Source organism: Lontra canadensis, unplaced genomic scaffold (assembly GCF_010015895.1).
Source record: "Lontra canadensis isolate GAN:19392208 unplaced genomic scaffold, GSC_riverotter_1.0 scaffold16, whole genome shotgun sequence".
Classification (NCBI taxonomy): Eukaryota; Metazoa; Chordata; class Mammalia; order Carnivora; family Mustelidae; genus Lontra; species Lontra canadensis.
Window position 1 is genome coordinate 5,918,965 of NW_022631010.1, and position 71,499 is coordinate 5,990,463.

At 48.3% G+C, this 71,499-nt stretch overlaps 1 protein-coding gene across 1 annotated transcript; it reads left to right on the forward strand.

Annotated features, from left to right (window-relative positions):
- The first annotated feature begins 20,250 nt into the window (after nt 1-20,250).
- TGM3 (transglutaminase 3) lies at nt 20,251-58,898 on the forward strand. Its single transcript, XM_032859426.1, has 14 exons — nt 20,251-20,257; nt 23,684-23,799; nt 30,628-30,829; nt 31,183-31,425; nt 32,043-32,161; nt 33,527-33,655; nt 36,274-36,451; nt 36,563-36,698; nt 46,194-46,297; nt 48,560-48,805; nt 51,796-52,104; nt 53,818-53,975; nt 57,797-57,930; nt 58,306-58,898. Exons 1-14 carry the CDS (start codon nt 20,251-20,253, stop codon nt 58,451-58,453), a joined length of 2,229 nt encoding a protein of 742 aa, XP_032715317.1. The 3' UTR covers nt 58,454-58,898.
- Nucleotides 58,899-71,499: the final 12,601 nt, after the last annotated feature.

Below are 71,499 nucleotides of genomic sequence, written 5' to 3' on the forward strand. Positions count from 1 at the left end.
TGATGTAGAGGCAGAGGCTGGACCAAAAACCCACCTCCTGGAACCTGAGCAGCCAATCTTGTTTTTTTCTAGAATTTACCATGAAGGCTCCCTTTGTGGGAAAGCCCTTGATGTGAGTATTTCCCTTCCTTCACCCATTTTGCACAGATGAACGCAGGCTCACAAACACTGTGTTTTGATTTCCCACCTCAAAGAGCTTAAGTATTACATTGCACAGAAACCATGGGCTCACAGAGAGAGTGGGCACACCATGGCTCCCAGGCTTCACTTCCTCGGTTTGCAGCATGGGTTCATGGACACCAAGATCTCTTCCAGCTCTGATTTTCTGTGGTCAAGCACCCCGGGGACTTGTTCAGCTTATGTTGCAGACTTAATAGGAATCTCTACCTCTACTAATGCTTCTTTTAATGTTCCCAAAGAAGGAAGTGTCTTGAGGATGGGACAGGAGGTAAAGTCCTAAAATGACCCCACTACTTGTAATGTGTGTCAGGGGCAGGGGCACAAGCTCCAGGTTCTCATGAGGTGTGCTGGCACCCAGCAGGAGCAGAGCCCTTGGACCCGCTCCATCTCCCAGGAAGTCTCCCTGCCCCTCGAGCCTGGTTCAAGGGCAGTGCCATCATTAGCACCATCTCTGCACTGCCGTGGGGCTGTCTCGCCACTGTGTCTTGTTTACCCCAGTGCCTGGCACGTAGTGAGTATTTACCTCATTCCTAATGACTGAGGAAATGGTTAAAGCCTCTCTATTGAGAAGGAAAGGCAAGGCAAGAGTGAGGTTGTGGGGTGTTTGGAATTACTCTGCTTCTGCTTGTCATATTACTTGGGCAAGTCTCCTGTCTCCTTTTTTTATGCTTAGAATAAGGGAGTCCAATTTGATGAATACTTTCCAGACTGTTCTGGAAAATTCTGGATTCTTGGGTATTTGGTAGGAAAATAAACAGTCTCCTCGGGTAATGTGTTGCATACTATAGCTCCCTCCAGGAGATTCATGCACACAGAATACTAAAGACTCTAAAAGTCCTAAAGACATTTATTTAATTTTTACTTAAACCAACTTTTTTCAAAATACTCTGGCCTCCTCCTTCTTTCTGAGGAACTGGTGTTATGAAGCAAAGAGCCTGGGAAATCCTGCACTAAATGATTTCCCTGTCCCCTGTGAACTCTATCTCATCTAGAGACAAGGTCGCCTGGTATAGTGAAAAGACTATGGAGGCAGATAGACCTGGGTTCCAATCTTGGCTCTGTCTTTTAATAGCTGCCTGGCCTATAAGTAAGTTACTTAATCTTCCAGACTTGGATTTCCGCATCTGTAAAATGAGCATGATAACCCTATTTGTCAAGCTTATAGGCTGTTAAAACTATCAAGTGAGATAACAGATATCAAGTATCTAGTACAGTGTTTGAGACAGAGTAGGCCTCTAAGAAATACCAGTTCCTTTGCTCTGTTGCTGCTGATGCTCTTCTTCTGCCTCTTCCCTCCATGCCCCCCAAACCCAGAACCAGCCACTGGCAGGGCAGAGAATGTAGCAGAGGGGTATGTTGAGTCCAGGTCTTCCTCACAAGACCCTGACCATGTTCTCTCAGTGTCACAGAAGAACTATGCTCCAAAAGGACCGGGGTGAAGGAGCCAAGGGGGAGGTGGCAGAGAACCTTGCCCTTCTTTGCCAAATGAGGTGTCTGTACTAGAAAGCTAGATGCTGTCAGTAAAAAGAGAAGATGAAAGAATGCTTTCAGACTGTTCCAGAATGAACAACCACTGTCATAGACGTGCTACCTAAAATAGCAAACTCTTCCCAAGACCCAACTTGAGGGCAGAGCCTTGGCTTGTTTGCCTGGGCAAGAAACTGAACTAAAAGTCATGATCTGAGTGATGGCAAGCACAAAGGGCAGGGTTTGGGGTGGCTTCTAGGAGCCTTGGCACCAGACAGCCACTGTGGGATCTGCCCTTGGAAAAAGCCACCACTTGACAGACACAAGTCAAGTACCAGTTTTGTGCCAGACATGGGGCTTGATTATGGAGGAGGAAACCAGGAGTCTGCCAGGGAGGCAAGAATGGGCGATGTCACTTGGCTCTGTTGAGACTGAACAAGCTGGTTGTATCAAAGGCATTGGAATCTCCTTGGACTGATCTTGTTTTTGGACAGCTCTTTTCTTCCTCCCTGCCCACTATTGGAAAGTGTTTGGAGAAGGACCATGGACCTTGGAGACATAAGTAGTTTCTGGTCTTACTTTGTCTTTGCTAGCTTAATGAGATTGGGTGCGTGACTGACCCTTCTGGATATGAGTTTCCTCAAGTGTAGGGTAAGCAATCATCTCTACCTCCTCGGGCAGTTGGGAAGGCCAAATGAGCTAATCTATATGTATCTTGAAGTGTGGCACCTGTAACTCTGACATGGGGACAAACATCTTTAAATTCTAATAGTTACATGTTGATTTAAATGTACATTAGAAAAGTACTAATATACCAAACCCTTTTAGAGACATTATTAATAGGTACAAGGCTAAAGTAGGTATATAAGGCAAAGGGAAAAGAAAAGAGAGTTAATTTAAAGAAAAATATTAAGTAAATAATGGTATAGCTAGTGTGCAGAGATAGCAAACCCATGAACACTCTGTGTGAATGGCTGAAGTGTGAGAAACTTGGAGTTGATACGGGACCAAATATGGTGTCTGGCACATGGCAAGCACTGAGGATCATTTCCTCCTTTCTTTTTTGGGGAATGGAAGGGAAAGAGACTAGGAAAAGAAGGGAGGAATGATGGGAGAAGCAAATCTACTGACTTACCTGCCTACTTGAGTTGTAAGTCTACTTCGATCCCACTCTTCTTGTTCCAAGTTTCCCTTTATGTACCAGTTGCTTCCCTTACCTGTGTTTCCTCCCAGACCCAGCTCTCAGCTCTCCCATCAGGACATTCTTTTTGCTTTAAGCCTTCATATATCAGAAGCTCTAACCACGTATACTCAACCCTCATCTCTAACACACTCCAAAACATCTCCCAGAGCTTTTGAAGAAATAAATATTGCAATAGACACAAGAGAAACAGGATAGAGAAACAGAGAGATAGAGACAGAGAGATAGAGATAGAGAGACAAACAGAGAGACAGAGAGGACATGAGAGTTACTTATGGAAGAGAGAAGAACAACTTAGGAGGGGAAGTTTGTGGGGAGAATAGAGTCTGATCATGACTTTTGAGTCTTTGGGACAGTGCTGAGTTGTCTTCCTAAATGGGCATTCTCTCTCTCTCTCTCTCTCCCAGGAAGCCCAGAAAGGGGAAGTAACTTGCCCAAGAAAACAGTAAGTACCCAACACCAAATGTCTTGATTCTTAGTCCTGTTTCCTTGCTTTCTGCCATGCTGGGGAATCTAGGCTTTACAGTCCCGGGAGAACCAAAGTTTGCCTTTAAAAATAGGCTCTGCTATTAAAGACAAAACAAAACCAAAAGCTGTGGGACTAAAAACCTTTAAAATCCAGACTCTCCAAGGTCAAGGTCCCAGTTGTTCCATGACACAGATGAACAGGCACTGGAGAAAGACTCCCCTGCCTGGAGTAGAGCTCTCCTCACTCGGAGCTGGAGGGGAGAGGGTTGTGACTCAGACATCACAGACTCTGCTGTTCTACTGAGATTTAGTAGAATATCCCTGCATCTTTAAGAGCTGGACTTATTTGGACTTTCCAGATCTTTACATTCCAGTGAGGTGAACAGAGCCATTCTCAGAACTCACCTACCACCCTTCTGGTTATCCCGATCTCTTCCGGAAGAGAGCAAAGAACACAACATCCTTGTGTTGAAGAAAGTTCATACTATGCCAGGAACAAGCTTTAGAGTTTTGGGGGTTTTTTGTTTTGTTTGTTTGTTGGTTGGTTGGTTGGTTGGTTGGTTTTTATAGGTGCATGAAACCAAGATCTAAATCTGCTGCTTGGGATCTTCCTGCTTGTCCTTGACAATGCAAGAAGTTCCAATGCTGGATAAACTTGATGAAGACCACAGGTGCCAATCAAATCTAGCCAAGAGCCAGTACTCGAGCTGTGAAATAATTCATTAGTACATTGTCTAGTGCTGAATCCATTATTACTTAGCTGTTCTATATGTAACAAGATCAAATCAGAGTGGACCCTTGGCACTCATTCCTAGCTGCCTCACTGGAAAAGACACAAGCTAGCTTGATAATGATGAAGCATGATGCTCGGGGGAATGAGGGGGTGAGGGGGTGGGGTTTGGCAGTGGCATCCTAAGGAAGTGTTGATCCAGTGGGCCTTTTCTTGGCTGAGAATGTCTTTCTTCTAATTTTTGTTTGTTCATGTCCACCTTTGAAGCCAGGGCCCACATACTCTCTCTTCCATAAATCTTTCTATGTGTCCTTACCCCATTTTGGTTATTCACCTCCTGCAGAAGGTGAACCTATGGATCCCTGGGGCCTACTTCAGTCAGGTGTATTCTGCTCTCAGCTCCTCTGTTAAATGATCAGCTCTTAATGGCAGGGACTGTGTTTTATTAAGACTTTCTTCAAAAAATAAAAACTTCTCTTTCTTTCTTGTTACCTAGTTTATACACATTCATTATAGACACCGGACAATACAGCAAAGCAAAATCAAGGATACAAGCCATATGCCTTTTGTTGAATGACATCCTAGGCTTTTAAAATTCCTACATTCATTACAAAGATCCATCACAAGATGGATCATCTTATAACACGGTTTTTGAATCTACTTGGTATTTCTGTAAATCATTAACATCTGTGGTTATCTGGTCATTTTTTCCTTAAGATTTTGTTTATTTATTTGATGGAGAGAGAAAGAGAGAGAGCACAGACAGGGAGAATGGGGAGAGGGAAAAGCAGACCCCTGGCTGAGCAGGAAGCCCTATGCGGAGCTCGATCCCAGGACCCTGGGATCATGACCTGAGCCGAAGGCAGACGCTTAACCGCCTGAGCCACCCAGGCGTCCCCTAGTCATTTTTTTAAAATGGAAATTTGTTTCTCTGATTCTAAAGATGGGTGATAGGATTTATAATATGATTTATAAAAACTGAGAAAATATAGAGAATTTTATAAAGTATCAAGATCATTTAATAACACCACAGAGATGACTGTTTATTTTGTAGCAGGAAATCTTCTGTGTACTAGGCATACTAGATTTTTTTCTGTGACAGCAAGTATGTATGTGTGTATCAGATTCATACACAATTGTTTAAATATGTTCATTCATACACATAATTTTGGTTTTTACTGAACATATCACGGACATCCGTCAACGTCAAATACATAAATATCTACGTCATCCTTTCTAACATCTGCATGTGTGGCTCTGACACGATTTAACAAGCTTCCTGTTATCAAACACATTTTTTTTCTAAAACATTCCCCTTTATTAACAAATGTTATAAACTGTTCTTTTGTATGTATTAGAATATGTACCCTTTGCCAGGTTTCGGTAGGCATTGCCCTCCCTAAAACGTGTTTATTTTTTTGTCTCCCAAAATGTCAAAAGACAGCCCCGCGCAATGGACATAATAAATGGGGATGTGTATGAATGAATGAATCCAGAAGCAATGGTTTGCCCCTCAGATCTTTTTTTCCTTTTCTTTTAAGATCTCAGAGGATGATCTACTGATTCTTCAGTCTTCCCCCACCTACCCCCACCACTCCAACCCCCACCCCCCCACCCACCCCAGCCCTGGGAAGGACCCAGATTAGAGGAGGGGCATAAACGAGCCACCTAATTCTCTTATCGCGTTGGTAGCTACAGAGGTGGGCCCTGAGAGGGAGTGCCTGGTTCCCAGTCTGCCCGTAGGGAAACCTCAGGGCTGGGACCAGAGCATGCTCCCTGCACCACCAGACTCCCAGCCCGTCCACCTACCACACTCCCCTGGACTGCCCTATACCCCCTCCCAGGCCTTTAGGCTTCTTCCTAAATTACCTTTATGCTCAAGCAGCTTGTGCTCTGTCATATGGCAAGCCAGCACAAGTGTGATCCAAACACACGCTTTTCCTGAAACCCACTTACTATTAGCCCTAACACAAAGTGCGGAGGAAGTACGACTCAAGTCTCCCGCTTGAGTCTGGCTTCTCTTAAGATGCTGTGGTCCCTCTGGGCATTCACTTGCTCCCCTGTAACAACGGCGGCTTCCTAGGGGCTGGCTAAGGATCGGGGGAGAGGGTGATTGTAAGAGCAAATTCTGTGGCCATAGTATGAGTGTTCAGCAATTAAGTAATGTTTGCCGCTACTGATAACACGGGCAATTACTTCCCTACTCTTGCAGGCCACCCCATAGGCCTTTCTGCCATGGGTTTCTCGGCTGAAAGGAAGGGATGGACCGAACCAGTGCAGAGGAAAGCAGGTGCAGGTCCAGAAAGGCCTTCTCTAGTCCCAGGTGATTCGGATATGGGCGTCCTCATCATTAAAAGGAGAAGGTAGACGACTTGACCTCTAAACACTCTTCTGGCTTTGAGACACAGGTCAGTCGATTATTTGGTAACCTCAGGCAAGTCTTTCCTCCGAAGGCCTGTTTCCTCATCTCTAAAATGACCAGGTCAGGCTGGATGACTTCTCAGATCATTTCCTTTCTGGGACTTAACACAGCCCCGATGACCTGCTCTCTGACCTCCCTGTCCTCAAGTGCACTCTGCTTGCCTCTGTTCTGATGCAAACCACCAGGTGGCTTTTCCGGTCATGGCCTGGGAGCCCACACAGGATGGGCTGCAGCTTCTCCTCTCCCCGCAGTCTGGCTTTTCTGCAACTGGGCTCACAGGGACAGCCGGGCAGAGGAAACCACGTGTCCATCAGGAGGCCTCCGACCCAAGGCAAGCTGGGGCTGCCCACCGCTCTACCTTCCCCCCACCTCTGGATGAAAGTGCCTTCCTTCTTTTCCCACTGGAACAGGGCCTCTCTGTCCCCTTCCCACTGTCCTTGGGCACCCAGCACTCCTGATAAACTCATTCGCAGACTTCCTGGGCAGAACCATGTGCAGTCCTCCACTCACTTTCCTCCCGCCAGGAATGTCTCCCTGTGATCTCAACCTTCAGGGTATGCCCGAAAGGCATCCTTCTTAATAAATAACTCTTATCTCCACAATGGTATAAATCATTCCTTCTGGACTCTCTCCATGAGCGGTAAGCACACCCTTTAGTTCTTTATCAGTTTCTGTCTTTTAAAAAAAAGTTCCATTGCTCCCCATCTGTCTTCTCGGGGGCTGGGTGTCCCTGGGCACTGACATCACGCGAGCAGGCATGTGATGAGATGAGTACAACAGGAGTTATAAGGACTTCTACATGTCTACTCTTCCCTCAAAGTTTTGTTGATTTGGGCAGGAGTGGAACATTTGGGCATGAACTTATTAAAATGGAGGCTTTGCTCTTAGTCCTAGAAATGGGCTCGCCTTCCTGTTTAGCCGTGGGTTATTAACACCATCATCGCCAGGATCCGGGATAGCCTACTGAATGCAAGACCCTGGTTTCACTGAACCAGAGAATGTGTCGGAGTCAGAGTGGTGGAGACGGGGCCTCTGCCATTAGGCAGACCTGGATTCAGACCTTGGGATTCTAGTCCCTGGTGCTGCGACTGGTCAGCGGCGGAAGCTGCGGCAGAAGCTTGACAAGTTTCATAGCTTCTCCCAGGCTCTGGTTTCTGATCTGTGCCACGGGATAGGAGTAGCTCCTTCCTGGGGTTGTCAGGAGGCTTAAAAGTTAACTGCTACGAAACTCTTCGCATGGAGCCTGGCATCAGGAAATGGCAGCCAGCCATGTGGGCTGGCACACTCCCCGCCCAAGGAGGCATCCCTGACACGTCTAGGTAGTGTGTTGTGAGTGCCTGGTGAATGGCACAGGGCATGTCCGAGAGGTGCTGAGGTGGGGGTGTCCACGTGTCTTGTCATGTACAAAGGGCTTTCCGTAGGTCATCTCACGACTCCTCAGACTGCTCTAAAGCGTGAGGGGTATGGGGATCCCCCCATTCTTCAAAGGAGAAGCCTTAGGTTCAGAGAATTTAAGTGATTTGCTCAGGGTCAGTGTGATTATAAAAATACACGCTTGTGACCGGTGAAAATGTGTCTCTGAGACTGACACCTGGATTTGCCGGTTTCATTGCAAACCCTCTTTCTGCAATACACTGGTAGGATCGGGAGGGAGGGAGGGACTTGCTTGGGGCTTTGGTAGGGATGAGACCTAGAGCCGGAAGGAATGGGGAAGGTGTTACCTGCAACGGCATTGTAGTGTAGAGGCAGGGACAAGGAGGTCAGGTTCTAGGAAAAAAGATTCAACGCGTTTTGTTGAGGAGGAAACAATGGAATTAAGTTTGAATATACACTGGAGGGCCCTAATGCCAGACTAGGAAATTTGGGCTGCAGGAGTCCACGGAGAGCCACTGAAGTTTTCAGAGGAAGGAATAACATGATCTCACCAAGATAGGGAGCGATCTCTAAATCAGGACTCATCAGGAATGGTTGAAGAAACGGACACTGAACCTGGAAAAGAGAAAATGTATTGTGGGGCATGGGGGAGGTGTTTGCCAGATTTGCCCCCATGCTGGGGGAGAACATGGTCATGGTTGGGTGGAGGAAAAACAGACTTATTTCATGTGGGCTCAATGAGGGGTTTCATGGGAAGCAATGAGGATCACCAGGTAGATGCTCTAGGGGGACAAATTCTCAGTTCAAATGAGGAAGAACTTTCTGGTCCTTTCAATGCACTTGAACCCCAGTTTACTGAGAGCTCCTGGCCTGCCCCCAGCACGGGGATGCACTGATGGATGCCAGGCATGGATGTAGAGAGTTCCTGCCCTCATGGAGCTCCCATGAAATGGGGGAAGAGACTCCTTGAACAGAAGGACCCCAGAGAGGACTGTTACAGCCGGAGCCGGTTAGTGAGGGTATGGGCTGCTTGGAGAGGGGCAAGTTCTCCACCACTGGAGTTTTCAAGAGAAATTTGTCAAAAAAGGGGATACTTGGGCTTGAAGAAAGCCTGGGTTGATGCCATTGCATAAGATTCTGTGTCTCTCCACAGGTTGCAAAACTCCAGCAGCTCTAAATCCCTTAATTGGAGGGAGGAAAAAGGCAAATGATTAATTAACATTGCCTTTTAAATATTTTTTTAATTTTTTAATTTAAATTCAATTAGCCAAGGTATAGTACATCATTAGTTTTTTATATAATGTTTAATGATTCATTACTTGAATGTAACATCCAGTGCTCATAATATCATGTGCCCTCTTTAATTCCCGTCACCTAACGTTGTCTTTTTTTAAAAAAAAGCCTGTATTTGGAGGTGCCTGGGTGTCACAATTAGTTGAGTATCTGATTCTTGGTTTTGGTTCAGGTCATGATCTCAGGGTCGTGAGATCGAGCCCCATGTTCAGCTCCGTGCTTAGCGCAGAGTCTGCTTGAGATTCTCACCCTCGCCCTTCTCCCCTCCCCCCGCTCAAATAAATAAATAAATCTTAAAAAAAAAAAAAAAGCCCATATGTGCATGTTCCATCTTAACTGGAGTTCAAGTGCAGACTGTGGCCAAGCAGGAATTTCATCCTGCATGTAGCTGGGTGACTCCACCTATGAATTGAAAGTCATTTAGCTAAAATTGTGACATAAGCATGTAAATTATTGGGGCTGTGGCTATAGCCATGGTGCAATCCTCCAGCAGCTAACATCAGGCCAATTCAGGGAAGACTCTGGGGTGGCACAGGCAGGGCCCTGCTGTGTATCAGTCAGCAGGTTGTAGGGCAGCTGGCCGGGGCAGCAGGGAGAGGAGGAAGAAGCCCAGCCCTGATGTCTGTGCAACACCACCTTATCTACAGAGGAGTGTCATACGCAGGATTTCATGGCGTTGAGGCTTGCTACAACCCTGGGAGGGAACAGAGACTCAAAGAAGTAAAAGATTTCCATCTAGGTCCCACGGTGGGCATGCCACAGAGCTCGGCTTTTCATTGGGTCTTCTGAATCCAACCTGGGACTCTTTCTACCACACTGGGGTTAAGACTGATCAGCCACAGACCTTTCCAAGGGAAGACCAAGTGGGCAGGCACCACTGTCCATGCTTGTGGGTCCTGGGGCAAAATCTGCACCACTCAGGACTGGAGGGTTCTATAAGGGTTATAAGAAGACTAATGACACCCACACTAACGGATTGCACTGGGCTATGCCAGGCAGACAGTGTGCTAAGCACTTTCTATTCATTGTCTGTTTTGGTTCTTGCTGCACCTCAAACTCAACTTTACAGATGAGGAAACAGAGGCTCTGAGAAGTGAGATGACTTGGCAGAACCAGAATTTGGACCCACATCTGTGTGACCTCCACACCACCACCTCCCCATCACCTCTGCAAGAGACCTCACCAGGTCACTGAAAATGTTGGGGAAGAAGCCTCTGGCCCTCAAGGTTCTTCTAGCTGCTCTATGAATTAAATTGGGATGAGATCGATTAAGAGGAGAAAATCAAATTTGATTACATTCATGCAGAGAACCCACATAAATGTGAGAGATTCCAAAGACAGTCAGGCAAAATGAGGCATCTATGTCATTCTGGACTAAGGACTAAGGGGTCTGGGGCTTCAGAGGGAAGGACGGCCAGGCATGGGAAGAATGGGAAGGGTAAAGGTTTGGTGAGCAGATCTTTGCTGGGCCATCCAGGAAGAACGGGACAAAAGAAGAACTTGGATCAGACCAACTTGCTGAGCTCCTCCCTGTCCACCAAACCTAGTTTATGTCACACTGTCATCATCTATGGTGATAGCTCTTTTCCTGGAGCAGGCCCTCTCTAAAAAAAGGAACATTTTAGGCAGTTGGGGAAGAGGGGAGGTCAATGTGTCTTCCTGAGAATATGGGCCTTGACTGTTTTCAGTTTGAAACGATCCACATGCCAAAGTAGCACATCTTAGGGCAACGCGTTCTGAACCTCCAGGGTTCCCTCCTCTGAAGCTTCCTGGAAATTTCACATCTTAAAAGCTGAGCCTGCGACTATGGAGAGAGAAACAAGTTAGTCGCCAAGTGGCGACGGAGCCGTCGTCATGGGAGGGAAGGCACAGATTATAATGAGGACAAACAGGGAAGAACAAGTGGAAACACATGTCCCCACGGCTCCTTAGAGCAGCTCCCAGTCCCAGGAGCGAGGCCATCCAGTAATGGGGCTGGGTGCGGCCACCTGGTGCGGGGGATACGCACTCTGCATGCGACCTATTGAAAAGGAGTGCTAATAAGGGCAAGACACAGATTGAAAAGGCACCCAGAGTGGAAACTTAGGAAGTGGAATAGATCAAGACCCGTGGTCTCCAGCCAACTTTGTGATTCATTAATATGGAAAAGTCTTAATAAGAAAAGGAGTGTTTGATTTTGTCGTTGTTGCTGGGTTGTAGCGTGAAGGTAGGGTGTTTCTGTTTGTTCACTTGCTCATTTGTTTTAAGGAGAGACAGGTGAAAGGAAAGTTGCTTACTCCATGATCTTGGGAAAAGCTGTCTACTTCGTGATGCTGACCATTTCTAGGGCCTGGGAATTGGCCCCGGAAATCCTCATTTTAAGGTTACCTGTAAGGCTTGTCTCCAATGGTCTTGAGACCAGTGATCTGGGTCTGCTTTGGTGTGGTTTGCATGAACCCAGGGGGATTTTCCTTTTATTTTGATAACAGCGTGAGTGATTAGCAGTAATTCATAAGTTCTGTCCCAGAGAGGAAACAGCACATGTTTGCTTCCAAAGACTTTGATGCATGCCCAGTCTCCCGGTCGGAAAGGGGGGCAAAGTTCGCCCGTCAGTGGGGGCCATGTCTCTTTTACCTGTTGGTGATATGCTTCAAGTATACTAGTTATGCTCACAGATAGCTAGTCATGGCATTAACTTGTTCACTTCAGTCCCTGTAATGTTCACTTAACCCACAGGAGTTTGAGAGATGCCCATAGGCATTGGGTACTCACATGCTACTTCCATGTCCCCTATTTGGAATATTCTGGATCTTTATAAGAGCCAAGGACAATGCTTCTGGACATTTAAGTCCGATTGCTTGACAGATGTTTCCTAAAGTCCTTTTTCTGTCCAGATTGTTATGTTCCACTTGCCCTGATGATCAAGGATGATACAGGGTATGAAATCTTAATGAGTACCCCAGAGTTTTTGCAAGGAAGTGGTTTATCTCTGCTGTAAAATGAGTTACTTGATCTGATTCAGTCCCTAAACGGATGCCAAAATGAGAAACAATCTCAGTTATTAACTTCTTTACCACTCTTGCGGCATGAGCTGGTCTGGTCTGATGGCATCGGTCCACCGCTAAATACACAGACAATAACCAAACAGTGAGAACAGCCTAAAGCTGAGGGCAAACGTACAAAGTCCATCAGAAGTACAGCAAAGGGTAGCACAGGCCTAGGAGGACTTCCTGGGGCATATCGATTTCTTCCAGAAATTTGGTGAGATTCACAACTAGTTACACAGGAAAATAATTTGGTCAGGAATTTTGTGGATGCCAAGGCAAAACCAACCGACTTTTTGTTCTTTAACTATTCCCTGTCTGCCCATATGTCCCATTTGGTGGAAGAAAAGCACAAGCCAAAGTGTTAAAGAAAAAAAAAAGAGGAGAGGAATATATAATCCATTTGATAATTGTTTGGCATCCTTTTGTATGTTACTGTCTTTTTCACATTGTGGGGTATGTGCCTGCGAGTCGGTAATATTTGTCAAGGACAAACGCAGGTTTGCAAATCGGGTGGAGAGAAGATAAAGGGGTCCATTTAGGGCTGCATAGTTCACAGCTCTGTTAGTCCTATCATTTCCTAAAGATATAGCATTGGTTTCCTTAATTTGGGAACAATGAACAAATGAACCATGGTGACTTTAGAAGGGAGGTGAATAGCTTGTAATAGGCCAGCAATTATATGACCATTAGCAACTGGAGTACCAGCAGAGGTGAAGAATCCAGAGAATTTCCAAATTGTGCCAACAGCATGACAGCCTCCAAAAGCGTATTTGTAGCTTGCCTCAATAGTGGCAGTTTTCCCTGTTGCCAACATGCAAGCTCTAGTAAGAGCCAGGAGTTCAGCAGTATGTGCTGATTTTAACAGGCAAAGAAGACGTCTCCACTGTTCATGGCAGGGGAAACTATGGCATAGCCATAGTTATTGTGTCTGCCCAGAAAGATCATTTCTAGAAGCCATCACAAAATAGAAGTCCGTCTGGGTGTTTTCTTTTTTTAAAGATTTTATTTATTTATTTGACAGACAGAGAAATCACAAGTAGGCAGAGAAGCAGGCAGAGAGAGAGGGGGAAGCAGGCTCTCCGCCGAGCAGAGAGCCCGATGCGGGACTCGATCCCAGGACCCTGACATCATGACCTGAGCTGAAGGCAGAGGCTTAACCCACTGAGCCACCCAGGCGCCCCCATCTGGGTGTTTTAAAGGGATGTCTGAGGGATCCTCTTGGGGATTTGAGACCACGTCTATACCTGAAAGGCAATCATAAGAGTAGAGTGGGCTCTCCATCATCGGGGGGGGGGGGATCAGGAAGGTAGCCGATTTCAAGTGTGACAACCGTCTAAGATGATGGAAGGGTTAGTCAAGAGCTTGTACGCAAGTGATCTGTTGCTATGTAGAGGGGCGCTGGGTTTTATGAGCATGAGAGAGCAGACACTGCATGGGGAATACAGAGATGCATGTGGAAACTTAATGTAAGCACGTTCGTTGGCTTTGTCATTCAAGCTGGCAGAAGCCACTACTGCATGTGAGCATGAAATCCTACCTGATACCACAAGGTCAAACTGGCACGAGAAATAAACCCATAAGACATATCCAAGAGACACAAGATTGCCCTAAGATGCCGGTAGGAATCCCACGATTTTTATGGCAGTATACATGAAAAGATTTGTTAAAATTCAGCAAGCCAAGAGCTGGGGGTGCTGACGTGTTAGTTCCAAGGCTTCGAAGGAGGCTCTTGTCTGTGAGGGCTGGGATATATGGTATCTAAGAGAAGGGCATACAGATGTTTAATAAGAGTTGCAAAATTAAGGATCCACAGGCAGCCATAGCCAGCTGCCCCTAAAAATTTATGTAACTGCTTTCTCGTTTGGGGGAAAGAAACAGACAAAATTGACTCAACGCATTTTAGGGTGAGCTTTCCAATGTTCCGACATGAACTCATGTCCTAAGAAGGTAATAGCTGTTTGCGCCCATTGAAATCAGGTCTGGGGGTTCTCTGGCCTGGGTCAGCTAGTGCCTTGAGCAGGATGAGGGTCTGTAAGAGCTTAGTTTGATCACAAAGTAAAAGACCATCAACAGAGTGAACAAGTATGGAGCCCCGGGTAAAGGCTATAGAATCCAAGTCTGCTTTAAGTGCTTGGAAAATACTGAGGGAGGCTCGAAATATTCCTGAAGTTTGCGAGTCTGTGTTAATTGTCCCCCTCTGAATGCAGATGCAAAAAGAAATTTGCAAGTCAGGGTGCAATGGGATAGAAAAGAAAGCTGAGCAGAGATCAATTACGATAAACCAGACTGTCTCAGCAGGAATGAAGCTAAGAATAATGGCCAGACCTGGGATGGCAGGATGCAGAGGAAGAGCGAAGGTTTATGGCCCTGAGGTCTCGTACGAATAGATAGATCTCATTCCAGTCTCAGTCAAATTTACCTTCTTTCTTCGCTGGCAAGATTGGAGTGTTCCAGGGTGAAGAAGTATGGAAAAGTACACCCTGCTAACCAGAGAAAGTCTATTACAGACTCGACTCCTCACTCGGCCAGGCTGGAGAGAGGAACCGGGGGTCTCCCGCTTTTCAAGAATTTGCGTTATACCACTTGGCATTTACAAAAGACCTACATGAGTCCCTGCTTTCGCTAACTGAAATCCCAGGGGGATTTTCATTTTTACGGGGAGAAAGGGCAAAAAGCAAAAACAGCACTCAGTGTTTGTTCTGCAGTGAGCCCTTATGGAGGCCGCACGTGCCGCCGGCGCCGAGCTCCTTCCCTGAGACCTACGCTCAGCATCTCAGCCTCAAGACACCATAGCTTCTCAGTGGGCCTGTGAACATCCATGCTTTGTCTCAATTTATTCTGTGCATCCATTAGCAAGATGTGTCGTAAAGTATCAGCAAAGCCGAAGAGAGGTTAATTTGGTGTCTGAGAACACCCCAAAAAAATTTTTTCCATATAAATTGATAGCAATTGCTTTCCTCGTTTTCTGCCACTTTGGCTTTCGAAAGATTTCATGGGGACACTCTGCTTATCTATAGTGGGGGAAAACTGTATGGAACTACTGATGGAATCCGTTTTTTTTCCTTTTCCGGCTTAATGCAATGCACACAGGCTTGGCACTCAATCCAGCTGTTGTGTGTGTAGCCCAGGGACTAATCAGGACATCTTTTAAAGATGTTCTCTTGAGGGGCGCCTGATGGCTCAGTCAGTTAAGCGTCTGCCTTCAGCTCAGGTCATGATCTCAGGGTCCTGGGATGGAGCCCTGTTGACTCTGCACTCAGCAGGCAGTCTGCTTCTCCCTCTGGTCCCCCTCTTCCTGCTCATCTTTCTCTCTCTCAAATAAATAAATAAAATCTTAAAAAAAAAAAAAGACATCCCTTTCAGGGGAATTAAATTCAGAATGAGTTCTAGCAAAGGAAGTAGGAGATTTGGGACTTGGTCTGAGGAAAGGGAGATAAAAATGGCTTTTTCACTACATTTTATAGTGCCATTAAATTTATGTAACACATCTCTCTACCGAAAAGGCTTACTGGTGAGCAGTTTGAAACTCAAAAGGCGTGGGACGCCTGGGTGGCTCAGTCAGTTAAGCATCTACCTTCAGCTCAGGTCATGATCTCAGGGTCCTGGGATCCAACCTGAGTCCGGCTCCCTGCTCAGCAGGGAATCTGCTTCTCCCTCTCCGTCTGTCCCTCCCCCTCCTTGCGCTCTCTCTCTCTCTACCTCTCTCTCTCTCTCTCTTTGTCAAATAAATAAAATCTTAAAATAAAAAGAAACTAGAAAGGCATGAATGGTGTTAAGAGAGCTGAAGATTTCGGGGCTGGCTGGGACGTGGGCTGGAGACTCAGACAAGCTGGATGGAATCAAAGGGGATGGAGGAGGAAAATCCTCTGAGCAGATGGTGGAGAAAATCACAATGGTGTCAATTAAGAAATCCGGCTCCCCATCATCTATTTTAGGTTTAACGGTGGGCTCTGGGGAGTGGCCAAAGTTCAGCTGACCCATCATTTGAGGGGAAATTGTGCTTCAGGAGAAAAAAAAACGAACTTTCTGAGTGTGATGGGGTTTGGGGAAATGGCTTCTTAAGCTTTCCCTTTTTCTTAAGTCCAGCACAATTTTTCTTTTAATGTTTTAGGTTCTTGCAACCTCTGCCATTGTCTGGAGGCAGATAGGGAACGAGCTTTGCATTCTCTCAGTCATGCTTTTGCCCTTTCAAAGAGTCAGGTAGCAAAAACCAAGAATTGTAGCTTTAAAGTCTCTCTCTCTTTTTTTTTTTTTAGGATTTTATTTTTAAGTCATCTCTACCCCCAACATGGGGCTTGAACTCATAACACCGAGATCAAGAGTCACGCGCTCTACCAATGGAGCAAGCCAGGTGTCCCTAAAGGCTTTTTACCCCCCACAAGAGCTGGCACAGCTGGTTAAAGAGGAGATCTTGGAGCGCAAGCCTCTTGCACTTCCAGTAAGCGCGCCTCCCAGTGATGGAGAGCAGAGAGAGTATCCTCACGGGTCCTAAGTGAAGGTATCAGAACCCAGAATAAGACGAAAGAAAAAACCTCACCCAGTATTTTTTATATGCACATGGACAGCTTTAGCTGAGCCTTGGGTCCCTCAGAGCATGAGCTGTGGGGTGGGGGACTGTGTATTGTCTTACAGAGCTCCTGGTCCCACAGAAGTGTCCTTGAGGTTGTCAGGTGACCTAGTGTCCCCCTAACCCATTCTGTGGCCCACTTCTCCTAACAAGGGGGTCTCAGGGTTAGGTGGCCAGTGCTCTAAGTGTTCCTAAATGCTCCATCTGTGTCCACCCATTTGTGACTTTGGATTCTAAGATGTTGCTTAGCAACAGCCTTTACTTCCCTTTCATGTGGACCCACAGCACGTTTGTCTAAACAGGTGCTGATCTGGTGAGAACCATGAGCTCCCGGGTCTGTGAGGCTGCTCCAGCCACAGGCTTATAGGACCTATGCTTGTACCCTGTGGCTTTTCCTTCTTTTTTTTTTTTTTAAGATTTTATTTATTTGACAGACAGAGATCACAAGTAGGCAGAGAGGCAGGCAGAGAGAGAGGAGGAAGCAAGCTCGCTACTGAGCAGAGAGCCTGATATGGGGCTCGATCCCAGGACCCTGGGATCATGACCTGAGCCAAAGGCAGAGGCTTTAACCCACTGAGCCACCCAGGTGCCCCGTGGCTTTTCCTTCTCATGACAAATGACACAAAAGACACAGATGGAGAAAGGCCATGACTCTCTCTGAGGGGAAATGGATTCATAAAACCCATATTTACCAGAGTCACTAAACCCAAGGAACTACTTCCACAAACATTTTCCCTGCTAATCTCAGTTCAGAGAGAGACAAAGGATTCTCCCCACTTGGGCTCCACCAGACCCCGCAGACAGAGTGTCCGGGCTGCTGTCAGGGTAAGAATTCTTACCTCTGCTGGCGGTTCGTCCTAGGATCTGTCCTCTGCAGCTTCTCTGGCCAGGGAAGTCTATTCTGCCAGTGGGGCCAACTATCGGGGAGGAAAAAATCTTCCTCTGCCCCTCAAGGTTCTTCTGGCTGCTCTATGAATTAAATTGATATGAGACAGATTAACAGAAGAATATCAATTTAATTACATCCAGGCAGAGAACCCACATGAACTTGAGAGGTTCCAGAGGCAAAATGAGGTATCTGTGTCATTCTGGACTAAGGTCTAAAGGGTCTGAGGCTTCAGAGGGAAGGAAGGCCAAGCACGGGAAGAATGGGAAGGGTAAAGGTTTGGTGAGCAGATCTTTGCTGGGCCTTCCAGGAAGAACAGGACAAAAGAAGAACTTGGTTCAGACCAAATTGCTGGGCTCCTCCCTGTCCACCAAACTTAGTTCATGTCATACTGCCATCGTCTATGGTGATAGCTCCCTTCCTAGAGCAGATCCTCTCTAAAAAACAAAAAACAAGCAAACAAACAAGAAAAAACATTTTCAGCAGTTGGAGAAGGGGGGAAGTCAACATTTCATCCTGAGTCTTGTGTGCCTTGATCATTTTCAGTTTGAAACCAACCACAGGACAAAGCAGCACATCTCGGGACAATGCAATCTGAAAGGAGTACCCAGGATCCAATTCTCAGCTCCCAGCCGACGACAAAGGGAGTCATAATAAACAAACCCCTCTGATGCCACGCTCAAGGGAGTGTAATGGACTTTCAGACCCTCAGCTAAAACAATGCACACAGTTCTCAGGGTTTCCACAGGACTGACTCAGCATAAGGAGGGCTTTGCTCAGGGTCACGGTCAGTGCCACGGCAGGGGCCAAGACTCAAACCTCCTAACTGGAGTCCAGCACTCCATGCCATACATCCCTCTGCCCTCCGCTCTCTTCTCGGTCATCTGCCGGAGCCAAGAGGGGCCCGTGTTCTGCCTGATGTGGGCGCAATGTCACTCTACTCGGACCCACCAGAGAACTCAGTCTTTCCCACGTCACTTGGCCAGCCGATTTCAAATAGGCTCTGGAGTCGCTCACATATGGGTGTGAATCTCCAGCTTGCAAACACTCAAGTTCACCCATTTCTCCTGGCTGCAAGACAGCAATAATAGTACCAGTGTCATGGGATTGCTCTAAAGATGAGAAAATGTAATAGATGTGAAGTGTTTGACCTGCCCACAGTGAGCACCAAATTAATGGTAGTTCATATTTCCATGTATATGGTGACGGATTGATTCACTTACTCAAAAAATATGTGTACTCCTGCCGTGCGCCAAGCCCTCCGCTCAGCTCAGAAAAGATGCAAATAGTACACAAACTATATTTTCAAGAGCTCAGTCCCGGGATGGGGGCAGACCTAAACATAGGAACCAGTGCAGTGAGGAGCATATGGTCATCAGGGTCCCAAAGTATGCCAGGTATGAGATGCTGCAGGAGCCAAGAGGACAGACGGAGGATGCTGATTCCTCTTTTCCATCCCGCTGGTCTGTCCAGTCTCACCTTCCTGGAGGCTCAGTCTTCCCACCTTCTCCCTAGAGACCTGATCTTGTCATTGTGGTGCTCGGTCTTCCTTCCCACTCCATCCCTGGGGGAGACCTTGAGCAATAATCTGCTTTGTCCTGACTCCTTTGAAGCATTAGGATGTTTTTTTAAACTCCTTTGTCCATCACAGGAAACTGCGGTACTTGTAAATATCCACACTAAGATTTCCTGAAAAATGTGTAAATGACAAACCAGTGAATGCAAAATGCAGATGGTGAGGGTCATCCCCCTACCCTGATCCTTTTCAAACCATTGTAGAATCTGTTTGAAACCGAGAGAGAGAGACACGGTGACCTACGCCCATCCCCCTGCAGAGACCGTGAGGCTGAACCGGGATGAAACCGTGTCACCATAACTAACTGTGGCTGTCCTTGCTGTCTCTTTAGAGAGAACAGTCTCCCCTGGGTCTGGATTTATTCCATTGCAGTCCACATCCGTGCACTTCACACAGGTGCCACCTCATTTGATTGTTGTCAGCACTTAGGGAGCGGAGAAGGGTGGACACAATGCCCTGATCTCAGACGGGGCTTCCAAGGCTTTGAGGTTCAGTGATGGCCCAGGGCCCTGCTTGCATCAGCACCCACTGTTTCAAGCTCCAACCAACTGTATCCTCAACAAGCCAGCCATGATGTCTCCTATCTCTTATGCAAGCAGAAAACACCAACACTGTGCACATGGAGAAACGACCACACCGTTTTCTGCTCCTGGGTTCTGTAGACACACCCTTTTGACCTCCCAGAGGACTCGTTAGCATCAGCTCTGGACAAGGTACTTTGAGAAAAAACATGACATCATTTCCTAAACTCTACAATCCAGGAATTTCATTTAAAAAAAAAAATCACAAAAGCAAACTGCTGGCATTTCTTATCTCCCTTCTTCTGCCCAGGTTGGTCTTGCACAAGCAGGATGACCTTCCATTGGGTGACAAGTATGTCGTAAGGGAAACGTTTACAGGCACTACAGGCCTGACCTGGTGCCTCGCCCACCTCATTAGAATTCTAATTAGATGTGTAGGAGAGGCTGCTATAAATGGGAAGGGCATCCCCAGCCGTCTCCCCATACCTTCCATCCGTCTGTCCGTGCCATTTCCACAGAAGAGGCAGAGGAAGGCGAACATGACGGGTGAGTGCCTGGCATCTTCCCTCCAGGTCCTTGCTGGAAGCCCGAGCTTCCCCCGGGGCCAGCCTGGGAGACCGCATGTCCGGCTCAGGACACCTGGCCCGTGGGCTCTGAAGGCGAAATCTTAGCACTGAAAGATGGTATTCACAGGCGCCTCTTTCTCAGGGACTGCCTCGTCCCTCCAGGTGATCGCAGGGGTAGAACATGTTTGGAATGTAGTCCTGAGTGATGGGCAGAGATTCCACCCAGCTGGATGTCACGTCCCTTAGACAGGTGGACACGTCTGGCCTTTTCAAGCCGGCTGAGCCCTGCTTCCCCTATTTCTCAGTGCAATTGTTCCAGCTGTCAATAATGTAGGCAAAGAAAAGCACATCTCAGCGCTACAGGGAGAACGAGAGTGACGGCGTGTAAGTTCTTTTAAAAAAAAAATCATTAGCGCAGCTGGAATGCTCCTAGGTAAACCACACATCCGGAAGTACCGCAGGCTCTTTGAAAGTGACTCCATGAGCTGAAACACGCCGTGTGGCGTGGCGGAAGGAGCCGATGTGCCTTGAGGCTGTCCCTTTGAGCCTCGCTGGGGAAGGGGGCCAGAAGGAGCTCTGGGGGAGTGCAGGTTCTTTGGCCCTGTGGTCACTGCCAGGGATCCGGGCTCTCCTTAGTCGGTCCCCCTGCTGGGCAGCATGCTAATTATTGCCTGTCAGGGGTGCTCAGCCTCGTGGGTTGACAGCGACGCCAAACCCAAACAGGGCATGAGTCAAACCTGTAAAATATCGTGAATGGTAGTTTGGACCTCGGGAGGGTTTGCCAAAGAAACCCTTCAGCACGATGCAAATAGGTGAATGCTGGTAATCCCAAAGCCCAGGGCAGGGCAGATGCAAACACAAGCCCCTCCCCCATTCCCTGTTTCCTCCTATGACCATGCATTCGCTCCAGGTTGTTCGCAAGAGCTCCGGACCCTACAGACTTTAGCATGAGGAGATGTCAGCGTCACCCAGGCCATCTCCCTCACTCCAGGTGGACAGGTTTGCCGGGGTCACACAGGAAGTTGGGAGCAGAGCCCAGACGAGGTCCCAGCAGTGCCCTTTCTGCTCTGTCCTGTTACCAGAACTCAGAGATGAGCATGTGTGGCATCTGGGATGCCAGAAAACAGTACTGACCGTGGTTTCTCAGTTGAGTTCTCTGCCCACCTGCCTTTGTGTTCCTTGACATCATCATGCCCCAGGTTCCTGTTTGTAAGATGCAAGGCCTGGAGTAGACAGACTCCATCCGGGCTCCTTCTAGTACTGACCGTTCTCACCATGAGAGGAAACCAGGGCCAAGGAGCCTGGGCCCTGGCATGTGCTCAGCCCAAGGGCGAGAGCACGACCATCATTCCACATCCCCTGTGGGGACCCCCTGAATAGCCTGGATGCAGTGAGACCACGCCACAGCCACAGGCCAGTGAGTCAGTGCTCGTGACTTGCAGAGTCGCTGAGCTCAACATCCAAATCAACTAGAGATGTCCTAAGGTCACTACAGAATGTAGACACGAGCCAGTTAGGAAAAAAATCAATTTTCAGAAAGGCAGGAGAGAGACAGGTGGATACATTCTTTCCCCTGGATTTGTCACATTGTCACGCATGCAGTTCCTAGCTCAGCACGAAGTCACTCAGCCAGGCGGTGCTCGGAAGATGTTTCTTGAATGAATGAATTTTACCCATAGGACACCTAGGGAAAGGAGCCACGGCGGGTGCAGTAGGGGACACAGATCCAGGAACTGTAGTCTCTGCCCTTGGTGAGCTCACAGCTTGATCATGCTTGGAAACAGCAGTTCATAGGCAAGTGACCTGCAAAGTGGACGGTCATTAGGAGTGCATTGAGAATCCAAACCCCGCACTGTGGGGGCCAAGGGGAGGAGGACATGAAGCTCAGCCAGGGTCTGGGCTAGTGGAGGCCCCAGGAAGCAGATGGCATTTGGTCATGGGCAATGAGTTAGACGTAGTCAGGGGCCCGGGGTGGGGGCGAAGAGTGTTTTGAGCACAGGGAACAGAAAAATAAGTGTGGGTGGGTCGGCAGGTGTGAGCCAGAGACCAGCAGCATCCCGTGTGTGCTGGTTTGAGAGCACCCTATGTCCCGGTCCTAACTTAAGGTTCTAGTTAGAATCAGCAGGGACTCAGGTACTCCACTCCTGGTGGAGAAAGCAGCCGGGCGGTGGCGGGGATGACGGTGGCAGTATTCTGCACAATGGGGTGCAGGGTCCTGGGGCCCACCGTCATGGAGGGGGCCTCATTCCCCACCCCCAAAGCCACTTGGGGGCCCTGGGTCAGGGGCAGAGTCCTCAGGGTCCAAACTTGCAGGAGGCCAGGACCTCTGTTCTGGGGACACCCTGAGGCGGTGAGCTTTTCTTGCCAACTGCTTTACTGGGCAGAGCCCATACCTTCCCGGGACTCGTGCCCGATGTGCAGAGGACCTGTGCTGTTCTGGGCTGTGGGTCAGCCACAACACTTTTTCCCTGGAGCTGGGACACTGGTGGCTCTTCATGCAGTGGCAGCAGCCAGGACTTCCTCCTGGGGTCCTGCCCCGTGTCTGCAGACCCAGGAGTGTGCAGGGCTCTCTTCACGGGGGCACTGGCTTCCCGTCTCAGCCCCCTGGACAAGGGCAACCCCTAGACTCCCTTTGCAGGCCAATCACCCCTGTGGGCACAGAGGCTCAGGGCTATAGGTGCTCAGTGGGTGAATGAGGATAGCTGCCCCTTCTCTGCCTCAGTCCCCCCACCCCAGTTTCCTATCACCTGGGGCAGCCCCTGCTCCCCGTCCTCCCAGACCCAGACCTGCCAGCGGCTGTACCCCTGCCGTAAGGGCTGCTCCAGGTTCCACCTTCACCGCCCAGGATTCCATGCAGAGGTAGAGCGGGGTTACAAGTGCACATCCACAGATGTGCCCTGGGGGGCTGAATCTCCGCTGGTCTTGACCAGCTGAGTGACCTTGGGTGGGCTGCTTAACCCTACGTCTCAGGTTCCTCATCTCTGAAATGGGGGGTTGTTTTCGGGCCACCTGGCTGGTTCCAGCATTTAAGTGTCCGACTCTTCATTTCAGCTCAGGTTATGATCTCAGGGTCATGGGATCGGGGTCCACACTCAGTGAAATGGGGAGCCTACTTGAAGATTCTCGCTCTCCCTCTGCCCCTCCCCCCATTCGTGCTATTTCTCGCTCTCTCTAAAATAAATAAATAAATCTAAATAAAATAAAATGGGGCTCTTCTAGTATCCACTTCATAGGCACTCAGGCCCCAAAGCTTATTATGACTTGGAAACCTCTTTCCAGAGCCTTTCATTGCCTTGGGGTCTAAAAAAAAAAAAACCATGAGACGAAGTCCATTTTCTAATCAGGGAGGATCTCCCAGGACCCTTTCCCCCTTCAGCCCCCTCACTGACCCCTCTCAAGTCCCCAGTTCTTGTCTGTGTGCTGTTTTTCTTCACCTCCCACAATCGTCTGTCCCTGCCCTTCTGGGCTGTGCTCCACATGTGGGACAATCGTGCTCCCCAGGCCCACATGCCGGCCTGGGGTGTGAGTCGAAGGAGGAAATTCTTTTCCCTATCACTTAGGAGTGGAGAGAACAAGACCCAGGGTTTCTGGCAGGGGCTGAGTGATGGGTTCGGAAGGCGTCTGCCTTCCCTGCTCTTAGCTGAGTTTCCTCCTCTGTGAGCAGGAGCCCGTGACTTCCCCCACTTCCCTCCCAGAGCCGCCGTGTGGCTCAGGCCAGACCGTTGGCGGGAGAGGGTGCTGATAGGTGTGAAATGAGGAAAGGATTCTCAGTCCTGCCTGCCTATTAGAATCACTGGGGTGGGTTAAAACAACTGAAAAAAAAAAAAAAAAAACGAAAAACCACCAGGGTTCACCCTATATGCCTGAGACTATTTAATAGAGTCAGTCTGGGAAGGGGCTCAGGCCAAGAGAACTCTCCAGGCGATTCTTCTGTGCAGTCAGGGTGGTGAACCCCTGGTTTGGGAGCTTCTGACCTCTCTTTGGAAGTGAACAGGTCAAGGGGTCCTTCTTCCTTCCCCTCCCCCACCCACGTAATGTCAAGGCAAGGGAGTCAGCTACGGGTGGCCCTTTCTCTGTGACAGCTTCCTGGTGGCAGCTTAGAGTCACGTAAGGTTGGGCAAGGCCGGCCTCCAGTCTGGGCTTGGGCCCAGGCTCGGCCTGAGCACGTGCTATTTGGCAAGTGGAATCACCCGAATGAACTCTCAGATCTCTCCTCGAGACGTGGGGATAACGACATCATAGGGTTTTTGTCACTACTGAGGGACAAAATGCAGGGAAGACGCAGCGTGCCTAGCACATCTGAGGTCCTCAAGGGCAGCCCATGGAGAAGCTCAGACCTCCTATCCTCTGTTGCTATTGGCATGATGTGCGGGATCCCAAGGGATTTGTTCCCGTCACCCCCACCTCCGGGGACCCAGGCGTTAGTGATGGGATCCAGATAATAACCCTACCAGGGAGGCTGTTCCAGTCTCACTGTCCCCTTCTACAGATGGAGAAAGCAGCACCCAGAGAGGTGGTGACCTCACCCAAGACCCCTCACCCCTTCGGACCTCCAGTCCAGGGCTCATTCCACATGACCCCAGGGGGCCTCGCCAGCCCCTTGCTCAGCTGCCAATGCAACCCCATCCTCCCCACCATCTGGATGCCAAGAAACTTTTCGGGGATCAAACATGTCTGAACGTGGGGCAAGAACATAGGGAAATGGCCCAAGCTCAAGAGAGCTGAGAGTTGAGAGGAAAGCCCTGTGTGCCTGGGGCTGGTGGGGGGCTGGCCAGGAGCTAGGGGTGTCCCATGTGCCTGGAGGGGAGCAGTGGGGAGAGAAGAGGGCGTTGGGAAAGGCTCACAGACCCTCAATGACCAGGATTCCAGACCTGGTTTCTGGGCCATGCTCTGCTTCTCAGCTACTCCATAAGCCTTCCAGAGGCTCAGTGCTCTTCCTGTAATATGGGAGTATTGGATTATATCACTGTTTCTCCAGCTGCCAGTTGTCACTCATTAGAAGATTGTAAAATCAGTTTAGTGGATTGTGACCAGCAATCAAAAAAGAAAAGAAAAGAAGTAGAAGTAGAAGAGAAAATATCAGTACATTGTACAAAGTGAGGGTTAGTATCGTTTTGTGAAACTCTGTATTTGTTATAGACCTGTGTATTTAAACACTCTCTAATTTCTTCATGTGGTTTCTGACAAAACGCTTGAAGACACTTGGCTAGACGATTTTTAGTGTATCTATCAGCCCTAATTAGCTCTAGAAACCCATAAGATAAAAATCTGTCTTTGTCTAGAGAAGAGGCATGGAAAATAGGGTCTAGGCAGGCAGGGAAGACCCAGCCACTGGAGCATTAGTTGTCATGTTGGACCACCTGCCGGCACCTGGATGGTGCAGTCCTCCTGTGAACAGGACGTGCAAACCCCAGGCACACACTGGGCACCCCCTGTCTCCTGCTCTCCTGTCTGCAGCCAGTGATTCAGTTATAAAGCCAGGCTGATAAAGATTGAGACAGCGGACTCGTGACACAGTCTCGGATGTGTTCCGGGCTTCTCACGTTATCTCTGCCAAACGTGGACCACAGAACAAGTGGGTGGGAGTTACATTTCAGGAATACGTGATTAGGTTTGGTGATGAATGACACTGAACTCCCGAATAGCAATGGCTTAGAGAAACAAGACAGAAGTCTGCTTCTTTCTTAGATGGTAAGTCTGGATGTGGGCCGTTCTGGGCTGGTCAGGCAGGTGCACCGTGTCCAGGGGCCTGACTCTGCCATCCCCAAGGTAATGGCCCTGCATGGTCTCAGATGGCCTCTGTCCACATCACACCCATACTCCAGGTAAGAGGATGGAAGAAGGGGGAGGTAAACAGATAAGTGGATTTGCCAACCATTTTTGAAAAGAAGTTTCCTCAAAAGAATTGAGAACAGGTATTCGAACAAATACTTGCATAAGCACATTCCTAACAACATTCTCCACCAGGGTGAAAAGGTAGAAACAACTCAAATGTCTCTCAGTGGATGAATGGGTAAACAAAATAGGCCACAGCCCTATCACAGAATATTATGCAGCCATAAGCAGAAATGAACTCCTGATAGAGGCTATCACATGGATGAACCTTGAAAACATGATGCTAAGCGAAAGAAACCAACCCTGAAGGCACCAGAATGGTTCCTTCCACACGAGATGTCCAGAATAGGCAGATCCGCGGAAACGGAAAGGAGGTGCAGGGTTGCCAAGGGGGAATGGGGAATGACTGCTAATGGGGGTGATGAGCAGACCTAAAACAAGACCATGGCGATGGTTTTACATTGTGAACGTACCACACACCACTGAATTGTACACTTTAAAGTGGTTAAAATGATAAATTGTATGTGCTGTGAATTTTAGCTCAATTAAGAGGAAAAAAAAAGAGGTTTCCGGGCACTCTATACCTTCTGCCTATAGGTCATTGGCTGGAACTCATTGACATGACCACCAACCCCCCCGGCTGCAGGGGAACCTGGGAAATGTAGTGCCCAGTTATATGGGAGATTTTATTACCAAGAAAGGAGGGGGCAAGGGAATGTCAGGGTAGATGCTTAGTAATCTCTGCCACATTGGGACTGCTGGTGGGACAGATATGCTCAGGGAAAAGAATTGGAGAAATTGCCCCAGGCCGGACCCTAGCTAAGCAGTAACTTGAGGAGGTGGCATGGAAACGCGAGAACACTGGGATGAGAGTCCAGAGACGTCCAGAGACGTCCCACTGCGGGTAAGCCACCCTCTGGGCCACCATGTGCTCACATCCAGAATCAGGACGTGAGTATATGATCTATCTCCAAGGTTCCTTTCCCTCTGATGTTTTTTAAGAGTATATGTTCATAAGTTAATTGTAGGAGTCATGCAACTCTCCCTTCCTCCCTTCCTTCCATCCAGACTGGGGCAGAATATAGTCCTGAGGCTCCAAAATGTCCATGAGGTTGTAAACTCGAGAAGAACCTTACTTCTCCTGTCCTCCCCCACTCCCTGTCCATCCCTCTTATCCCTTCCCTTACACTCGGACAGAGGGGGCTGTGGTTAGTGTTATGTCAAGAGGTGGAGGGTGGGGAGAGCAAAGGAAACTAGGAAATCCACAAACAGGAGCATCAGATCCTTGATTTGGGGGCTTGCAGAGCCAATCCTGGGGTTCAGAGATAGGACAGTGACTGAAGAGCACAGCTGTGGATGAAGAAAGTTTTCTGAAATTACACCAGGGGCTTATGAGCATGCTCTCAACCTGCCCATCCCACTTGGGGATGCAGGGACAGGCTGCTCCCCTTTGATCCACGTCCCATGTAAAATGAATGCCCTTTTGGAACACATTTCTCTTCCAGGGGCTCCCTGTCTCCTCCTTGTCTGAATACAAATGGCAGCAGGGAGGATAATGCATAGTGAGGTCCACTCACCATGTGGGTAACTTCTGGACTGAAGGTCCTACCTGGGTCCCCTTTCCAGGCAGAGAACTGAGGACTACAGCAACAGGCAAGTGCCAGTAAGACCTGGGTTCAGAACCTGGCTCGGCCAGTTACGAGGTATACGACCTCAGCTAAGACATTGATTCTTCCTGAGCATCAGTTTCCAGTTTGTATAAGGATTCCAGCCAGTATGTATGCAAAGTGCTCCATATATTGTTAATAGCAGTTGACATGCAGTAGACTGATGTCAAAGGCGAGACCTGGGTTCTCCTCACTTCCCAGCTCAGAGAAGCTTCGTGTATCCCACAAACGCCCTCATGGGGAACTTGGCTCCTTCATGCCAGGGCTGATGCTTGGGATCAGAAAATGCAGAGATGACCATCACAGTCCCTCTGAGCAAGGCCTCACCTATTGGGGTATGTGCAGTCCTCATCTCCTTCCAGGGGCTCAGTCTTTTGGAAAGAAAGGGAGAAGCCCCTACTGGGGACTCAGCATAGCGTTTAGTGGACCAAAGAGGGAGGTGGGTTTGTTGGAGGAGAGGCAGACGCCAGCTACAGACATGGAACCTGGCTTTCCTTACCCCTGTGCTTGGCAGAGGGCTATCTGGGGACATACCTTCCATTCTAAAAAAAAAGGTCATGGTCTAAAGTAGTGAGCTTCACATAGGGGAGAAAGCCTTGCTTTTGGATTTGGGAAGGGGGTGAGAAATCTCTGGAGACTCAGACAATCTGAGACTACATGTTCCTTAGAGCTCTTCTTTTTTCTAAAACAAGACAGAGAATTAAGCTCTACCAGATCACAACTGGCAGGGATGTGCAGTATGTAGTGAGCAAGTTGGTAGGAAACAGGGGTTTTAAAGGATGGGACCTTTGCTCTAGAAAGACCAAGCAGCTAACAAGCTAGCTTTACACAAGTCATGTGGAGCTTGGTTTGTCTGTTTATATGGACGTGTATAGAGTGTCTCAGGTCTGGGCTGTCACCATTCAATATTTATGTAGAGGAAAGTTCATCTTTCTGCTCTCCCTCTGCCCTTCCCTTTATTCAATATATACTTGTTGATTACATGAATGTTTTCATTACCCTGAGCTTGTGCAAAAGCTTATCACTTTATTCTTTCAATGCTTATCTGTTGAATGAATGAATGGCAGATGTGAATGAATGAATGAATGAATGAATGAATGAATGAATCTTTTGTACACTGAGCCAGTGGCAAGATCATTTCCTGAACCCCCTCTCCAGCACCAATCTTTGGCTCACCACTCCAGACAGTCTACATTTCACTTAAGAGAGTATCTCTGAGGAGCCTCTGCCCATCTCCCCGGCTGCTTGGATGGGAGCCCCCAGCCCCTGGCATGCCCTGGAGCCCCACTCTCTCCCATCTCACCTTTCTCTTGCGTGTAGAGCCTCTGCACTAGCCAAACAACACACCTGCTTGTCCTGCCTTGGGATTCTCTCCCTATCCTCTGGGATACAGCCTGCTGATCTCTTCAAGACCCAGCATTTTCAATGAAACTTTTTCTGATCCCTACAACTGAAAGGGATTCTTTTCTGGTTGCATTTCCTTGACACCTTTCACTGGGGGACAGTGGACTTACCCACATTACATCATTCATTCCCACTTGTGCTTGCCTTATTCATGGCTGAAGCTCTTTGAGGGTTAAAACCACTCTTCATACATTTTTACACTTCCCACATTGCGTCTAATGTAGTGTCCTACAAATAAGAGATTAACTCTCTACGTATTTATTGAACGAATGCCCCATACTCACCTTTCCTTATGGACTAAATTTTGAGCTGTAGACATGGTGGTCATCACATGATGAGTCTCTATTTGTTCATTTATTCTTTCATCCATTGGTCTATCTACTTGTCTGAACACAATCGAGCAATGTGTTAAGCACCAGAATATGAGGAACAAGAAGGCACATTCTGATGGAGACAGAGAGACACATTAAAAAAAAAAAAAAAAAGAGTTGTGCCCAGCACTGGGACGTGTCACCACATTCCCATCATGAAGCTAGAAACCAGCTAGCTTTGCAGAGGAATGGGTGATAAACCATCTCAAATGCAACTTGAAGGAATAACATTTCTCAGAAGGTTTAACTAAGCTACCCTCCTTATACATCATGGCCTCTGTCCTAGACCCTTCTCAGTTTAGCTCCACAATCATATAAGATGAATCTGGGACTGGGGAGGAGGGTTCGAGGTGTTTGTCCTCAGGGTCTTATCCAGAGATCTCACGAGGCTTTGGCTGGTTCCTGTATACTGCTCTTGCCAGTGAGCATTTGAAAGTCCCCTCCAGGCCAGTGATCATCCGATCTCTAGGCCTAGAAATGCTCCTCGGGATCATGCCATCCTCCCCAGCCAGCAGCTGAGGCCCACCCGACATCCAGGGGCTGCACATCTAGAGAAAGTAAGGAATACATGAGTAAAGGTTTGCGGGATGTTGAAGGGGTAAGAAACACTTGGTGTCCAGGAAGGTGCAAAGGGAAAAAGCAAGCAAGCTTTTCCCTTGGTGAGTGATGGATTTGGGAGACATAGCCTCCTGCTGGATCTGTCTGAGCACTGCCCCCCCTCCCAGTAATGATGCTGGGGCAACAGAATGTGCTGACACAGAGCTGGTTGCATGGTTCTCCTGGCTGGTTGGGTGAAGCTATGCTGAGCACGTGGCCTTAGGGCCTTAAGGGCCAAGTAACAGGTGACCAAGAGGAGGGGAAGAGAGTCTCAGCAGTAGTGTGTGCAGAGGATGAGCTGCCTGGAAGGGCAGTATGGGGAATAGGTTATGGAGTGTTTGCTATGCTCAGTCAAGGTCTCTGAATGGTAACGTGCTTCTTCCTAGAAGTCCGGCTCTTCCCCAACGAGCCCCACCCAAAAGCTGTCCTTTGGGTAATGTCCACCTTTCCCCACACCACCTTCCCTTGCCTTCCAGGACCTCAGGTCCCTCTTCTGTCTTACAGCTTTAGGACCACAAAATGTCAACTGGCAGGGGACCTCCAACCGGCAGGCGCATCACACAGACAGGTTCTCCAGCCGGGAGCTCATCTTACGGAGAGGCCAACCCTTCAGTTTCTCATTGAACTTGAACCGAAGTCTTGGCAATGGAGAAAGCCTGGCTTTCATCACCTCCACAGGTATCTTCTCACCACTCCCCCAAGGCACACCTGAGCAGCCCTTGGGGCTGTGCCTCCACAGGGCAGTTTTGTGACATTGGACCACTGGGCTCTGGGCTCCAACCCAGCCCTTCTATGGACTTGGTGTGACCTTGGGCGAATTTCTGCCTGTTGATGAGCCTGAGAGTCCTACTCTTTGAGTCCAGAGAGATTTGGCCTACCTGGTCTCTCCAGTTGCTTCCAAGGTCATCATATTGTGCTTCTGTGGATGATATCCCCCCCAGAGCGCCCCTACAGTTTTACTGGAATCTGATCTCTCTCCATGGTCTGGCTGGCACTCCCTGGTTCCCATTGTCTTCTGTCTTCTTTTACAGGACCTTCCCCCTCGGAGTCAGCCAGGACAAAGGCTGTATTTCCACTCTCCAATGGGACAAGTCGTGGGGGCTGGAGTGCCCAGCTCGTGTCCAAACAAGACGACATTCTGACCATCTCCATCTCCAGTCCTGTCAACGCACCCGTAGGATGGTACACACTGAGCACTCAGATCTCCTCCCAGGGCAAAGACTTCATTCTGAAACTCGGGACGTTCATATTGCTCTTTAACCCCTGGTTGCCAGGTAGGGACCAAACCAACCACACTCATGGCCATCAGCTAAGCAGTACCGATGGAAAGGAGCTGGGAGAAGGATTTGTCCAGGCTCAAGTTTGATTAGGGGAAGTTCGTGGGCTATGGAAAGGGTATAGACACCAGGAGTCAGAAGCCATAGATCTGAGTCCCAGCTCTGCATCCTAACCAGCTCTGTAAGTCTGGGCAGTCACTCTGTCCTTCTGAGCTTCATAATCTTTACCATTAAATAGAAACCCTGCTGTTTCCTCTGGGGCTATTGTGGCGATCTCATGAGCGTAATGGGGTATAACTATAAGGGACAATGACCACAGTACAATTCTATGGCATGGAGACAGCTTCCTGCCTCAAGGAGCAAGTATCTCCTTCCTAGGGTCTCATTTTCAGACCCTCAGGTCATCCCGGCTTCTCTTTCAAGTTCATAGTTGCCACAATATGAGTTGGAAACATTAGAGTTCAAGGCTTCATTCCTTAATGGAGGTTGAGGGAAGGGCTGTAGGTGTGGTTTGCCCAAGCCGCTAAGCCGGTACTCCAGAATGGGAGGAGGACTGGTCTCTAGGGTCCTCTGTAAGATTCTAGTTCATGACATCTGATTCTTATTTCAAACAGAGGATGGTGTCTTTATGAGTAACCACGCCGAGAGAGAGGAATACGTTCAGGAAGATGCCGGCATCATCTATGTGGGGAGCACGAATCGAATCGGCATGGTTGGCTGGAACTTTGGACAGGTAAAGGTGTCATAAGGAGGCTGGGGCTGCTGTTCCTATAACCCAGGAAGCTCTGTGGCTCTCCCTGCAGGGAGGTGAAAGTTCCCAACTCTATTTGCCTGCCCTTCTATGCATTCACTTACTTATTCAGAAGACATTTGCTGAGCACCTACTATGCGCCCAGCCTCAGCTGCACACTTCTGCACACAGAAGACGGATAAGACATATTTTCCCTCTTTGAGGGGCTCACCCTCTCTTGAGCAAAACAAATAACATAGCTAAATCAATACAATGAGGTTTTACTGGTGCCTCGATTCACAGATGAGGATAAGGCCAAAAGAGGCACTTGGAATAATAGTGTACTTTCTGTTATTCATTCCATGTAAGAGTACGACAGAACGTCCTTGGTGGGAGGATTTGGCCTCTCAAAGCCATAGCCTCTTTGTCGTTTGTTACTGTGATGCACACCCCTCCCCCATCTGAGTCCACAGAGCTCTTAGAAAACATTCAGGGATTTCCTCCATCTCTCTTTCTTTCTAGCATATAGATGAAGACATGAGAGTGGGTGGGGTGCCTTGCCTATCCAGGAGACGTGGACAGGGCATGGGCCTCCAGTTCCCATTCTGCAGTCAACCATGGCAAGTCAGCTGTATATTTCATATATGGGAGTTTTGGGGCCAAGTTTCATTGAAAGGAAGAAAAAAGGGAAAAAATGCATTAGGGCATGCAATGTACCTCGGGGTAGAAGGGAGGCTGATTTTGATGGCATGGTCTGGAAAAGCCTCTCTGAGGAAGAAACATTTAATCAGAAACCTGAAGGAGGCAAGGAAGTTAGATAGATATCTTGGGGAAAAGCACTGGAGGCTGAAGGAACAGCATACACAAAGACCCTGAGGCAAGAGAAACGCCGCCTTCTTCATTTGAGAAGCAGACACTAAAAATAAATCTTATTTTGGGAAAACTGCTTCAAAATCTTCTTTTAGTGGGATATTTTATCTTTATGATTGGTTTCCCAGAAACCTAAATAATAGGCTCAAGATCACAGAGCCAGATGGAAACTTTGAGATGAGATTGGCCTGATCCTCTGTTTATACATATAGCCAGGCCCAGGCAGGCTAAGTGATTTGCTCCCAAGACCATGACAGTGAGGGAGTCTTATTTTAGGGACCTCAGCATGAGGCCTGGTGGATAGCCTGGATAGGCTGGGTTTGTAGGTTAGAGTCTGGGCGAGGCAGCTACTCCTTGGGAACTCTCTGTCCCCGAGGCCACAGAGTAGAAGGCCCCGGGGTCATTCCTGTGGTTCTCAGCCACATAGCTCCCGTACACTTAATTAGCCAACACTTCTTGTCATGTCTTTCATCATCGCATATGTCCCATTTTGAACAGTTCGAAGATGGCATTCTGAACATTTGCCTCTCAATCCTGGATCACAGCCTGAACTTCCGCCGTGACCCTGCTACCGACGTGGCCCGCAGAAGTGACCCCAAGTACGTCGGACGAGTGCTCAGTGCAATGGTGAGTGATAGGAAAACCATAAAAACCAGTTGTCGCCATAGATCGGACTCAGCATTGGGTTAGGTATGTCATGTCCTTTCATGGAAGCCTCAGAAAATAAAGTTGGTGACCATGACCGTCCCATTTTGCACACACAGAGCACAAGGCTCCTCTAAATTAAAGGACTTACCTCAGACACATGGGTCTGCCCAGCTCCAAGGTCCTGCCCTCTCTATCTTGAGGCCTTTCTCAGACATAAAGGGAACTTGCCCTTCTGGGGTCCACCAGGCTAGGGGTCCACCAGGCTAGGAGGCCACAAAGCTGAAACTCTGCTCCATCACTGGACCTCCTGGGGAAGAGGGCTCCCAAGTGAGCCCCAGGTATTAGCCTCCCTTGCTTTGATCCCTCCCCTCGACAGCAACGGGGCTCAGGTTTGAGCCGGGGCAGCCGCACTCAACATCTGGATGGGGAAACCCAAGCAGATAAAGGGACTGGTCAGCTGTAACCACAGCCTCTGAGCCAAACCAGAACAAGTCCTCCAACTGCCTGCCCGGGGCTCAGTCCTTCCACATGAGACCTGCCCTCTCCCCAAACACACACACACATACACACACACACGTTGGGGCCTGGAAGAGTCTCTCTCACCACTCAGTGTGTGGACAAGGCCTCCCTCAGAAGGGTCCAAACGTGGTCTCCACCTGCTCAAAAGTTATAAACAGAAATGCCAAAAGTCGAAGGGTTCTTGAAGTTTAAGCCTCTGAAACTCATGGCCCGGAAGTGTCTTAACTTTTTTGTTGTCGTTAGTGGCCTAGGCCTTTCTCCGTCTCTTTCCCTTTCAAGTTGGAGCGTTATCTGAGTTCACGAACTAGTTAGGTTGCTAGACATCAGAGCAACCTTCCGGCTGCTGAATAAGCAGGGGTCTTCCTGCGAGCGGAGGCGGACACCCCGCTGGCAGGAAGGGAGTAAGGGGAGCCCCAGGGCATGTGGAACCGCGGATGCAACGGGCAAGGGAACCGGGGACGTGGGGTCTGGGCTGACCCTTGGAAATGGAGTGACCTGGGAAGGGCGGGAGGGAGCTGAAGCTGAGGTTAAGGGAGGCTGAGCCTCGTGGGCCTGGGAGAGGGTGAGGGAGGCCAGCCGGCTCCAGCAGCTGCTGACTCACTCTGACCCTGCGGACAAACCACGTTATCTCAGTGCCAAGTTCCTCAGCGACACCTCCCTGCCCCGCTCTGTAGGCCTCCTGCTCGGGCTGGGCATTGAGCTAATTATGGCCTGTACCAGGCTTTGAAAGTCTCAGCTTTCAGCCAGAGATGACCCTGCTGATTACCGCTTTGGTGGCTGGAGCACCTGTGACTCAGTAGATGGGATGGGCTACATAATCTTCCATTTCGGAGAAGGCCTGTCTTGCCTGATCCTGCAATTAGAGACCAGGCCTTGCTGGAAGTTGGGGGGAGGAGCGCACTCCTGTTGCAGAGGGGCTGGGGAAGGCTGGCCTGGCCTGTGCTGGCCAAGGATCCTTCTATGTTCAGACTCTGTTCTCATTGGCCTTGCCACCTGTGGAGCCAAACAAAAGCAGGGAATGGGGCTCAAGGCCTCTCATTGGAGGGTTGGGATCAATGCTGGTCCAAGTTTCCTAAACTCTGAACGCTCGGCTCCTGGAAGCTCATTTGTTTCTAACTTTCCCTGTATGGGAAGGAAGGTGAAGAGCAAAGGCCCAGAGACGTGAACTGACCTGCCCACCATCACCCAACTGACAAGCAGCAGAACCTCGTTTAGGTTCTCGTTTCTCGCTTAGAACCTCGTTTCTCCTTTCTTTCCCTTTTCACTTTTTATTGTGGCAAAGCTCAGACCTTCACACAAATAGAGGAAACGGTAAAATGAACTCCCGGCTACCCACCACCAGCTTTTGTGGTCCCCTCCTCAAGGCCAGTGTGGTTTCAGGTCTGACCCACTCCTTTACAGAGTAGTTGATAAATCCCAGGCACGATATCATTTCACCTGTACGTATTACAATATGTGTCTCTAAAAGACAATGCCACTCAGGTGTCCTGATTCCTAACCCAGGGCTCTGTTCACACTGCATCCTGCCCGTGCTGCTTATACAGGAATCAGGCCTTCCGTTGAATGAATGAGTGAGGGAGAGAGGGAGAGAATGAATGAAAGAATGAATGAATGAATGAAAAGCAACATTCCATCTTTATGCATTCCAAGAAGTTAGCCACTGAAGTTCTAAAGCACCTTTTTAGAGAAAACCAGTACCCCCAAATTGAGTTTTAAAACATGGGCTTCCAAGTCAGACATCAGCGACCCCCCATGAGTCCTGGCAAGAAACCATGGTCAGGCTGGTGTCTGGACACTGCCTAGCCACTGAACAAGCCATGCAGCCTCAGGTTATCCCATGAGCCTGCTCACGGGATTGATAGATGGGTTAGGGGCAATTGGTCACGGCCTGTTAAACAAAACACTTCTAAACTAATGAAGTGTTCCAGACCCTAAGAGGATCTTTGTTACAATGATCATCCCCAAATCACCCAGGAAGACACAGAAAATCCACTTGACATCTCCCTGGCTTCCTTCCTCATCTACCTGCCTTGTCCCCTGAACTCACCGCTGATGCGTCTGGGGCTCCCCCTGCCCAGGTCAACGGCAATGATGACAACGGCGTGATCTCTGGGAATTGGAGTGGCAACTACACGGGGGGTCTGGACCCACGGAACTGGAATGGCAGTGTGGAGATCCTCAAGGAGTGGAAAAAATCGGGCTTCAGACCCGTCCGATATGGCCAGTGCTGGGTCTTTGCTGGGACCCTCAACACAGGTACTCGGGGTCGGTGGGCAACCATGGGGAGGCAGAGGGTCAGGGGCAGGACGTGGCCAAGGTGCCATTTCCGCTGCAGCCCAGGTCCTCATACCGCTCCTTGACTTGCAGTGCTGAGGTGTTTTGGGATTCCCTCCCGAGTGGTCACCAACTTCAACTCAGCCCATGACACAGACCGAAACCTCAGTGTGGACGTGTACTATGACCCCTACGGGAGGCCCATAGAGAAAGGCAGTGATAGCGTGTGGTGAGTAGCTGACCTGTTCTGAACACCGAACCTGAGCGGCTTCTTACTCCCACCCCTCCCCGAGGTCCTGCCACCCAGCTCCACATAGGAGCAGGGAGGCAAGTAACACGTGAGCACAAGCTTTCGAGTGGGAATGTTGGCAGTGCTGATGAGCTCTCTCGTAAGATCCAAAACAACGCTCCCTAGGGCTCTGTGGAGTCGGGTCCCCTGTCTTGCTTTCGGATGAAGGGTCCAATACCCGTGAAAAATAGTGGTTCACGGGCTTGGTGCAACTGGCCTGATTTTAGAGAGTCCACTAGACCCTAAGCTACTTTAGAAGCTTTTGAAACTCTTGATTTGCCAGTACCAAAAGTCAATTGATCTTATTTCCGGCAACCCCTATGACTTAATAGACTTGCTTAAAGGAAAGCAGTGCGTTTTCTCTTATGCATGTGTAGTTTCTATGCACCTTGATTATAGAGTAAGAAGTCCATTTATTCTGGATTTCAACTGAAAATAAGAAGCTCTGAACATAATCGAACATATTGAATATATATACATGTATATACATATATATGTATATGTAATTGAACATCTATATTTCTAACCATAAATATGGCATGTGCCCTTGTATCTTTATACCCATATATATATGTAACGTCTAATGGGTGGCAACTGAAAGTTGGTTGTATAAAACTTAGAGACACGTATCTATAACTTCATATAGTAGTATATATACATAAAATAAATATCATTACATCTATTTGAGATCATACTATATGCCAAGTCATTACCAAGTGGTAACTGAAAATGAGTATGTCTGTATCTGCATGTACACACAGATAACTATGTGCCTATATATGCAGAGAAATTCTTGCCTATGTCACTGATCTATTGTTTTTAATCCATTTCCAAGGATATCCCCTCCCCTACCCCATACACACACAATCACTCACATGCATATGGGGCAAAATAACCTGATCGCAGATGCCATCTTATTTCCAGATGCTCAATTTCTGAGATGGTCTATGTAAAATAGTTCCTAGTACTTAAAATTCCCAGGATAAGGAGGTCCAACTTTTCTGCGATGTGCTTAGTGTAACCAATGGAATATAGTCAAAGGAAAAGAAAGATGAACGGGAAAAGTGAGAAAACAAGTCAACAACAACCCCATACCCTCACTGGGACTGAATAAGATAAATGTCCCCTCACCTCCGAGGGAGAATAAGGCTTACCTAATTCACCTAAGGTCACATGGCTTCTAGGGTGTGATGAGGAAGAGAAGGCTTATTTCAGGATGTTCTTTCCTGATCTGCACACATACAACTTACTGTCTAAATGACATTGCTGCGTTAGCAAGATATTGTTTCCAGTTACTCATGAATGAGTATTTTTTTTTTCTCCTCCCTAGTTTTTTCATCTGTTGTTGTGTCCCTTATCCCATTGCAACCTGTTTTCCCCATTGGGGCAATGCCATTCCTGGCCTCAGTTTCCTTCGCAAGAGGAGATGATTGGTCCAACATCATTTGGAAAGGGAGGTCCCTTTGGGTGTAACCCTTCCGGGATTATCCTTTGTGTTACGATCCACAGAGGGACCAGAAAGTTGGAGAGTCAGTCCTCTACCAAAAGCATTCCGGTGCTGTTGGAAGACAGGGGGTGGGGAAGCCATTAGAAGAGGCTGTTTAGCAAGCGACCAGGGAGATGCATCAGACAGTAAGCCCCATGGGAGCTCAGGAAAGGAATCACAAAGGAACGCTTCCTAGGAGCAGAAATATGGGGCTTTTAAGCTGAATTTGGAATTAGGACCCAAAGGTCTTGGTTACTGGTTCACACTACCACCCCACATTAGCTTTATATTTCGTTCCAAATATAATTATCTTGGGACAAGTATGGGCCCGTGGAGACATTCAACAGTGTCTCCACTGTCTTTTTTTTTTTTTTTTAGATTTTTGTATTCATTTAAGAGAGAGAGAGAGAGCACAAGCAGGGAGAGAGGCAGAGGGAGAGGGTGAAGCAGACTCCCCGAGGAGCTGGGACCCTGACGGGGGCTCAGTCCCAGGACTTGGAGATCATGACCAGAGCTGAAGGCAGACACTTAACCATCTGAGCCACCCAGGAGCCCCCAGAGCTCTGATTTTTGCTGGGGGTCTCCTCCTTTCTTACCTGCTCATCCTCCACCAGCCTTCCTAGTGAAAGGAATGACAACCAGTGGTCCCTCCCCAACCTGCTACTTTCCAGCTGCAGCTGGAGAACCAGCACTGGATGGAATGAGGAGTCCTGAGTCCTGGTTCTGGCCCCACTACCATCTTGCTCTAGGGCTTGTGTAAGTCACCTCATCTTTCTGGTTCCAAGTTTCTCTATCAGTGAAATACAAGGGTTGGCCCAGCATTAGGCTCACTTAAGTCTCTTACTGGCTTTTTTTTTTTTTTTATCCTCACCCTCCTCTTTGTATGGGAGCTACCCTCCCCAAGGGACCTATACAGTCCCTTCCACATAGATCCCACCCAGAGGGAGATAAAACACAAGTCATTCTCTGCCTGGAATGACTTTCCCAATCTATTATTGTAAGGACGGTTCAGGTTTGGACAGAAACACTTTGATCTGAATCTCTCTGTGTTGAACATGTTAGAAGCTTTTAAAACCTTGCCCAGAGATGCCTAAAGTCATAGAAAGTAGGGATCAAGTGAGGTTAAGCATCTGAAAGTTCTTGATAATAACAGCAGCAGCGAATAGTTTGCTGAGCAATTGCTATGTACCAGGCACTTACTCTCCAGAAATGATGACATAGGCACTATTATCATCACCCCCATTTTACAGTTGAGGAAACTGAGGCACAGAGTCACTCACCCAAGGGCACACAGCCAGCAAATGGTGGAGCTGGGATTTGAACCCAGGCAGCTTTGTAAACTATAAAGCACCGGAGAGATGCCAGAGAACGTGGTTATTATTCCTGATTAATGTTACCTTGAGCAACCAAACATTGCTTACCTTGAGATTTTCCTGGTTGGCTGGACACCAACCAGAGCTGTGGTGAGGCTGGGTGCCGTCCAGCCCATTCAGATGGAGAAGCTAGGCTCTTTGGTTCACACCTCAGCAGCAGATGGCACTTCCCTGTAAGACTAAACGCTACCTCACATGCTCGGTGAGGAGAAATGACTTACCCAAAGTCAAACTGTGAATTTGTGTCCAAGCTAGGAGTAGAACACGGAGTCCTGCCAACAAGACTCTCCCAAGTCAGCCAATTTAGGGCCTGGGGGGGGGGGGGGGGTACCTGATGATTTCATGAACGAGAAAACGAAGCCCTGGAGAGAAATAAGAGAGATGTTTAGGCTCTCTAATAAGCGTATGACTTTATGTAAATTCCTTAACTTTTTTGTGCCTCTGTTTCCCATCTGTAAAATGAAAGGCTAGAGCAGGGGACCTCAGCAATTTCTTCTAGATCTTCTTTCTTTTAATCACATTCACTGAATTCACTGGGATGCATTTTCTTCTTAACCATTCTGCTCATGCCAGTGGTTTGGCTCAAGTGGTACAAGCCTCTGGAGTGTTCTCTTCTTGAGAAGCAGGCTGCTTTGGGGTGGGGGTGGGAACCTCAGTCTGGGATGCTTCTTCTCCACCGTTCCTTCTGAGCCACTGTAGAGGAGGATTCTGGGGCCCTGATGAGTCACTAAGCAGGAAGCAAACGATGTGAAACAGTAGGACCAAAGCTATCTTTACCTTGACATTTCTGGCTATTTTCTTAATTTGTTTGACTCAATTCCCTGATTTCTAGAGTCATAGATCTGACTCTACTTGTAGACGTTCTATAGCTCTGAGGTGGCAGGCACATGGAGCTCGCCCTGCCCTGTCCCAGGGAGGTGGGGTTGGCTAGTTCTGGGGAAGAGCTGTTGGCAACCACGCCTCAGCCTGAGCTCCTGGATCCTGATACAATCTCTCCATGGCAACCAGCCTCCACTACTACTTAGCTGCCCCAGTGTACCTCGCTTAGACCTGCAGCAAGGAAACCAGCTCCAAGAGGGCTCAGGCTGCAGAAAACATGATTAAGTATAAACCGTGTGCCAGACCCCACCCTGGGCCCTGGGCACCAAGAGGGAGGAGATGCAGGAACTGGGCTAGAGGAGCTCACAGCTGCCTAAGACAGACGATTATGGAGTAGAAAAAGGGAAATAACCAAGTGATGTGCAAGATTCAGAGATAGCGCAGACAGATGGCTGGCATTCTCCCAGCACACCAGGAGAAGACTTTTTGGAGGAGGTAATATCTGGGCTGCATCCGGAAGGCTGCCAATGGAAGAGGTAGGAGTTTGGAAGTCCCTTTCTAGACAGGGTCTCCTGACCCCATGAATTCAAAGGTAAGCATAATTCTGATGCTGTCTCTAGGACAGTGGATTATAACCTTCCAAAATTACATCAGAATTGACGTAGGTGGAGAGAGATAGGGGAATCCACATCTTGTAGTAAATGTCTCAGATAGTTCTGATACCTACAGTGTGTCCTTTCCTTGAGCTCCTCCTCCTGAAACCCCTCAAGACAGAAACAGAACCCAAGGTTGGGAGGTGGGAGAGAGCACAGCATACAATCAGAAACATACGATCAGAAACAGAATTTCCATGGTGGTGCCCTTGGACATTTGAAAGGTACATGCATGGGTTGCCTGCGTGGCTCAGTGGGTTAAAGTCTCTGCCTTCAGCTCAGGTTATGGGGATCGAGCCCTGCATCAGGCTCTCTGCTCAGTGGGGAGCCTGCTTCCCTTCCTCTCTCTCTGCCTGCCTTTCTGCCTACTTATGATCTCTGTCTGTCAAATAAATAAATAAATAAGAATCTTAAAAAAAAAGAAGAAGAAAAAGAAGAAGGGTATATGCACCCCACATAACCGTGAGTAAAGTGCCAGCTTCCAAATGAGGGAGGGACCAGGATGTATCTGTTATCTGCGCCTTCTTAAATTCCTGCCTTGAAAATAAGTAGTAAAACATAACTACTCACCAGTTTTTGTTACCAACCCACCTTTCCCCTAGGGTTCTCTGACAGGAACTAGATGAACACGAAACTGCTTTCTCATCCCTGTCTTGTCTCCAGATCACTGTCTCACACTCCATGCTTTCTTCTGGGTGAATTCTTACTGACCATGAAAGCCCATTCAAAAAAAAAAAAAAAAAAGACATTTTGAAGGGCTTCCTAAGGATAGTTTTTAAGAGAGAGAGCACACACAAGTAGCGGTTGTGGGGAAGGGCAGAAAATGAGGGAGAAGAATCTTAAGCAGGGTCCATGCCCAGCACAGAGCCCGATGTTGGGCTCCATCTCACAACCCCAAAATCTGAGCCAAAATGAAGAGTGCAATGCTTAACTGACTGAGCCACCTAGGCACCCCCGCTAGCGATAATTTTTATCATGACCTTCCCCCACCACACAATTATAGGAAATTTCAGGAGAAAGCAGTAAAAGTCATCTGGAATCCTATTGTTCACATACTTTTAATATTTAATCATTTTCAGCAACTCTTTCCTCCATCAGTTGCTGTCTTTTATGGAATCGGGATTATACGTTTTACAAGACATGAGTACAAGACAGAACATATAATAGGTACATCCTACTTTTCCCCACACCTGGAAACCAACTTTGCAGTTTTAAATCACGTGTTTTTGATGAAACGCTGTTATTTTTGAGCATTTTTCCCTATGTCATTAAATAATCATCAAAAATAAGATTTTAAGTGCACTGTATTCTCTTGTATGGTTGAACCATTATTTATTTTCCTACTGTTCTTATTACCATCCCCCAGGTTACTTATGTCCCTTCTTTTTACCCTGTTATATATAACACAGGAGTTGGCATTCTTCTATGTAAACCCTGAACACATCTGTGATGTGTTCTGTAAGAAAGATTCCTAGAAATGGTTTGTCCCGCATTAAAGGGAATGACCCTTTAAAGGTTTATGACATCTCTTCCTGTTTCCTTCCAGAAAGACCCTTCCCCTTTGTTTCACTGCAGTAGTAGATAAGAGTGTTCTTTTTCTCCATGCATATTGTTGGTTGGTATTATTCTTAATCATCTGTTCACCCCTTAGGGTCTTATCCCCTTCTGCCTTGTTTTGGAGCTGAGTTTTTATATCTCCCCTTGTTCCCTGAAGAACTAGCCGGGTCCCGTTGCACCCTGTAAATACTTACGGGGCACTTCCAACTCCTCCAATAGGTGCAGAGCATACCACTCCCCCATGTACATAGTCTGGCCCCCCAGGAAGTCTCCTCCAAGCCTGCAAAACGAAAACACATTTTTCCTGGTTACAAAATAATAAGAAGTTGGGGTGCCTGGGTGGCACAGTCAGTTAAGCGCCCAACTCTTGGTTTCAGCTCAGGTGGTGATCGTGAGGTCATGGGATCAAGACCCACAGCAGGCTCCATGTTCAGCACAGAGTCTGTTTGAGGAGTCTCTTCTTCTGCTTCTCTCCCCGCTCACTCACTCGTGTGCTCTCGCTTTCTCAAAAAAATCTTTAAAAATAATAATAACAATAAATAAATAAATTAGAAGAGTCATTAATAATATAACTATCCAGAGAAAAATATGAATAATATTTTGAGACAGATCCTCCTGGACATTTCATTCCATTTATAGTACACTAGATGTATGTGTGTTGAGTTACCCAAATAGGATCAAGTGAAACAGTCTATTTTTTTTTAAAGATTTTATTTATTTATTTAACAGAGAGACAGAGAGCACAAGCAGGGGGAGAGGCAGAGGGAGAAGGAGAAGCAAGGTCCCTGCAGAGGAGGGGAAGCCTGATATGTGGGACTCGATCCCAGAACTCCGGGGTCATGACCTGAGCCAAAGGCAGTGGCTTAACCAACTGAGCCACCCAGGCACCCCCTCATTGTATGATTTCTTATATCTTTCTATGTCAATAGATAAAAATTTAGAGAGACGGTATCATTTGGTGGTTAAAATCATGGACCCTGCGCCATTTCTTACTTGATACACTGTAGCCATCTTTCTTGAAAGTGCTGGATTGGTTTTAGGCATTCTTTTGGACAGCTCCACGATACACTATTGCATGGCTGTGCCACAGTCTGCGGAAAATTTCCTTAATGATGGATTTTTCCTCTACTGTTTTTGCTCTTACAAACAATGCTACAGTGAACATATTTCCCTGTATACCTGTGTATACTCATGGGGATTCTTTTATAGGAGAAATTCTTAGAAGTGGAATTACCAGCTAAGTGGGCACGTAGATTTTTAAAGGTTTATCATACCTATTGCCAAACGGCCCTCCATAAATATCACACCAATTTCAAGTTCCACCAGTGGGCTCTGACTGTGCTTGTTCTCCCACAGCTGGAAATGAGTATTACAGAATCCTGTGTGTCATCCTGGGTTTTCATCATTGTCATCTTATGAGGGTCATGGTACCTCTTTGTCACTTTAATTTTCATTTCACGGTAGTGAGATTAAAACTAGTTTCCTGTGTTCAGCGATCACTTGTATTTCTTATAAAAAGTGCCTGCCCATCGTCCTTTATTGGTGTATTCACTTGTTCTTTTGTGTGTTTTTCTTGTTGTTTGTAAGTACTTTATAATATTAATTACAGTAAATCTCTGTCTATACATACGTTGTATATATCTCCCTCATTTTATTGATTTTTTTTTTCAATCTTTTTTCTCTTTCTTCTTCAGTTTGGGCAATTTCTACTGGTCTGTCTTCAAGCTGACAGATCTTTTCCTCTGTGCTCTTGATTCTAAGCCCAGCCACCGAATTATTTCATTTAAGGTGGGTCTTTTTCTCCAGTTGTAAGTTTGCATTTGGTTCTTTTCTCATCTTTTCTCCTGCTCTGCTGAGTCCCTCTCTTTTCACTTGTTGTTGCCCTATTTTCTTTATTTCGTGGAACTTCATTATAATAGCTGCTTTCAAGTGCGTGTCCAGTCATTCTTGTATCCGTACTATTTTAAGGTTACTCTGTTGATTGTCTTTTCCCTTGAAGGATGGATGCCGTTTTTCTGGTTCTTCACGTGCTGAGTCATCTGGGTCTGTATCCTGGGCATTGGCTATGTTGGGATTCTGTCAGTTTATTTCAGCAGCCTGCCTGGGGGTGGACCCAGACAAAGTCCACTGCCGTGGCAAGCGCCGTGGCACTCGTGGCAGCAAAGACTCAAATCTCAGCTCAATTCTTCAATCGTCAGCCAGACTGCTTGTCTGCATACATGCATGGGTCAGAGCTGCTCAGAGGCTTGGGCGGAGTTTATAAACTAACCTGGGATCTTTTTTCTCTGACTCCTTCCTTTCCAGAGCTTCCTCCTCACACTCTAGTGGCCCAGGTGGACTCGGACTATTTATTGGCTCCTCAGGTCAGAAAAATGTGGGTTGTCTGTGACAATTTTTACTGCCCTGCCCTTCACCCCAGCTGTGGCCTGTCCTTAAGGCCAAGTCACCCAAAGTTGCAATTTGCCCCATGCTGACTCCTTCCTTCAAGTTTTGACTCCTCTCCAAAATCCTTCTGTTTTGTTCACTCTTAAGTAGTTGTCTTGTTCTTTTGTGTTTTGTTTTGTTTTGTTTTGGAGTTTACTGTTATCAGCAGAAGGGACCATCTGTTACGAACCCACTCTTCCACACAGGAAACAGAATTACAGTTTGTTTGGCTGGTTAGTATAGGCAAGTTTAATATTTTTACCTCGCCACATTTATCTGTCATTTTCTTCATGGTTTCTGAGTTGGTACTCTGCATTAAACTATCTTCTCCACCTCCTGTGTATTAAAAAATCTGTTTTCAAGTTGGATGGAACTTGCATTAATGTCAGACTTACAGCTTCTGGTTGGATCAAAGCTCCCAGAACCAAGCGAATGCAGTTGCATTGGGTGTGGAGAGGAGGACCAGACCGGAGAGGGCAGAACCACGGGATGGAATGATTAAGACCAGCTAATTGTCTATCCCTAGAGTTGTGACCAAGACAATGAAATTGGGAGACAAGGGGATGCCTTTGATGAAGAGCATTTTTAGGACTGGTGTATGTCATTCTTCGATCCAGACCTCAGCCCAGCAGCATGTGGCTCTTAGCCAGAGCTGTCCCTCTCTCCGCAGCCCCATCCATTCTCAGCCAACGGGAGACACAGATGTGTACTCCAGCAGGGCCCACATGAGAAAGCAGCGTGGGGTTGCCCACTTGGTTACTGGCTCTCACCTAGAACCATTCCGCTCCTCAGAAGGGCAGTAGAAAATCGTGGTCAAGGACCCAGGTTTGGGGGTTAGGCCTACCTGGGTCCAAACTTTGATTCTGCTGTTGTAAGCTGTTTAACTTCTCTGAGCCTTGGTTTCTCCTTTTATGAGATCAGCAGAAAAAAATGGTACCTGTTTCATAGTGCTGTGAGGGCTTGCGAGAGGCAGTCCTGGGCAAGGTTTAGTCCAATAGCTGGGGCAGAGAAGACTCACTCAATGAGGAGGAGGCACTGGGCTGTCCCGCCACAGAAATGGTATTTTGTCACCTCTGGCTGCGTGGCCCTGGGCAAACCCTGCAGTCTGTGTTTCCCTCTGCAGGAATTTCCACGTCTGGAACGAAGGCTGGTTTGTGCGAACTGACCTGGGCCCATCGTACAACGGATGGCAGGTTCTGGATGCCACCCCCCAGGAGAGGAGCCAAGGTAACCCTCTTCCGGCCCTACTGGTCACCCCCTTCTCTGGGTTTCACTCTCTGTCCTGGCCTCTCGATTCTTTACAGTGGTAGACAGCAGCAGAAAGCCACTGAGGGCTCTCCATCCCTGCAAGGCACGATGGAATTAAACCAAAAATATTTTCAGAGAAGACTTCCCATCCTAATTTTGCCTGGCTCAGGCTGCTATTTAAATGAGTGGCTTCCCCGCGCCCACACGACTGTTGTCAATGCTGTGGAGGCCCCGGCACGTGCCAGGCAGCAAGGGAAAGAACCCACGTTCTGCCAACAGTGATTTCCCCACACAGCCTCTAGTAACCTATGTCTCCTAGCACAGAAACCATCTGGCCCCTGTTGCCCCAGGGATTTAGCCCAAATTCCCCAGCTCAGCTGGAGGTCTCCATGATCATGACCCCCAGCCCTCCATCCTATCCACAGCATCCCTCTGCCAAACCAAATTCTCCTTCCTACAGTCTGGTCCCATCCCTGTCCCTGGGCCCAGGGCTTCTGCTCCCACTTCTGGCCACTCACTTCCGAGCTTGGGTCCCAGACCCTCCAGGAATCTTTCTTTACCCTCTTGTGGCCTCCAGGGCATCTCTTATTTGCTACCTTCATTTTGAATTGTTTTTCTCATATTAAAAAAAAAAAAAATCATGGGGCACCTGGGCGGCTCAGTTAGTGAAGCATCCGACTTTTGATTTCAGCTCAGGTCTTGATTTCAGGGCCGTGAGTTCAAGCCCCATGTTGGGTTCCACCCTGGGTGTGGAGCTTACTTTTTAAAACAATTGATAATAAAAGTAACATGTGCCCGTGGTTAGAAAAATTTCAAACCATTCTAAAAGGATTCACAATAAAAACTAAGTCATCCCTCCCTCCCCTAACCCAGCCCCTCTACCAAAAGCAATAAGCATTACTGGATTTGGGGTGGGAGGTAACCTTCCAGATATTTTCCAGGCCTCTGTATTTCACACTTTTGACCGTGACCCATTAATGGTTATAAAAGCAAGTTAGTGGGTTGTGACTATCATTTTCAGAAATGAAGTAAAATAGGGGCCCCTGGCTGGCTCAGTCAGTGGAACATGCGACTCTTGATCTCAGGTTGTGAGTTTGAGCCCCACACTCGGTGTGGAAATTACTTAAAACTAAATCTTTTAGGGACACTTACTTGGGTGGCTCAGTGAGTTGAATGTCTGTCTTCAGCTCAGGTCCTGATCCCAGAGTCCTGGAATGGAGCCCTGCGTCTGGCAGCCTGCCTCTCCTTCTCCTCCCAGCTCTTGCTCTCTCTTGCTATTTCTGTCTCTCTCTCTCTCTCAAATAAATAAATAAAATCTTTAAAATAAATAAATAAATAAATCTTTTAGAAACAAAAGAAAGAAATGAAGCAGAATGGCATAGAGAGGTAGGGGGAGAGAAAAAGAAAAAAACTACTAGGAAAAGAAAAAACTATCAGAATGCATTGGACACAGTAAGAACAAGTATTGTCCTGTAAAACTTTTGTCTCGGGACCATCTATGTCCCTGTGACCTAGAGATCACAGTTTAAAAAAAAAAAGTTGAAAGTCACTCTTCCATACATATAAAAGTACCTGTATGTGGGGCTTTTTCTTTGGTTTTTGAGGAGGTTTTGTTTTGTTTTTAGAGAGAGGTAACAGGGGAGAGGGAGAATCTTAAGTAGGCTTCACACTCAGCACGGAGCCTGACATGAGGCTTGATCCATCACCCTGAGATCATGACCTGAGCCAAAATCACGAGTCAAACGTTTAACCAACTGAGCCACTCAGGCACCCCATTCGTGGTTTTTTTGTCTCTTTGTCTTGTAAACACAAATAGAATAATCCCCTTCTTTCTATTCTGCCACACCTTGCTTTATTCAGCTGGGCACTTGGTGAATGACACTCTCTATTCTCTATTTCTACATCTACATATCTATCTACATCTCTATCCGTCTATCTGACCTTGCCTGTGCCCAGTGCTGGAAGAGGAAGGTGATAGGCAGGGCTGGGATATCAGAGGAGCAAGACTCCTATGGGTTGGGCGTAAGGAATTCTTCTAGGAGTTGGGAGTAAGGAGTTGGGAAGGATGATTTGCGGGGGTAGAAAAGAGGCAGCCATGAGCACAAGAGAGACAGCCCAAGGGCACCAGGTGCCGGCGGAGGGCAGGACAGGGCCGGGTGGTGCCGCTTGGAGGGACAGGTCCTGGAGTGGGCTGCGGCCCCTGGCTTTGGCTTGCATGTGGTCTCTGCACCTCACCACCAGGGGTGTTCCAGTGCGGCCCAGCTTCCGTTGTTGCTGTCCGAGAGGGTGATGTGAACCTGGACTTCGACATGCCCTTCGTCTTTGCGGAGGTGAACGCCGACCGCATCACATGGATCTACGATGCCTCCAACAACACCCAGAAGCAGAATGCCTCAGACACCCGCAGCATTGGCAGGTACATCAGCACCAAGGCGGTGGGCAGCAACTCTCGCATGGACATCACCGAGAAGTACAAGTATCCGGAAGGTAGGAAGGGCTCTGGTGGAGCCGTGTGGCCCGGGCTTGATGGTGGGAACACAGCTTTCAGGGTGAAGGGAAAATCCCTCGTACTCCTCCTGTGTTCTCAGAGCATTCTGCCTGAATGGTAGGAGGGCTCCCTGGCACCTAACTTGCAGCTCTGCAGACTATTTCCGGTGGGGATACAGTATTTCCGGTGGGGACAGACCTGTCACAGCAGATGCGGTGCTGGTAGATTTCTGCCATGGGGCCCTGCAGCTGTCAGCCCAGCTCTTCTCCAGCTGTGTCCCTTTCCCACAACTGGGGTGACAGCCCTGTGATTGGACATCACGGGGAGAACCCCCACCCTCACCCCCACGCTGCCCAGGGCTCTAGGAGAAATTTCTCGGGCAGCCTGCTCTCCAAGCCTCCAAGAAACACATGCAGGAAACACTGTCTGAACAAAGAAGAGGACAAAGACCCTGAAAATGTGGGTCTCTGCTATGTATGCATCAGAGGTCCCCCAAGAAACCTGAAACACCCATATGAGTCACCAGAAGTCTCGTTTCTACAAAGTTGCCTCTGCAAATCCCATTAGCTATCTTAGTTTGGAAGCTGCCCTCAGAGTCAGCAGCCCATCTCGCTGGGGACTCTCTAGGTGATGTTCATCTGTAGAAACAGCCAAGAGTAAATGAACACTGACTCTAGCCAGCCAGTCACTCTGTAACAGGTCCCATCTCTCTCTTTCTGGTGTGTTTGGAAAGAGACTCTTTGGCTGATCTCATAGATTATAGGTTCTGAGGGGTCAAGCAAAGTGCTCTCCTAAAGGCACCTAGAGCACACCCTGAAGTGAACCCCCAAACTCTCACTGCCACTGGCTAGTGGTATCAGTCCCAGTTCACCAAAGAGAGAAGGTGGAGAGCTAGGAAATGGGGTCTGACTCCAGGTCCAAGTGGATGACCCCTCCGGGTAGTGGTACCTGTGGACACTTAGAGGCACAGGCCTCGGGTCATGACACTGATGGCCTTGTTGTGGTCCTCAGTCTGCCTCTGCAGGCCATTCCATGGCTAGGGTCAAACAGCCCTTCTCTCACGCACTGAGACTTACCCAAGTGCCCACTCCATGCCAGCTCCAGGGAGGCAACGAGGGACATGGCAGATGAGGCCTCTGCTCCCCCCGCCCCCTGCCCTGAGCTCACATATGTAGAAGTAATTTCAACACTGTCACAATGGAGAAACAAGTGTAGGGGCCAGGGAACAAATAATCAGGGGCTGGAGGTCAACTCCAGTCCTACATTGATCAGGAGGAGACCCCAAGCAGGAGTCTTAGGATCTCGGATCCCTTGTTTCTTCACCCGTAAAATGAAAATAGCAGTTCCCATCTTCAGTAGGATTTAAATGAGCTGGTGTACAGAGGTGATGCTTATCAACTTGGATATCTATAGCATCACTGGTATAATGACCCCCTGAGGTGCCTTTTGAAGTGCACTGCTTACTTGGATGTACGTCCTTTGGGGTTCCTTCCCTTACTGTCATACCTTGATTGTGCCTATTGAAGGGCTATGTCTGTCCTAGCCAAACCTCCAAAGCTACAGAGAGAGACCAGGCCATGGTCAGGTTGGGGATGAGTCCCAGCAGGAATCTTGGCAATGCCCCAGCCTCTCTCTGCGTGACAGAGAGCTGGTCACACTCCCAGTTGTTGCCCCGTTCTCCTTACCTAATGATGCCAGCTTGTCTGCAAGGGCCCCAGGGAGGAAAAGCTCATAAAACGGGTTGCTAAGCATTTGTGCAATGGCAACACCAAAGGAGAAAACAGTAGCAGGAAGCTTAGTCTTGAGTAAGTCCATCAGGTGACCTATATAGGTATCTGGGCTCTGAGCCTCGTTGTGCAAACACGCCTGCTTTGAGGTCTCCTGGGCACAGAAGGCTCAGCTCCCCGCACATACATCAGCTCTGGGTGTGGACTTACGACTCGACTGCAGGATGGGAAGGCACCAGAAAGAACCCAACCCACCAGGAGCTATCAGCTCGGGTAATCTGGCTGCCTGCCTCCTTTTCAGCAGGATGTTGGGGGTGGGGGGGACTTGGACTATGGGTGTAGACACCTGGAAACTGCCCCCTCTCTGCCTCTCTGACCCCAAGATTAGACCAGTTGCTTGAACCAGTCGCTTCTCGTCCTTAGGACCTTATTTCTAATGTGATGGGCTTGGATGAGTTGCCCTCTGAGGTCTTGGCCACTTGTTACATGGAACTTAGGGGAAAGGCCACCACGGTTGACTTTGAGGGTACACCCTGGCCACGCTCTGGGGGCCATTTATACCATCATATTACACAGGGCTCACAATCTGAGTCAGAGTCAGAAAATCCGTCCTTTGTGTTTTTAAAACCTGAAGTCTCTCAACAACTTAAACCAGTCATAACTCGGAACCAAACCAGCCATTGGGAATTGTTTATTGTTTGTTTTGTTTTGTTTTGTTTTGTTTTGTTTTGTTTTGACAAGGGCAGAAGCGCCCCTCTTTGACCTCGAAGCATATTTAGAAACAAAGCAGAATAACATGGGAACGTGGTTTGGAAACAAATTCTTTGGATGAAGCCAATTCTAAATCATAACTTTTTTTTTTTTGCTTTTTGCTTAAGAACTCATTCTACACTTTTTTAGACTCCGTTTTTGTTACTTATGTCTAAAGGAGCTGTTTGTTCTCACAAGGGACCTTCTCTCCAAATATAAAGAAATACAGGAAACGAAGAAAAGGGAGGAGAAACCAATCTAGTTAGCCTGAGCCAAATATCAGACCATACGGTTGTTTTGTGCAGGTTCTGATAAAGTGTTCCCTACAGCTGATTTGCAAACGCAGAACTGACCGGCAAAGCACAGACCACCTGGTCAGTGAGCCTCACATTAAGGAGAATGAAATGGAGAGACCCGGAGAGCGGGCACACTTGCTTGGATCAGAATCCTTGCAGAGCCAACAAGGCTGCCACCCCTTCCCTGAGATGCTTCCCTCTTTCCCCATCGTGCAGGTTCCAGCCAGGAGAGACAAGTGTTTGAAAAGGCCTTGGGGAAGCTCAAACCCCATGCATCCTTTGGTGCCACCTCTGCGAGACCCTTGGCACGAGAGGAAAGGGAGCCCAGCATCTCAGGGAAGTTCAAGGTAATTGGCATTTTGGAGGTGGGCAAAGAGGTCAACATGGCCCTGTTGCTCAAAAACCTGACAAGCGACATGAAGACGGTGACCGTGAACATGACGGCCTGGACCATCGTCTACAACGGCACGCTGGTGCACGAGGTGTGGAAGGATTCCGTCACAATATCCCTGGATCCCAAAGAAGGTAACTTGTCCTGTGGTATGTGGGGGACGCCACGCACCCAGGGTGGCTGATGGCCTTCTGGGGGTTGGAGAGTAAGGAACAACATGGGGGTCTTGGTCCTGGGTTTCCTACTGCAAAATCCAGGCCCACTCCCCATCTTCTACAGTCTATTTCTGCCACCCCTGCCACCTGCCACCCCCACCCCACAATGCATTACTTTTCAGGTTTGACCCCGGGAGGGTTGCAACATACAGCAGGGTCTTAAACCCTCATCCAGTGTTCCTCCCCACATAACTGCCAGGTGGGGAGTCTCCTGATTCCCGAGGGCAGGGATGCCTGAGAATGTGGGAGGAACGGAGACTGGCGGCTGCTGGGAAGGGAGCAAGGCGGAGCAGCAAAGGGCTGGTGCTCTGGGAGAATTTGCGGGCAGGTGTGCTCACATTGGCAAAATCCTCCAAGCTGTTATGAAAAGTTGAGCCTTACAAAGCAGATAAATAAGGGTGGGGTGGCTATTTGCTTCACATAAATAAAAACTGATTAATCATACAGCCCATTTTGAAAGAGCTCTGTCTGTAGGGAAACGGAGATGCTTTACACCTGCCAGAAGGCAGCATCCCTAGCAAACCTGGCTGCTGGTGGAATTTTAGCAGAAATCTGCCCCACACCAGAAGCAACCGCCAGGCTCCCAGCTACCATCAGAGCCCAAGGGAAGAGCTATTTTTGCAGGCCAAAACTAGTTCACAAGAGGAAAATGGTTAAAAATTTTTTTAAAAAATTCGTTCTCTGCGTTCATCTGCCCATTCAGGGCAGGCCAAGCTAATTCTTCTGGTGCCAGCAGCAGAGATAACTTCCTCCTCAGTATATGAACCTGTGGGTGCCAGGGCACCCCAGGCCACCCAGCGTGACCACTGAGAGAGAGGTGGGAGTGACCTGGACCACAGAGGAGGGAGAGGGGCCCTGAGGCTTAGGAGGAGCCAGGTAAAATGACAGAAGCCAGGGTAAGGCATTTCCACTTGAGGGAACCGTGCGTGTCCAAGCGCACAGGTGACCATAGGCCTGTGCTGTCAGAGGACCGACGGGAAACACCGAGGACTTTTTCAAGGGAGAGGTGAGTAAGATTTCAGTGATGCAGGGCCAGACTAAGGACTCTGAACAGCAAGGAGCCACGGAAAATTTCTGAAGTGACAGGGAAAAGGGGGAGCGTGGTGTTGGCGAGGGGGTGGAGGGCATGATTCTGACGCCACGGCTGCCTGGTGCGTGGGGGTGACTGGGAAGCAGGAGGGACCAGCGGTGGGAAGGTGTCTCAGGATGCTGTCACAACAGAATCCCAGGAGATTAGTCCACCTGGGAGGATCCTGAGCATGTCCGGAGCCAATCCTTGGCTTCCCTTCCTAGTTATTATTTGTTGTCATCATTAGGCAATCGGGTAGCATTTGTATTCTTTCCTGCCCTCTGACATTTTCCAGAATGGGAGGAAGCTTCAGTCCCTACCAGCCCATTCTCCTGGGAAGTTGCCCAGCCAGTCAGAGGCCCGGTGCCTCCCCCGGTCTCTGCTCTGCTGGGTGCCCAGAACAGGGGCATGTTTCCCACAGAACCAGGCAGGGAGGGCCCAGTCAAGTCCGGGGCTGCAGACCTTCCTGGCCGGCTCCCCGCCACCTTGGCTTGGCGTCAGCTCTGGTTTCCAGAAATCAACCCCCTCCCTCTCACTCTGCCCTCCTTGGCTTCTCCTTCCAGAAATACAGCACCCTGTGAAGATTACATATGCTCAGTATGAGAAGTACCTGAAGGCAGATAACATGATCCGGACCACAGCTGTGTGCCAGGTGTCTGACGAGGCTGAGGTGTTGGTAGAAAGGGACATCATCCTGGACAACCCCAGCCTGACCCTGGAGGTAAAAGTGGGTGAAGGGATGCCCATCCAGCCAGCCCGGCCCTGCCGGCACCCCTGAGCCACAAGGAAGCTAGGGAACTTGGCCTAGCTCGGGTCCTGCCTCTGCCACACGGATGGGCCAGAGCTCCGGCTCAGACCGGCGTCCTTGTTCCTTGTGATAAATAGGCACATTTGCTCATGGGCTTCTTTGGTTCTGGTCCCAGAGGCACTGGGGACACCCTCTGAGAAGAAGCTGGAGGGACTCCTCAGCTCCCTCAACCACTCAGCTCTGAGCACCTGCCGTCTTCCAAGCTCTGCCAGGCTCAGGAATCACAAAGAGTCACAAGGGGAGGGTCCTGCCCAGGGGGAGCCCACAGCCCAGCCCCGGACCATGTTGGTGGAGTGTATCAGAATGGGGCACCCCTCGCTTGCATCTCTCCCACATTCAAGATGCCAGAGTTACAGAATCATGGACTTTTAGGAGCCTACTCTCATGCTCCCATACCCTGCCACTTCACACATGAATAAACGGAGGCCCAGAGAAGAGAGGGGAACTGCCATTGCTGTCAGAGCCAGGGCTGGACCTCAGGCCCTGGAACTCCCAGCCCAGGGCCCTTTTCAGGTGTCTGGATGTGTCCACAGCCAGCAAGAGCATCTTCCCAGTGGTCGAGGATGAGGATGTCTCTGTCTCTGCTTTTAAGGCTTGTTGGCTGTGACTTGGCTCCCAGGTCTTTCCTAGGAGCCCAGCTGTGGGTTGGGGATGGGAGCTGCTGGAGGGGGCTTGCAGGTGCACCTGGGACTGCTCTGTCCCTTCTCAGCACTAGGCCAGTACTTAGGCTGACTCCAAGCCCATCCCTTCCTGTCTAGCCTACCTGGGACTTACCCACCCTTTCCTTCTCCCCCAGCCCAGGGCGGAGGATACCAGAAGCAGCCAGCACGGATCTGAGGGGTGAGGGGCTGGCAGGCAGGGGCAAGCAGACAGATGGGCAGAGGAGACGGGTATTCCCGTGAGGTCCCACAGAGAGGCTCACGGGTCAGGTCCACCCACATCTGTTGTGTCTCTACCATCTGCCCCAGCTGCCTAGACAATGCTTGCCTTTTCTGTCCCATCACAATGCCACCAGCATTGCAAGCCCAGATTTCTAGAGAAGCCAGGTAATTGTGGCCTCCTTGGTCTTACCCCTCCCTAAACTGCACCCTAGCTGCAGGGATTTCTGACCTCAGAGGGCAGAGACCAAGGGCATGCACTCCCATGCAGCCAGCCTGTGACTGAGCTCTTTTCCTTCTTCTGGTTGGTGCGGACCGTCCTTCCAAATACGGATCAGTCTCCCACCTCAGAGGGGGAGCTAGTGACTGGACAGGCAGTTTGGGGGAAAGCAGAGAGGGGCAGGAGTTCAGCCATTGAATCACCACCATGAATCAACAGCCACACTGAGTAACCCTTGATCCCTGTGTCTCAGGCGCCCCAACGCTGTTATGGGGATAATAAAATACTTCCCTTGCAGGTGTCCTGCCCTCATAGAAGCCTTTCCCTTATGTGCCCCCTCCCTAACCCTCCAAATTAAACGTGGTCCCTAGTTACACACCCTTGAGAGCCTTCTGTCCTCTCACTTTGTTCTAGTTGAAGTCAGACATTTCTTTATTTGTGTACTTGTTTGGTCTCGGTCTCCGGCAGACTGTCAACTCCACCAGGGGAGGCGCTGTCCTGTTCTGGGCCTATCACTGCCATCCCTGGTACAATATGTTGGAAACTAATCAGAATTTGTAAAATAACCAGGACTGGAGTCGAGCACTCCATGTCGGCGCTCTGCCCCACTCAAAAGAATCTTCATTGTCAGTCCACACTTGTCCTCTGTGTGCTGAAGCCTCTCCTGCTTCCCAAGACATTTCCAAGGACTGTGCATTGTCCCAGCAGACATGATGGACAGCCGAGGGCTGATGCCCCTGGTGAGGGTGGGAGGTGACATCAGGTAGCAGCCAGTTCAGTTAGGAAAAGATTCCATGCTAAAATGATCCATGTTTAAAGGAAGGTAGTTTCCCCTTGCTTATTCTCCTTTACCCTCAAACATCCTTACAGCTTTATCTTTTATTCAACACTTTGGCTCTGCATCTTTCGGATTTCCATATCAAGTCAGCTCTGTCTTTAAAGAGACTATAATATCTTTAGAAAGGAGATTAGAATATAAACAGGCTGAAAAGGTGCCACCGAGAACTTTCTTACTTAATCTTTTAAAAAGGCATCTGAGGGCACCTGGGTGGTTTAGTTGGGAAAGCATCTGACTCTTGATTTTGGCTCAGGTCATAATCTCAGGGCTGTGAGACTGGGCTTCTTGCTGGGTGTGGAAACTGCTTAAGACGATCTCTCTCACCCTCTGCCCCTCTCCTGCCCTCTAAAAAAAGGGGGGGCATCTGATCATTCTTATTTTGGACATCTTTGTGTGTATTTCTTCCTAAAACAACCTCATCTTTACTTCAGCCTTCAGAGTGTCAACATATTCTTGTCTTGATGAAAAAAATCAATGCTTAGCTCACTTGGAGCAAGGCACAGATTTTTAAACTCATGAGGGTAATCTCTATGAAAAGATAACAGTTTTGGTGAAACCCCATGATCTTATCGGGCATTGATCGGCAACAGACATTAAGGACGTTCCATTGTGGAATCAGACCATGAAATCTGAACTTTGTTCCAAAGAGTCATGTCCCTCACCTTGGCCCAGGAACTGATGCTGAGACTCAGATTTCTGGTGGCTCTTGTAGTCTCTTTTGGGAGTATAAACAGATTTGGGTCAACAGGCCAGGGTGGTAAGCAGCAATAATGAAAGAAGAACAAATACATGAAAATCTCAAACTGAATATGAACATGAAAAATATGGCAGTGGTGATGTAGTCATGTATCCCAGTGGCATAAAATTACGTGTCCCGTTGCACAGCACACCACGGCCGTAAGTGAGTTCCATGGGAAGAATTACGGTAAAGATCATGGTATGCGCCAAGTATTGGCAGATAACCCAGGGCCTGGTAGGAAGAGAGAAGGCTCTGGAACCAGAGAGGCCTTGGTTTTTTAATTTATCTGAACTGAAGCTTTATTGCTGTCACATGGTAAAAAGGAGAAAAGGAATCCCGCAGCCACACAATTTCATGTTCTTTTTCCCAGACGTTCTTTTCTGCATCCATGATCTCATTTGGTTCTCTCTGTGCAAGGCAGGGAAGGACGATTAGCCCTCTTTATCAGATGAGGAGGTTGAGGCCTAGAGAGATGACGTATCCACTCAGTCATGGCTGTTTCTTGGCAGAAACACAGCTTTCTCTTTGACAGCAAACCAATAATCCAGGTGGCTTTTCCGATGGGAAACCAAGGCTTCTCTGGCCTCTGACCAAGGACAGTGGGATGTGGGAGCCCTGCCCAGACCACACACGGCACACAGGGAAGCTCTTTCAAAGGACATCCAGAGACTGGTGTGTCCTCAGAGGAGAGGGGCCTGAGTTGAGGTGGGAGCCCAGTGCCATGTCCTGTGGAGAAGAGCGTGAGGCTCTGAGGACATGGTTGGGGGGGGGGTTGTGTCTGAGTAGGCTCGGGCCTCCCAGCGAGGGCGCTTCTAGGCTAGAAGGGGAGACACAGGACCCATGAGTAAGAGCCTCAAGGAAAGTACTAGGTTCAGAATGAAATAGTCCCCAGCCCACTGAGCAACCCATATGGAGCTCTACTATCCTGGGAGGCGGGTTTTCCCTTCCCAGGATGACCGTGAACACAGCAGAGAAGCTGAAGTGCTCTCGGCTGCTACAATGTGCGGCAGCAGGTGAGCTGAGTAGCCAGGCCCTGACCAGGTCACCACCCTCCTGTAGGTGCTGGACCAGGCGCGAGTGCGGAAGCCCGTGAACGTCCAGATGCTCTTCTCCAACCCACTGGACGAGCCGGTGAAAAACTGCGTGCTCATGGTGGAGGGCAGCGGCCTGCTGCTGGGTAGCCTCCGGATTGAGTGAGTCCTGGGCCTCAGGGGCCAGGTGGGATGGTGGGAGAGGGTCCGAGGGGGCTTCCCCACAGTCCCGGGGGGACCCTGCCTGTGGATGTGCACATTTGCCTTTGGTCTGGGGGTTTGCTGGACTGGAACTCCTGGGAAGTCGAGATCACCAGAGCTTGGAGCTAGTGCCTAGGGCTTAACATATGTGGGAGATCACGGGACTCCCTCCCTTCCCCTACTGAGGGCCCCAGTGTTTGCAGGGTCTGTGACCCAGGAAGGCAGCCAGAGGAAGACCCCTCACCAGCCCAGGATGGGAAGGCCACACAGGTCCCACCTCACCCAAGGTTCAGGGCACGTCCCCACCCACACTAACCCATGCCCTCCCCGACTCAGCGTGCCAACCCTGCGCCCCAAGGAGCGGTCCCGGGTGCGTTTTGAGATCCTGCCCACCCGGAGTGGCACCAAGCAGCTGCTCGCTGACTTCTCCTGCAACAAGTTCCCTGCTATCAAGGCCATGCTGTCCATCGACGTGGCTGAATGAAGGGCCCAAGAGGCCTCCATACAAACTTGGGTGACACGGAGAAGGCAGGGCTCACCCGTGGCTTGAGCCCCCTGCCCATGCTGTCCAGCCTTGGAAACCCCCAAGGCGGCCTGGACTGGACCCCCAGCCTCGGACCTACGCCCTCTCCCTTGCCCCCAGGCTGGGCGGGCCCCACCCCAGCTGGGGACTTCCTCACTTTTGCACATGCCGCGGGAGCCCCATGGCCCTGCTCAGCTCTCCAGCCAATCAGCCCTGCAGGACAGAGGGACACCTGACCCAGCGACTCTCTGAATGGATACAGGGGAGAAGACAGTCCACACTGTTTGCTGGTCCCAAGCCTGCAGATGAGACATTCCTACCCGTTCCTTGGGCCACCATGGGGGGATGGGGATGGTTGGCACTCACATCTTTACACTCAAAATAAAGGTTAAAAAGAATGAAATCAGCACGGGCTCTGCAAGACTGCTGCTTTGCCTCAGGAGGTGGAGCAGAAAGAAGGCCAAGGGCCATGTTCTTGGGGAGAAGGGAGGACCCAAAGGGGCCTTGTTCCCACATTCCAACGTCCAAAGAGAGTGGGCTTGTTCTGTGTGGCTCCAGGGCAGAACTAGAGAGGCAGTTCAAGTGAATTTAGGACAATTTTCTAATAGGATGTCTGAGCATAAATGAGGCTGCTGGAGAGGGAGCTCCTTGTCCCAGGCAAGCTTCCTGCGCTCTCTGGGTGGCTGCTGGTGTCAGAGAGTGAAGGGATGCCAGAGTCTTTTCTGGAACCCTTTTGCAGAGCAGGCTCCCATGAGGCCCTGCCTCTGCTCCCACGGGGCTCCTCCCTCCTGGGGCCGCATTGCCCCTCCTGCAGCCAGGAGGCCATAAGCCTGTGAACTCAGCCAGAAACTTCTCTGCCTTCACATGCACTCTGGTGGCTCCTCAGTAGTCGCCCCTGAAATGACCCCAAGCAAAGCCCATACCTTTCCGATCACTTGTGCTGATGAATTCCATTTTGACAATCGTGCCTCGATTTCTGGAAGCTTCAGCCTCATGCCCAGCTCGAAGCATCTCCCTGGGCTCAGCTCAGGCCTAATGTACCCCTGCCTTCCATCCCCCCTCCCCTCCTACTGCTGCCTCCACTGGAACTGAAGGAACATGACAGGGGCCTATCTCACTGGTGCTGACCCAGCTTGGCCACCGAGGCCCTCTGTGTGGCTGGGGCATAAAGAAAGGCAGGCTTTCTGCCCTGCGTGTTCCATGACAGGGCAACACGACCCTCAGTTCCAGTCCCCAGAGGCCCACCTCATGAGACCTAACTGCACTGGAAGTGTTTTCACGATGGTGTAGGCCCTCTTCCCTTTCGTGGGGTCCCCTAGCCTGTGGGACACTCACACCTCCTTGAGCCACTAAATGGAGTGAGCTGGCTGGTCCCACCTCCCCCTTTCTCCACCTACATCTCAAGCTGTTCCAGGCTCAGCTTCCCACCCCCACAATTCCCGGGGGACAGTCAGCACCGGAAGCTGTGCCCACCTGTGCTCCCAAGGTGGAGGTGCCAGCCCCCACGCCCCAGCTCTGGCGTCTGGACGCAGCAGGTTTCCCTCAAGGAGCAAGGGACTTGTCTCTTCTTGCAAACCCTGCCACCCTCTCCAAGTTCACTCTCTCCAGGCCCTTGCCCCTGGATTCAGCCTGGAGATAGGGTAGTCCATTCCTCCTCAAGAGATTCTGCACTGGTCCCCAGTGAGGAGGGAGGGGGTGAAATGGACAAAAACCTACTCTAGTTTCTGACAGAGGTTTCCCTATCTTCCCGTCCCCATGAGGCCTGCTCTGGACCTTAATTCCCTCATCAGCAAACATTTCCTCAATGCCCACCCTGTGCCAGGCTCTCTGCTGGTCATGGAATCAAGAGAAATTGAGAATCAACCACATCATCATCCCTGCCCTTGGGTTTCCACCCTCAAGGGAGACTCCTAAGGTGTGACATTCAAAAATCCGTGTGGGGTTTCCAACCAACCCCAGGCACACGTGTCCCGTAAGAGTTGTATCTAATAGAAGCCCTCCACCCCATTTGGGTTCGGAGAATTTTAGCAATGAAACAAAAGAAAGCAGGTGGAAGTCACAACACTACGTTGATTTCTGGGAGAACTGAAGTTGGAGGTTGTACTTTGACGCTCTGTTCCATCCATACACGTCAAGGACCACCATGTCTTCTTGGAAAACTGACCTCCTTATCATTATAGAATGCCCTTCTTTATCTCCCAGAACATTCCTTGCTCTGAAATCTGTGCTGTCTGAAAATAAAATAGTTACCCCCACTTTCTTTTGATTAGCATGGTATATCTTATTCCATTCATTCACTTTTAATCTACAGATGTCTTTATCCTTAAAGTGGGTTTCTTCTAAATAAAATATAGTTGAGTCTTCTTTGATCCATTCTGACCATCTCTGTCTTTTAATGGGGGTATTTAGATGATTAACATCTAAAGTAATTAGACACAGTTGGATTCGTATCTACCATATTTGTTACTAGTTTCCGTTTCTTCCTCTTGTCCTTTGTTCCTTTTTTTGGTCTCACACTATCTTTCTGCCTTTTTGTGGTTTTCCTTGATCATTGCTGTTCCTCATTTCACTTATTCGTAAACATACACATATATACCATATGGTATATATGTGTGTATATATATATATTATATATATAAACTCAGATATATTTTTATTATTCTTTTGAATAAACTGTTATCTTTTAGATCAGTGAACAATAAGAAAATACAAGTTTTTACTTTACCTTCACTTATGCCTCTTTGGATGCTTTTCCTTTCTCTAGGCAGAGCTGAGTTTCTGAACTATATCATTTTTCCTCTCTCAAATGAGCTTCTTTTAACCTTTTTTGCAAGGCAGATTTACTGGCAACAAATTCCCTCAGTTTCAGTTTGCCTGAGAAAGCAGCTATTACTCCTCATTTTTGAAGGATCATTTCACAGGGTATAAGGTTGTTGAGTTTTTTGTCTCAACACTTTAAATATTTCGCTCCACTGTCTTCTTGTTGGCATGCTTCCTGAGAAGTCCAATGTGATTTTTTCATGTTTGCTCCTGGTTAGAGAAGGTGGGGTTTGTCTCCCCTCTGACTACTTTCAGGACTTTTTTCTCTATCTTTGATTTCCCATAGTTTGAGAATGATATGTCTAGCTGTAGGGGTTTTGTGGCATTTATCCTATTTGGTGTTCTCTGCACTTCCTGGATTTGTGATTTGGGGTCTGACATAAATTTGGGGGAATTCTTAGTCATTATTGTTTCAGGCATTTCTTCTATTCCTTTCTCTCTTCTCTTTCTGGTGTTCCCATTAGATCTATGTTGCATTGTATGGAGTTGTCCCCCAGTTCTTGCATACTCTGTTCTGCATTTTCCCCCACCCAGCCTTTTTTTTTTTTTTTTTGATCTTTGCTTTTTCAGTTTTGGAGGTTTCTGCTGGGATATCTCAAGCTCAGAGCTTGTCTCCTTAGCCGTGTCCAGTCTACTAATAAGCCCATCAAAGACATTCTTAACTTCTGTTACAGTGTTTCTGATCTCTTGCATTTCTTTTTTTGTTTTTTCTCAGGTTTTCCATCTCTCTGCTTACAGTGTCCACCTGTTCTTGCATGCTTTCTACTTTATCCATTAGAGCTCTTAGCATATTAATCATAGTTGTTTTAAATTCTTGAATTGATAATGCCAACATCCCTGCTGTATCTGAGTCTGGTTTCAGTGTTTGCTCTGTCTCTTTAATCTGTGTTTTTGCCTTTTAGTATGCCTTGTAATTTTTTTCTTGAGAGCCAGACATGATGCACTGAGTAAAATGAACTGCTGTAAATAATCTTTAGTAATGTGCTGATCAGGTGTGGGTGGAGGGGAAGCATCCTATAGTCCTATGACTGGGTCCATTTTTTAGTGAGTCTGTGCCCCTAAACTGTGAATTTTACACATGTTTCTCAGTTCCTGCCCCTCCTCCATAGGGGTGACTGTCTGGCCAGAGTGGAGATGTGTATTTTCCTTCTCCCATGTGGAAAACTAGAGGGGGTTGATGTTGGGTATTTCCCTTCCTCTGTGTCAGTTAGGCACTGACAAAACCCCAACAGATCAGGCTGTGGTTAAATAGCTTCTCCTGAGGGCAGACCTTGTTAAGGAGAACAGAATGTTCTGGCATATTTCAAAATATTTCAAAACCCCTCTTTGGGGTGCCTAGGTGGCTCAGTGGGTTAAGCCTCTGCCTTCAGCTTGTGTCATGGTCTCAGGGTCCTGGGATCAAGCCCCACATCAGGTTCTCTGCTCTGTGGAGAGCCTGCTTCCCCCCCCCCCCCCCCCCCCCCCCGCCTGCCCCTCTCCCCGCCTCTCTGCCTACACTTATGATCTCTCTCTCTCTCTCTCTCTGTCAAATAAATAAAATCTTTTAAAAACAAAACAAAACAAACAAATAAAAAACCCTCTTCATGTTCTCTGCCTCCTCCTGCATGAGGGGATTTTTCTCTGATCTTTACTTGGAGAATCTAGTAGCGATCCTGGGGATAAAAGTCAAAAAGATATGAGGTGCTCTGGGAGGGCCCTTTGGCATTTCTAACTCTCAGATGTGTCTAACTGAGCCTCCAGGAACTCATCAATCACAGTTCAGGCTTCCCTCCCCAAGCACTGGCTTCCACAGAAGATGCTGCTCAAGGGTTTCTGCTCCTGTAAGTTACAGTCTCTAATTCAGGGGGTTGCGCTGTGACCTCACTTTTCTTAGGATTCTAAGAAGAGTGATTTGTTCAGCTTTGTACCTGTTAGGATGGATTGACGACTTTCAAGCTTTGTACTTGCCAGACCAGAAGCCAGAAGACTGTTCTAAGCATTTTACAAGCATTTGTGGATTAACTCCTTCCAACAGTCTTTTGAGGAAAAGACTAAATTGCTCTCATTTTACAGATGAGACAACTGAGATTCAGACAGTTAATTAGGTCACAGGCTAGTTAGGCAGGCTGACCCCTGTGCCTAAGAAGGTATCCAGTGATAAATTCTATCACAGGTTTACAAAAACACAGAGGTAAATAATGTAGAAACTCAAGGAAGTGCGTCTCTGCCACAGCTCCCAGCCCTGGGGGGGCATTCTTAGATGCCTCCTCCCAACCTGCTTTCCAACTACTGGCTCTGGCATTCCCACAGTGAGGAGGAGCCATCCACAGGGGACCTGAGAGTTCCCTTTTCTTAGAAGCAGCTTCTTCATCTGCCCTGCTTCTGGCTCTCAGCCACTCCTCCCCCCGACCTTGATCATATGTGCCTCAGAAGTCAGCCTTAGACCAATAGATTCAACCAGCATCCCTTGGAGTGTGCCTCATAGGAGGGGTTCCCCCATTATGTTGTTTCCCTCCCAGCAACCTTCAAAAAGGGGGCACTACCCACCCTTGTACCAGCAGAGGCCAGAGCAAGGTCTCTCCGTTCTTTGCTCTCATCATAGCCTTCACATGCCTTTAAGGTCACCTACAATATTTTATTGCAATCATTTGTCTGTCAGTGGTTGCCAATCTACAGGGGGAAACATGGGCCCATGTACATAAAGATGATTTATTGATATCGCAATAGAATATATGATACATTCAATGACATTAACTGATAAATTCCATGTGTTTGAATTATTGCACAGTATAATTTGTTGTGCTGTGCAAAACTGCGACAAAATTAGAGTGTTAACGCAGTGATCCCATTAATCCTGCATGCTGACTTGGATGATCTATGCCTCTGATTTTCACCAAATAAACCCATACTTGTAGCATGCTTCAGAAGATGTAATCAAGGGGGTTCGATTTGGAACAAAATAACATAATATTACTTATGGCTTCAGAGTTTATGGCCACTGTGTAGTAAATTAGCTTTCTGTCTTGTAAAATGAACAATTTCAAATGTATACAGACACATTTGTTAAAATATTTTTATACAAATATAGTCACAGTACAAAGATTGCTTAAATGCAAAAGCACAGAACAATGAAAAAACAGTTCCCTTTTCCCACTCCTCTTCTACCTTTTCCTCCAGAAGACACGTGAGTTTTGAGATGGGAGTGCACCCTCTCCAAGTTTTCTGAGCCCTTGAGGGATGAGAGTGAGCTGCCTCCTACTGTTGCACTGTGGAATTGCAGGCCTTTGGAAAAGCTTCTGATGGCCAGTGCTCCAGACTGAAGGCCTGGCCTTAAACTTAAACTTGAAATACCTGTGGGGACTGGGGACATCACTCTACAGAGAGACTTTGATATTTTTGTGTATGAAACTGGCAATCTGACTCACCTGATACTGGAAGATATGACCTCTTAGGGTTACCAAGCCATTAAAAATTCCATGGCCAAGATTTCACTGAATCACAGATGATTAACGAGCCCCTACTGTGACCAGGTTCTAGGGATTCAGCACAGATGATCTGTGCTTTCTGGAAGTTTGTCATCATGGGGAGGCAGAGGTACAGGGGTGGATGTGGGGAGATAGGTAATAGAAGGAGTAACCAGACAAACACCAAGTATAATGGATGAATAAAATCCAGAATGTGGGTATGTGTTGGGGAGAAGGTCGGTAAGGGAGGCCCTCTGACAGGTGATATTTGGTTAGAAACACGGCGTGGACTCTGAGGGAGAGTCGGGTGAAGATCTAAAGGAGTGAGTTCCAGAACACTGGGGCAAAGCCCCGAGGAGGGAGTGTCCCTAGAGCACAGAGAAAACAATGTTCCTGCAGCAAGCAGTGGAGGCTGGGTGGAATCAGGGCAGAGACGGAGCAGTGGGAGAAGGGAGCAGAGATGCACCAGAAGGATTTTGGTTCCTACACTGAATGAGGAGCCCAGGATGGTTTTTAAAGAAACCCTCTGGCTGTTGCAAGTCGTCCCGTGAGGAGGCTACTGTAACTGTCCAGAGCAGAGTGCCAGCAGCTTAGAGCAGGGAGGCAGCCATGATAGGTGAGTAGTGCAGAAGGCAGAACCCACCAGATGTCCCCAGGGACTGGATGTGGGCTATGAAGAAAGGAGGCATGAGCAACATTTTCTGGTAGCCTGAGCCATCCGATGACTCTAGCCCTCCTGGAGCACAGCTGTTTTGCTCTTCCCCACCATGGGAACCCTGGGAAACTGTGAAGTGGGATGCTCCTTACCTTCCCCTCCAGGATCACTCCTTCCCCCCCATTAACCCCCTTTCTCCATCCAACCCCCTAACCACTGCACTGGGACCCCCACCTAAGCTCAAGAAGCATCTTTCTGAGTTGAGGTCCCAGATGCTGAGAGCTCCATGCTAGTCCTGGAAGGAGGAGCAGGTTTGGGGGCAGGAGGGTGGTGGAAAGGGCTTGAGGTCCATTGGGAGGCTGGGGCAATCAGGGAGGACTTCTCAGAGGAGCTGACCTGGAAGGCTGTCAGGACTTCCTCACGTTCAGACAGGGGGCCTGAGATCCCAGCAGGGGAAGACAAGAGAAGGAAGTTGTGTCGCTAAATGTGAGGATTGGGGAGAGCCTGACCCTGACTGGCCAGAGTCAATTTCAGTTTGGTGGGGACAGAGCAGGGGGAGGAGCCCTGTGGCAGATGAAATTTTCCACTTTCCAAAAAGGGCCACATACTAATTAGAATTCCATATGCTCTTCCAGACTCAATCGAAACGTGGAGTCTAATTTCCTCCCTTTCAAAGGGTTGTCCTTGGAGACAGTCTTGACAAACAGAACACAGTAGAAGTGATGCTATTTGACTTCTAATAAATCATATAAGACACAACGGCTTTTGCCTGGTGCTTCCTCTCAGGACACTCACCCCTGGAACCCAGTTTCTATGCTGGGAGGCAGCCCAGGCCACACAGAGGGGACACATGGAGGTGGGCCTGTCCAAAGGCCAGCTAAGCTTCCTGCCACCAGCCAGCGTCAACCACCAATGAACCTTCGGGAGCCTTCATCCCTAGACACTGAGTTACCCGACTCTCGTGACTTCAGGCTGAGGCCCCAGACATCATGGAGCAGAGGAGAGCCATCCCCACCCTTCCCTGTCCAAAATCCTCACTCATAGGAACAATTAATGGATGTTTTACACCACTGAGTTTGGGGGTAGTCCGTGGCACATCGGTAGTGACCGGAACACGCACCCACACATGTCAGCCCAGGGAATAATCTCCTAGGGTCATTTATGCCTCCCTCTCATTTCCAGGGCCATCCATGTCTAGGTAGGCATTATAGGCAGGCATTAAGGCTAATTATAGCCTTTTACCTAAATGTTATTTTATTTTCATTCCCCATGGTGCTTGACCGGTGCCTGTTGCTGGGGAGGCAAGCACCCTCAGCACCCAGGGCAGGGACAAGCCCTTGTGATTCTGTTGAAGAGCAGGGACTTCTCTTCGTGACACTCTCTCATAGTCCATGAGGTGCTGACTCCCCACGAAGCAGGAGATGTGGGGGGCTGAAGGAATGAGACCCAAGCTATACAGGGCTATTCTGCCTATCAGGAGCCTCCCACGTCAGCCCCACCCCAAACACGCCATCCACCTGTCGTCTCTGCATCTGCTCAGCCCATCACAACCACCTTGAACACTCACTGTGTCTGGCACCACGTTACACACATGGAACACAACAGTCTGTGGCTTTGTGGAGTTTACATCCTCGTGCAGAGCCTGAAGGAACAACCGAACAAATAAAATACAGTTTGTGATTAGTGTGATGAAGGAAAGACACGGTGTCGTCCTGGGGAATAACAGGCTACCTTCCCACCAGAGCCAGGGAAGCTCTCTCTAAGGATCAGTCTTGCAGCTAAGATTGGAAAGAGCTAAGCGTGATAGCCCCTGTCTGCAAGCAATGAAAACCGGCTCTGGCTGGATTGAGGAGAGGAGGAAATCTCGAAAGGACACCAGGGAATTCACAGACCCGGGTGGAGAAGAAGGAGGACCAGGCTTAGAAAGCAGAGGCAGCATCACAGACAAATTCCAATGAGCACACGATTGGTGACCTGAGAATAAGGTAGCACGAGAATCCATTTTGACCACCAGAACCATCACCATTGTCCCCCAGAATGGAGTTCTCATTATCCCCACTTCTGGTCACCAGCTCCCAATTAAAAATTCCAAGTGAGAACATGTGCTTGGCTGAGCCTAAGTCATGTGACTGTGCTCTTGCCGCATCAAAGTGTGGGGAATTTGGACGAGATCCCTGGATCTGTAGCAGCCATCTTGTCACTATGAAGCAACAAGCCTGAAGAAGAAAAGCCAACAGCCAATAATGTAGGTGAAAGCTTCGTCTGAACCGCTACACCAGCCTTGGGACCGTCTAACTCTGCACATCTGATGAAATAGACGATAAAGATCTTCTGAACTTAAGCCACTGTTGTCGAAGATTCTATTACTTGCCACAAATGCATTTTTAACGTGGTTTAGAGGGAAAGAGACAAATGCTCAATTCACTTGCATCCAAGATGAACGGTCAGATGTGCTCCCATGGGTGGAAGGGGCAGGGCAGTAAGGTTTCTCACATTTCTTAATTAATCGGGATCAAATAGCAGTGCTCGTTAAATGAAGATTCTCACAGCTCAACGTCTAAACTCGCTGGCTCACGATCGTGAGGCATACACATTTTGTGCCATCCAGATGGACCTGATGTAGGCACTTCACCGAGCATCCTTAATGAATTCTGCCTACACAGACACCTGGCTCAGAGGAGCTTCAGGACAGGCAATGCAAGCCCACTCCATCGTCTGGCTTCTGCCCTGAGTTCCGAATTCTTATCTGCAAAACTAAATATGGTCATGAATATCAAGCAGCTCACAGTACCCAAACACAGAAACAATATAATAAATGATTAATAATAGATTCATCACTAAACTGATTATTTAAATTATTAAATTAGGTGAATATTGATTATTAATATTAATTAATAATTAATTAATTAAATGAGTTACTTTAAATAATATATAATATTATTTATTGCACCAGACTGCCTGGGGAATCCCAGCTCTGCCTCTCAACTGACTATATGACTTTGGCAAATTACTTATACTCTCTGTGCCTCAGTTTCTTCATTTTTACAATGAAGATGATATTGGTGCATACCTCAGAGGGCTGAGCTAACCTTGCTGAGCCCTTAGAACGGTGCCTGGAAGAGTAAGTGTTCAGGAAAGGGCAGCTTTAATTATTACTTCCAGAGCCAAGCATTGGTCCAAGCATCGCCCTAGCCTAAGTTTCCCCACCCCTATGGGAGCACTGGGGTTTGAGAGTACTAGGGAGGACACAACCACTCTGCCTGGAGGTAACCAGAAAGGTCTAATTGGGCACCAGGGAAAGACCCAGGCCGAGGCTCAGTTCAAAGCTTGAGGGTTTGCCTTGAATAGAGCAGAGACCCCATTCTCTGGGGAATGAAGAGCTGTGCCCTGGATATTAAGGAATTAAGGGTGATGAGAGCTGGGAATGGCCTGCTGCAATCTCAAGGATAACCAAGAGAGGGAGCCCTAGACTGGAACTGGCCTCCAAATCAGCAACTGGGAAAGGATGGACCCAAGAAACCAGGTGATTTCAGTGGGGAGCAAGATAGAATCAGCACCACAGGGAGTGAGGGCATCAAAAGCACCAAGGGAGCTTGTTATAGCTGCAGGCATTCATCCAGTATGGATTTTTTAAAAACACAACGGCATAAAACAAACCAGGCTGCCTTGAATAAAGGAGAAAATAGAACAAAGGACAGAATTAAAAAAGCAGACACAAATGAAACAGAAAACGCTCAGTAGAAAGGCTGAACAAAGCAAAATGCTGGTCTATTGAAAAGAATTAATAAAATTGACAAACCTTCAGCAAACTGACGAAGAAAGAGAATTATAAAACTATGTTGATGTGTGTATAGTGTATAAAAACGTCATTTGTATGACAATAATGACACAAAGGATTGAGGAGGAAAGAGAGCCATCTATCCTAAAGTTTCTATATGCCACTCACAGTAAATCAGTGTTAATCCAAACAGGATTCCTTTAAGATTCTAATTGTAACCCCGGGCAATCCTGAAGAAAATAAGTTAAAAATATAGTGAAAGAAGCAACAAGGGGATGGAAATGCTAGACTAGAAAACACCCGTTCAACACAGAAGAAATCAAGAATATAGGAAGGAAGACACAGGACAGAAGACAAAGCAAATCGCAGCTGTGAATCCTATCTTAACAGTAATTGCATTAAAGGCTGTCAGTGTCCATCCCTGTGATTCCCCCCACAGAAAGGCAGAGGTTGGCAGAATGGATAAAAAAATAGATAAAAGAACATGACCAAACCCTACGCTGTCTACAAGAGACCACTTCAGCTTCAAAGACACAAACATATTGAAGGTCAAAGAATACACAAATGCATACCATGCAAACGACCACCAAAAAAGAGCGGGAGTGGCTATACTAATATTAGACAAAGTAGACTTTAAGACAAACATTCCTTTTTTTTAAGATTTTATTGATTTATTTGACAGAGACATAATGAGAGAGGGAACACAAGCAGGGGGAGTTGGTGCAGGAGAAGCAGGCTTCCCACTGAGCGGGGAGCCTGATATGGAGCTCAATCCCAGGACCCTGGGATCGTGACATGAGCTGAAGGCAGATGTCTGGCTACTGAGCCACACAGGCATCCCTAAGACAAAAATTCTTACTAGAGACACAGTGAGACACGGTCCTGTGCTCCTGATGCAAGATCTGTGTAGACAAAGCCCAGAAATAGACATACTTACCTTCTCTCTAGATGGTTCTCTTGAGCGCTAATGTTTAAGAACCACCGGTGTCTATAGTAGGCCTACAAAGGGTTTAATTTGGCCCATACTTTGGGATCAGCCCTACCATCTTTTGGAGGGACAGTCCTCGGGCATATTCCATACAGTTCTTCAGAAAGTGCCAAGTAGGATTAAGCCCCAGTTGCTCCTAGTAATTGTCTTAGTCCATTCAGGTCACTCTAGCATAGTACCATAGACCAGGTGACTTACAAACAGCAGAAATTCATTTTTCCCAGTTATGGAGACTGAAGTCGGAGTTCAGGGTACCAGTACGCCCAGGTTCTGTAAGCTCCTTCTTTCGGGTTGCAGATTACTGACTTTCCATTTCATCCTCATGTGGCAGGAGGGGCCAGGGAGCTCTCTGGCCTCTCTTTATTATAAGGGTGCTAATCCCATCCATCCATGAAGTCTCAGTCCCCATGACCTAACCACCTCCCAGAAGCCCCACCTCCTAATACCATCACATCGGTGGGTTAAGATTTCAACATATGAGTTTTGGTTGAGATACTTACTAAGGCTAACACACACTTTATTGCAATTCTCCTTCATGCTTGCTTCCTTGGATCACCTTTCAGATCAGCTATGTGCACCCAAGCCCATCTTAAGTTCTGCTTTTAGAGGAGACCAAACTGAGGCCCCGCTCATCACTGCCCCCAACATGCCTCCCCAGACAGGTGCCAGGGCTCCTCCTGGGTGGGTGACCACCCTTGCCCTGAGCATCTCTAGACCCCGAGCTTCTTGACTACTGTGGCCTTGCCCTCTTCACCTCCAAGGAACCATCTGGACTCAGGAAAATTAGCCAAAAGGAAACGATTGACACAGTTGACTTCATACAACACTGAAGGTATTTCACGTAAAACAAGGGCATGGGAGACAGGCCAAGGTGCCTGGAAGAAGATGCTGAGGGTCAGGAGGAGCAGAGGACAGAGCCCGAGTTTCTGGCAGGGTTTGGAGGATGGGAAATGAAACTTTCAGAACAGATTGAGGGGAGATAAAAAGATTGGTCTTGGACATGTGTTTTTGGTGCCTGATGGGTACCCTGGTTGAGGTTCCTGTAGACACTGGTTTTCGGTTTCTAGAATTCAGGAGACAGAGATTCAAAAAACATCAAGTTATAAGTGATGCTCAAAGTCATGGGTATGGACAAGGCTACTCAAGGTGAATGTTTAGAGCAGAAGAATCACTGTTTTGCAGTTAAGAGGGATTTCTGAGTGGTGGAATTTTAATGGTAATGAATGAAGTGCTATTGAATAGAACGTCAATTCTGTATGAAAGAACTTCTACTTTAATTTTAGGCACCTCTCTTTTGCAGCTTTATGGGGGTTAAATTGACAA

What these genes read in the sequence shown, in the direction of transcription:
- TGM3 (XM_032859426.1), top strand. An exon ending in GGCTTTCATCACCTCCACAG is followed by an intron (nt 30,830 to 31,182) that starts GTATCTTCTCAC and finishes CTTCTTTTACAG; the next exon opens with GACCTTCCCCCTCGGAGTCA. An exon ending in TTGGCTGGAACTTTGGACAG is followed by an intron (nt 32,162 to 33,526) that starts GTAAAGGTGTCA and finishes CATTTTGAACAG; the next exon opens with TTCGAAGATGGCATTCTGAA.